The following is a 66,903-nucleotide window of genomic DNA, read 5'->3' on the forward strand; positions in this document are numbered from 1 at the left end:
TATTTAATGTATTTAATGTATTTAATGTATTATTATTTTACATTATTTTACATTATTTTACATTATTTTTTATAATTTATTTTACATTATTTTTTATAATTTATTTTACATATTTTTTTAATTGTTTTAATTGTTTTAATTGTTTTAATTGTTTTAATTGTTTTTATTGTTTTAATTATTTTAATTGTTTTCATTTTTTTAATTTTATTTAATTTCTTTTAAATTCTTAAATTTTTTTCTAATTTTCTTTGAATTTTTGTAGATTTTTTCATGTAATTTTTATATCATAGTCACTTTAAATAAAGCGCCAGGACCAGGACGAAGTCCGGTATTTTATTGGTTGATACGCGTTTTAATTTTTCAATTACCTTATCAATTTCCCACGGATGTAATGGTTTGTGCGCCTCTCAATTCCTTATCAATTACCTTATCAATTTCTCACGAATGTGGTGGTTTGTGCGCCTGTTAATTCTTTATCAATTACTTTATTAATGTTGCATAAATCTGGTGGTCCGTGCGTTTATCAAATTCTTATCAATTCCTTATCAATGTTCTTATCAATTACTTACGTAATACTTATCAATTACTTTATCAATTACCTTATCAATTACTTTATTAATTTCTTATAATAATTTTTTGATTAATGTAATATAAAATACCGGACTTCGTTTTAGATAAAATTAATTAAATTTTTATTTTAATATAATAATAACGTTATAAACGTTATTATTAAATTATAAAATATATAATAATTTATTAAAATTTATAAAATAATTTTTATAAATATTATTATTTTAATTTAAAATAATAACGTTATTAATTATAAAATATATAATTAAAGTTTATATATTTAACAATTATTTAATTAAACATTTATTTATATATTTATATTATTATTTATTAAAAATTTTTAAATAATTTTATTAATATTTTTATTAATTATAAATAATATAATATTAATATTATTTTTAATTAATTTTAAATTTTATTTAATTTATATAACGTTTAATTATTTATTTATATAAATTTAAAATTAAAAAATAAAATAATTTTATTTTTATTTTTACATTTTATAAAATTTTCGCTTTTTTAATAAAACATTATTTTAAATTATATTATTTTAATTTTACGTTTTTAATTATTATATATAACATTTTTTTCGTTATTATTATAAAAATTAAATTTATTATTTAATAATTAATTATTATTTATTAAATTAATTAAATTTATTTTTTACGTAAATTTTTATATTAATATTAATAATATTAATTTTATTATTAATAATAATAATGATTTAATTAAAATTAATTATGTTTATGTTTAATTTTTAAAAAAGTTATTATATTAAGTTAAATTAAAAATATTTTTTAATTAAATAACTCGTTTATGCATTTATTAATGCCTTTTAATTGTGGGTTTTAAATATTATAATAAATTAAAATATAGGGCTAAAGTTTTAACTGCATGATTAATGTTAAGTTAATAATTTTAATTTGGAAATTTTAAATAATACGTATTTTTAATAAAAAATTAATAAAAGATAAAACTTTTAATAAACCGATAAAAAGATAAAGCTTTTGATAAAAAAGATAAAAGGATTAAGGGAAAAAGTGGCCTGTGCACCAGGTTTAGGCTAAAAATTTAACCAATCACATTAAGTACTTATTTAATGTGATTGGTTAAATTTTTGTAACCATATGCCAATATAAGGCCATATACAGGTCACATGTTCTTAAGTGCAAAACTAAACCCTTTCGGAACAACACCACATGACTTAGGTTTACAGGAAGCCGGGTTCGAATCCCACACGTTCCTTTTTTTCTTATTTTAACAAAAAATAGACGACAATACAATGGATAGCCAGAGGATCGTGCCACCGCCGGGCCGCGCGAGGGGAGGCGCGAGGGGGGGGGGGGGGCGCGAGGCGCGCGTCAGCGCGCCAAGCGCCTCCCCCCCGAGCGCCCCCGAGCGCGGTCTGGCGTGGTGGCACGTGACCCTGTGGGGATGAGCGGCTAAATTTCGGAAAAACGATATAAGGGGATGGGGGATGACATAAGGGATGACATAAGCATGAGCTTTGCTAAAAGTCGGGCTTTTGTGGTCCCCACAAGAGGGGCCCTCGGTTTAATTATTAAATAACGTTATTTGTAAAGTTATTTATTACGTCTAGTATTTTTATCACTATGGATTTGCTTTTTTAAGTGATTGGTTGTGTGTAATAAAGTGGGTAAATTCAAATAGGTACCTCTTATGGATAGTCGAATATCCTCTAATCAAAATACTATTAAATGCATACGACACTTTAACACATTGACAGCTTCGGGCTTTTGCGACTTGGTCAAGACTAAATGTTAAATCCTAACAATAATCATGGCTATAAATGCGCCAACACCTTCCTATTCCCAGATACCTGATATCAGATTGGAGGACTACCTTGACGACAAGCTTCAATCCAGCACCGACTTCGAAAACCTCGACAACCTACTAGCAAGCGTAGAAGTCCAACGCAGCCAACTCCAGACTCAACTCGACGATGCGACCAGGGAGCTTGAAGATGCTCGTCGTGCATCCCAGGACCACCAAGGGGGAGTCGCCCGATCAATAAACGAGTTTAACGCGCTCCAGGAGAGCATCGATGCCCGCTTAAAGATAGTTGCCGAGTCTAGCGCACCCGATGAAGCCATCCGACGCCTTGAGCAACCTATGAAGCAGCTACGCAAGGTCGAGCTCGCCCACCAATACGTTTCGCTACTACACGATGTTGAGAACCTAAGGCTTGAGGCACGGTCTCATCTTCCGCAGAGTCCTAAAGCCGCATTGCAATCCTACTCGAGACTCAAGAAGCTAAGCATGCGGTTAAGGGAACTACAGGGAGCAGCAGATCAAGCCGCCACGCATCTCGTGAGCCATGTCGAGGGAACCACAGAGAATCTATGGGAAGAGATGAAGAATACTATGTCTAAGGAGCTAGAAAATGTTCTCAAGGAGCGCAATTGGCCCCAAGGAATTGATACCGGTGCCGAGATGGACGCCGAATGGCTACAGTGCTTCGAGAAGCTCATCGATTTACAGGCGCCTGAGGTAGTCTACTCGAATAAAGTAGTTTCACTACTGCCCTTCGAAGTGATGGCAAAGCCTTTCATCTTATGGTTCCAATTCCAGTTCATGGGTAACAACGCGACGAGTGGCCCCCAGTCATTTGGAACTTTCTGCGTACCTCAGTTCCTAGCGCTAATCGATAAATGGGAGGGCTTCTTCCGAGACAATGTCGGCTACGTTCTGGCGTCCCGATTCCAAGATACTAAAGTGCGTAGCCTATCAGTCTACATGGATCCCGCCTGTGCCCTTATCACAGTGCTACTCCCAGTGATGAGAGAGAAGATAGATACTCTGGTTCAACACGGCCTCAAGAACCCACAATTTTTAAGTAGTCTTATGGTACAGCTGATGGACCTGGACGATGAGATACGATCAAGGTTCAACTATGACGGCGGTGATCCAGATCAGGGCTGGGCCGGTTTGACGTCGGAAGTCCTCGAACAGCACTTTGACGATTGGTTCAAAGCAGAGAAGGATTTCGCTCTGGAGCGTTACCACGTCATTATGAACTCCCCCGATGCTCGAAACATTGATTATGATTACAGCGGTGCTGGTAAGATGAAGCCAACCTTTGGTGCAGTGAGAGTGACGGACTTGTTAAAGTCTGTCACATCTCAATACGAGCGAGTCCGCAGGTTTTCCCACAAACTCCGATTCCTCATCGATATTCAGCTTGAAATTCTAGATGACTATCACGACCGCTTCAGGGATTCATTAGACGCATACTATACAATTACCTCCACTCTGGGCCGTACCCTACACGGCGTAACCAAGGAACAAGCCGCCGCATTGGAAGGCACCGGGGCATTTGAGACTCTCTGCAAGGTCTTGGGCAGTTCTGACCACATCATTGCTACTTTGAAGGATTGGAGTAATGAGGAGGTAAGTTTTAATTTTCTAGGTGCACATATTGAGCCCCTTGCTAATTTTGGATAGTTTTTCGTATCCTTGTGGGAACAGCTCCAAATGAGGGCTAAACAGACTAATGGCGATGGTAATATTGCCACCGGAATGAGTTATGAAAATGTGAAAGATAAGACCTCAGCAGATATTAGCTCCGACGGTGACAGTGGCATTTTATTCGATGAAACTATCGCGGCGTACGCTCGCCGTCGGAAGGCCGCCGAAGAATACCTAGTCGCAGCATTGATTGACTCCCACCAGAAAGCATTCCGCCCGTACTTCGCCAAGGCTCATTGGACTACAATCAGTGATGATACCCACTGTAAGCTCTATTATTCGAAACTCACCGCGAGTCGGCATGCTAAATATTTCCAGTGGACACTTCCCAGCTTTCTGTAACTCCAGAATTAGATGAGCCTTTAAAGGTAAAATTTTACTCTTGAATCATGGATATCCAAAATCGCGGCTGACATTACTCTAGATACTCAAACGAAATCTTATCTTCCTTACTTCTGTATTGAGCGCCGCCGTTTATCGCCGGGTATGGCGGGAGGCGTTGGAGAAACTACAGGATACAATATGGACGACAGTGCTTATGGCGCAGAGTTTTACAAGCGTCAGTGCCGCCCAGTTTGCAAGGGATCTGGAGGCTATCGCTTCTCTGATAGACCGACACATCCCGGATGGTTCGATCGCGCTTAGTACTCTACAAGACGGCACGAGGCTATTGAGCCTGCCACTAGAAGCCACAGACGGGACCATATCTCTCCAACAAGCGAGCGACCGTGCATTCACAGATAATGCCGAAGCCAAGAAACTGTTGGCTGAATTGGATATAGAATCCCTCACCCCGGCAAATGCTAGGAAGATTCTACAGAGGCGTGTCGAGACTAGCGAATAGATAAAATTTTGTCTGCCTTCTATAGGCCTCCAAATCTAGTTCAGATTACGCCCTAATACCGGTCCAAGTGCGAAGTGTTGAATTGCTCCCAAATGAGATCTATCGTGATAAACCCCCCTATCTCACGCATCTTTGGTTGAAACCCAACGCCCTATCATATGACCTAAGCCCAGATTTTCTCAGCCTCCTTACCCCTAATTACCTTAGGTACTTAATTTTGGTTTTTTAACTGAGAGCACGCATCGTCGCCTCCACCACGGCGAACGTACCCGCGCTGACTGGCATGGCCCTCAGTAGCGTAGGACCAATGCCCTTCCAAAAGCCCCGTGCGCCCTCGGTCCTCCAGGTCTGCGAAAAGCAGTCCCGCATCGTCTTATACTTCATCTCGCTACCAAAACCATCGGTCTGCATCTTGCTCTTGACGACATCAAAAGGGTAGCTAGCAAGCCAGAGGGCTTCACCGGCCAGACCACCGTACAGGGCAACCTTGTAGCTGGGGATGTCGGCTCGCGCAACGCGGTTCCGCGCCGCGTCGGCCATCATCAAGTACTCGAAAGTCAGAAACCACGTGCCGTAAGCAGCGGCCTCGCGCCAAATCGTCACCGCCTCGCCGCGGTACAAGCCGCGCAGCCCGCCGCCGCGCGAAGACAGCTGGCGCACGCAGTCGAGAGGGCCCGAGTACAGGCGCGCCGCGCCGTGGGGTTGCGTCTGCAGCCGGATACGCACGTGCTCGATGGGCCCCGAGATCACGGAGTTGGCGACGCCGGCGAAGGCGCCGGCTGCGAAGTACTGGCCGAAGGACAGGTCCTTGGAAGAAGAAGATGAGGAGGAGGCATTCTGGGCCTCGAAGTAGCGTCGCGCGTACCCGAAGGCGCCGAATTGGATGGATACGCAGGCTCCGATACCAAGGAGGGGGGTTAGTGTGCCCTTGTAGAATGCGAGGGGGCCCTCTTTGGCGTAGATGGAGGTTGCGGCGTCGAGGGCGGATTTGTATGCTGTGCTGGTTTGGAGCCGGACTTTGACTATGTCGAAGGGTTGGCCTGTGGAGGGTTAGCGATGAGGACGGGGTTTTAAGTTAATATATATATATATATGAATTAGGGTTATTGTCTCCATCTCTTTCGTGGTTATGAGCATTTTGACTTTTCAAAGCTTAACGTCCTTTCCGTGATAGCTAACATCCCATCCATCTATTTTTATCACCTATGGCTTAACCTTACCACAACCAAGCATTGTGACAGATAGCGCTATGATAAGATGAAGTTGGAAAGAGAGGTAACCTACCTATTAAAACCTGAGCAACTCCTCCGGCAGCTCCTGCAAACAAGTCCTTTGCCGTGTCAAGAGCATCGCCTTTGGCGTCGATATCCTGAGCTGCGTCTCCCATCCCTGCCCCGCGCACAATTCAATACCTATCAAGTTCTCGTATATCGCTCAGAACATGCCACGTCTCGCGTATGGAAAGCCAATTGGACTTCAAGCTTGAGTCTTAATTGGTTTTCGATTGATGATTTTCTACGAGACGGGATGTAATGAACTTCGCCGATATAGGAGACGAGATGAGATGAGGTAAACAATAAACGGCAAAGATTCAGGTGAGAGAGATATCGGATTCATCTTATCAAAGCATCGTTTTTGGTGGGGCACCAAGAATATGGAGGTTATCGATAGTGGAGGGGTCCAAATATACGCCGAAGCTCGTGCTACCATTGGAATGTGACGCGATTCGTTGTACCTACCTAGGTACCTAGTGCAAAGCTGTAACTTGAATAATACTCCGTGCGATTCGCACATACCTACCTAATGTATCAGGTAGCTTCACTTTACAAGCGCGTAGTCGTATAAGTCCAATTAAGTATATTAGGTACGACTTTATATCAAGATAAACAGAACGAACTTCACATCAGGTGAACTGATAAATCAAACTTGATATCTTAATTATTAATGTGTTCTCCAAGTTTATTCATAGAGAGGCAGTTTATGATATAAGTCATAATGTAGCAAGGTGTTAAACTCATCTCCGGTATAAACTTTCACATTTATCTTAGTATTCAGCACATTATCTTACTAGAGCCGAGCTTAGGGAAGGAGAAACAGCGCTTCGATCCACAAAGTGTCAAAGCCTTTTGTCATGAAGAATTACAGTTTTGCAGCCCCGAAATCCAACACTGCGATACTTCGAGTCTCTATAACAAGTACCTATAAACTATATATCGGCGGCTTTGGTATCCTAGATGAGACATCTAGAGCAAAGGACATTGTCACCATGTATAGCCGTAGGTTCCCGTAGCTAATTCAAAGTTCCTCGCCGAACAATAAAGTTGTTTCGGTGCTTCTTACTTCACCTCATGACAATGCACATTGAACAATTATCAAACTTTATAGCTACTCAGTGCCTTCCGGGATTTAAGTTATCTTCTAACTTATTTTTATATATTAAACAAGCAAGTCCTCCCAACTACCGACCCAAGATGTCCTCTCTTATAAATTATCTTCATACTCCCCCCTGGCTACTGGGTAGCTCTCTCACAATCTCGCCAATATCAAGCTATCACTTGGCTCTGTCGCTCGCTTGGCTCTATCATCTATTTCACTTCGGCATTCCTAGCATTAGGGTATTTAACTGCTGCTATACGGTTGACATATTGAGGTTATCAGGCTAACGGTTAGGCAAGAACCATTTACTTAATCGTATTTGCATTAGATACCTCTCAGCGCCACCACGATGGTTTACTTTATGCATTTTCGTACCAGCGGGCTCTGCAGAAATCGTCCTCAATTTGGTAGTCTTGGAGTCACTGTTGCCTGTCTGATGGCTCAAGAAGGAGGCATCCGCGATAGTTTTCAACAGAACATAAGAAATCAGGAGTTAACTAGTCAAAGAGTCGAAATACTTTCCATTATACTGGCGTTCCAGAAAGCCCTGGAAAGACGCGAATCGTTGCGACTAACTTGTCCAATAGTTGTATCGATTCAGTCGGACTCTAAATATATTGTTTTATGCATGACGGACTTGATTTCCACATGGCATAAAAACGGGTGGAAAAACCATGCAGGACAGGAAATCTTGCATTTGGACCTGTTTAGGATTGTCTACAGCCTAGAGGAACGCGTCAAGAGGCTTGGGTTTGTCCGCTATGGTTATATCCCAAAACAGCACAATACGGATGCCCACGAAGCTTGCAGCAAAGCTTTAGATCACCTTGAGCTAAATATAGGGATACACAGCGCCGAAGCCGGAAGAGCGACGACTGCGATGATGCCTGCTACTAAGAATGGGACCTCCCACTATACAGTTAGAGATCAGCATCACTAGGTGGATGACTAGCTCTTTAGCGAAAAGGAGTAATCGATTTCATAACCAGTATGTCAAGACCAGATGGTTCAAAGTTTCCCCCTATGCTAACATTATTGACCGTAACGTATAGCTTTTCTACCCATTCCGTCGATAGAACATCAAATTTTATATTCAGGTTAGACGACTAAGCGATTGCAAAAAGAAACGAGTACAATATGGATAAGCCGATATAACCTTTGAAGCACCGAACACCTTGAACGCTTCCTTGTTGGGCTGTAGATGACGCTGTTGGCGTAGCAGCGGTGCTTGAATCTGTACCTTCTGGAAGGGGCGTCGAAGTTCTAGTCAAAGATGGAGAGCTTAAACTCATAGATACCGATGTAATAGATGCACTCTGTGTTTCTGATGCTGTGGTTTCGGTGGCTGTTACCCCAGAACTTGTCTCCTCAACAACCGTACTTGTGCTACTTGTGGTTGATGTAGCAGTGTTACTCGACACAGTCGTAGACCCAGATGTCGGTGTGGTGGTCTCGCCCAGCATCGATTTAACCCATTCCGCCGCTGCGCCAGAGTAGACATCAAAGTAGTTCAAATGATGTTGGACATTGTATGTTCGTTTACCATCGCCCTCTGCGCAAATTGGATCATCCTCCTGACACCAGTCTCGGAGCACACCCGCAAAGTTGTGGATACCCTCAAGTTGCTGTCCACTTCGAGGGAATAAACCATTGATAGGCGCGCCTCCTAGTGTATTATACGGCTGGTTGGCAGTATGACGGGTATCACCAAAAAGGAGGGCAGCTACAACTATATGCCAGATCATCTGGTTAGAAAAGGTACTCTTTTCGACGCTGCGCCGTATACTACATAGTACGGGCAGGGGATCCAAACTTACTCGTATTACCAGGGGCTGAATTTGGGTCTAAGCCTGGAACTGTAGGCGTCGTGCAGCCCTGAAAGAAAACACCGCCACCACCACCAAGGATGTCGCCCAAAACATGTGCGCCCTGAGAGTAGCCGCTGACAACGAGCTTCGCATCGGGACATCGCTTGTTGTAGTCGGTTATCTGGGCAATGCCAGATTTGCGACCCGCCTCCACGGCGCTGCAGTATTCAACTGCCAAGGCATTATTGAACGCAATGTCCTCGTAGTCGCAGCTCTCGAGCCCCGAGCAAATAGCCTGCACGAGCTTTCCCTGACGGCCGGGATACGGCTCATTGTTCCCTCGAGACAGAAAGATGTGGACATCAGTGCACGTGTCCAAGCCCGTCTCCTGTGCGGCTACAACAGCTGAGAAGACGAAGGCCGACAGCAAAGCCAAGTATATAAGGCCTAGCATGATGAACAGCTGGGGAGGAGACCATTACTAAAACATTACCGCAAAATTGAAAAATGTTTATGATCGACTGGACTGGAAATCATCACCTTTTCAAGCAATTTACGCATAAAAGCTCCGAGCTAGGTTAAAGGCAACGACCAATAGCACGTTGGTGGATCTGGCGATAAGAAAGGTTACATCGAGCGAGGTGAAGATCTTAGATGGATTCGTATCCAAGTTCATTAGCAACTAACTAACCTAGCATCTAACATATATTCTCTGAATAATTTGGTTATTAGGTGTAGTTCTACTATGCCTTAATGTTCCAAGACGAAAACCATAAAGATATCCTTCTTTGCAGTTTCATTGATTCGCTATGAAGTTAAACAACATAGGTTAACTAACTAGTCAAATACTTAAAGCCTCAAAACTATTGCTCGAGTTTTAATCTTAATCGTTTGGTTGCAGCTTCGCTATACAATTACCATACTTCACAGTCTATGCTTTATTTAAGGTAGTAATATAAGCCTAGCCATCTTAGGCTTATTCAAGTTACGATGAAATCATAGAAAACGCTGTTTAGTTGATGCATGATGTGTAATATAGAAAGAGTGTATCGTCAACCAAATACCATTCAAAACGAATGACAAGTAGTTGGTTATATATCTAGAAGTTTCTTCTTCATGAACCTATCCCTATCGTCTTGAATACGATATCCCAGCTTAGAGAATGGATGTTATAAACCCCTTTCAAAGATATTCGAACTGAGACTCGGTACTACCAGTGAATTCAAGCAGCCTAAGCAGTCCAGCATACTCCCGAACCAGGGCCAGGCTGGCATTGTATCCGTCCACCATTACAACCATAGCACCCATTCTTACCCAAACATTGGCACTGTCCAGGTGTGCAATCGGCATGTTGCGTTAAGTACCCACTGCAGCGTTTTTCAAACTCGGACTACGGAAATATTTCTTAGTCTATGTTGCAGTAATAGCAGTGATGTGTTTATGCGTTGGTAATATACAATGGCCAATGGTCTTAGGGACTAATTACCTAATTAAGGAAATACACTCACAGTTTCGCCCACTCCGAAGAAGGTGTATTCGCCACTTGTGATGGTACTAAGTTCGACCTCTGGTGCGTCCCCTGCAGGATGAGCGACGGCATTACCGGCAGCAATGGAGAGAAGAATAACGACAGGTTGAAAGAGCTTCATATTTGCAGCTAATTTGGCTATTGTAGGTTTAGAATAGTGGAAAGAGAAAGCTGAATGTTTCAGAATAAATTCGGCTTCTGTTATTGTGGTGTAGCGATGGTGATGACTTCGGAAAGGTGAAGAATGGCACTCTCGCTACTTCAACTTATATACTCCGTCTTTACGCAATATGAGAAGCTAATTACTGGAGGCTTAGGTGTCGCAAAGGCCTAGATCTTACTTAGAACCGTAGACGGCGGACAATGATATTATTTGCATGCAGATTCGAAAGAAATAACTCATTCTAGGACTATCGCTGACATGTCTCAGACTCTCGTCTCGTACAGCAGTTATATTAACTCTCGAAACCATGAAAACAACCTCTGATATTTACCTCATCTCAATCATCCACAGAGTATAGATATGTAGGTCTCATTCTTGTACTCGCCGAGAAAGGTCGAGTAACACCACGCCCTGTTGCATCTATAGCACCATGAAATAGGGGCTGTTATGCGTTAGCTACACAAGCCCTCTGTCGAAAATAGCATTTCGTAAGGCCAATCTTTAGGGGGACCTATTAAGCTTGCGCTTGGAGATTATTGGCTGTCTAAACGCAGCTACATATTGTCTCATTAATCCTTGGTCTATACGAATACGTCAGTAACACAGTTACAATTACTCCAGGTCTCTAACTTACTGATACGCGAAGGAGGTTATAAGTTTCATCTAAGCCATTTGGACTCCTATCTGAATCTGCAAGGTAACAACATGTCGAGCTGATACATCTCATTACGAACTGGCAATCTTTAGAGCTATGCAAAGATTCCATTGAAAGTCGATGTGTTCCACGATCCCCTGACCTATGTAACCACCTGCTGACTTGCTATGCGCTTGATAAGACTGATCGGAAAGACTAGTGTCCAAAGTGATAAACCCAATGCTGACTATCAATTCACCTGATCACCAAAACAGCACTGCTCATATGACTAGTTTAGTGATGCGTATTCTTGCCACTCTTTCATTCAAGTCTCTAGTCTATATGCAAGTGACTTACCCTAGTATATTAGGTATTAATGATTAGAACTCAAACGAGGCTGAGTCGGTGCGGGCGTGCGGCGCCATTAACATTATTGCTTTCTATGTTTGTAGTCTATATCTCTATCCCTCAAAGTCCGTTTTTCAGTCTATATCCGGTTCCGTTTCCTGTTCCCGTGCCGTGAAATCAAAGCTTGAAATCAAAACCGTGTGCGGTACTGTTTCCCGTAAACCTGATAATCGCTAAACCCAAGGTATCAACTATAGTTCCTCAACATCGTCAAACCAGACATGACCGAGGGCTTCCCGCGCCGTGATTCTCCTCCGGGGATCAAAGTTGGTCATCTTCTTAATCAAATCCTTGAAGTCTGGGTCAAGTGAATCGCTTTTCCAGAGCGAAAATGGTCTTCGGGGATTCTTAGAACCGAAAGAGTCTTGCAAGCGAGAGAGCTCGCCGACCCAGGGATGTCTTCGGCCAAGGTAGTCGATGAAAGACTCGTAATCATTCCACTCGGCAAAAGTGGATATTTGCCGCTCGAGGATGGCGTTGGTAAGATCGACATTTGGCGCGCTGTCGATCCGGAAGATAACCATTTTGAGACGCATGAATATGAACTATAGGTACTAGCATTAGTAGCCGTGACACATAAGCAAAGGCGGTCAAGCTCACCACTAGCGCCAAGGAGAAGATGTCCGAAGGCTTTCCGACCGCGCCCTGTACGTGCGCCTCTGGACTGCGCCAAAACTGATTGCCAACTTTAAGCCCACGCAGAGCCTGTCCAGGTGGGATGTGAGTCGAATCTTCTAGGTCCGATAACTGCACGCGATCTACGGTGATTCCTTCACTGGTATCGCGGTAGTCGACCATGATGTTATTTGCTTTGATGTCTGAGACGCCACATTAGATTAAAATCCGAAGCTTAAGTCCGGCGGGGATACATACCTAAATGCGCGATGTTCTGGTCGTGCAAGGTAGCAAGGCCTCGTAGACTATCTCGAAGGACGCGCTTTTGCGCAGCCAGGGAGAGATCCTTAAAGGCGAAGTTGAGGAGATGGTCTGTCATGTATTCATTGACAAACATCTTCTGCTCGGGGACGGTGTCCCGCAGCGCCCGCAAGTAAGGCGAGTGATTAAATCTCAACTGCAGAGGAAGTGCATAATTGTATTCGTTCTCAAATAGACTTTTCAGAACGAACATCTTCTCATTTGCCCTGGAGACGTGTTAGTTGGTTCAAGTCCGACCCACAAACGCAAGCGTCGAATGGGGTAAAAGATAAAGAAAATATGAATTTTCTGCTGAGGTAGACCCTCAAGTAGAGCTTAGCTTAGCTTACCTGGCGAGATAGACCAGGCGGTCTTGTCTGTCCTGCAGAACATTTTCGATGGTATACTCGCGACCAGAGTATCCCTTCAGAATGACGCCGGGCTCGAATTGCTGAGAGCCGAAAGAGCTGACGCTGTGCGGAACGGTGCTAGCTTTGCGAATGCTACCGCCGAAGCGAGCTCCGGCGCTGTAGTGGGAGGATGCAGTGGATAAATGAGCACGGCCAAATCTAGATAGGGGTTGTTTGAACGCGGTCAAAGCTGCCGAAGTGACGGCGCTGCCGCGCATCGTATCTCAATAAGAGGTAGAGGAAGAAAAAAAAACAAAAACTTAAAATAAATCGAATCGCAAGAAAAATGAACGAAAAGAGAACGGCGAGTTGACAAAACGGATTGCGAGAGTTTCGTAGCTTATGTTGATGAAAAGGTCAAAAACGCAAAGGGAAAATGTCGCAGGGCTTCTTTCTAACAGAAGAACTAACAGAGTTTGTTGAAACGCCGCAAATCAAAGAACTGGCGGTATCCACTTTGGTACGTTCACGTGGCGAATTTACAAACGGTAAAGGGTAGGTACTACTTAGCGTCGTTAACTGTTTTGACCGTACCGTATCTGTACTGTGTGGTCAGTTGATGCTTACTGTATTCCGTATTGTGCACAAGTTTAATGTTGTAGGGGTTATAGGGTTCTGGGGTTGAAATTTACTGGGTTTAGGCCGGGATCGCACTCGTTTGTACCTAATGTAGTCGTCGTTGATTTGTTATGCGAATTGTAGTAGAAGCCTGGGGAATCGATGACGAGGGACGAGAAGGGACGTATTATTATAATCAATTTGGGCTTGGGTAAGGTACTACGGTAATTCCGATATTACTAAGTCGAATTGATTGGAATGCACACATTACACATTCAGCTCTTGGCCCTTCACCGAGAACTATCGTGGCGCTTCCGTCCAACACCAAAATCGTATTCTACCTTAGATAATTTACAAATATCAGGCAAGGGGCGTCTTTAATAAATAACCAAACTACACCGCATTATTCAATTCTTAGATTTATATTCTTTAGCAAAGACTACCAAATGTTTTGAATTCAATTCAATTCTATTGAACAGTTAATCTTTAAAGTACACTTTCCTTATGAAGCATGACTCAAATGAGGTATTTGTCTTACTTCTTAGTTGTTTACATTCGTGCGGCGTGGGGGGTACACCAGGTGACCTACCGAGCTATCCGCTTTGTCATTTTTGAATGGAATTAGTAAAATTGTATCGAATGGTTTACTACCACGTCGTTTCAGAAATCAAGTGAAAACTTCAATTAAAGGTTGCCTTCTTTGTTTGGTTGGTAGGTGTATATTTATAGCTAGTCGCAGAAAGAAGCTTAGGGGTAAGGCTTTGGTAAGGCTTTGTTAAAGCCCAAAGAGATTGTTTGAACCAATATAAAACGTTGACGTTACTAGATGCTCTTTATATTTTACGCGGCTATCGTGCCATGAGAGTCATACCTTAGCGTTAGCTTTATGAGAATATGCAATTATATGACATGGCAACTCAACGAAACAGACATTGAAGTGCAGTTTACAATAGCTCAATATAGTTTCATTTAAGCTAATACTTAGTCTAAAGTTATGACAATGGGTAGTGTTTTATTTCAATTTCATTTTGACTTGTTCATAATATCCTCATACTTTATCAAGTTTCTTAATGGCTTTGACTTTAACATGTCAAATATATTTTACTAATGGCTTATTTAATAGTCAGCTATAATTGAACTATATCAATACTTAAGACTGCTTGTTTCAATCTAAAGGAAAATAGATTTAGTGTCAACAGTTGAAACTTATAAGTCGCTTTTTTCAACTAGGTACACACGAAACTTGAATCATCATAAATTGATCTCTCATTAAAGGCTAACACGAGTCCTCTAATATTATATTTAACAATACCACATACTATAAATTATTTCGTGGAATATACTCCTGTGGTCCTTTTAAGTTATTATTTACTTAGGGTTGGAATAAATCTATACGTATTATTAACTTTAATACAGATATGTGTTTTACGGTTTTTTCTAGGATAATAATATTCTCTCTCATTGTTAGAGTTAACAACATATTCAAGCTACCTATTTGCGAGATATTAAGTGGATTATATAATACGAAATGTGCTTCTCTGCTTCTAAGCTAATGCTACGATAGGTTTACCCAATTAACTAGATCGACATGGATAAACTTAAAGGTCGTATCCGAGAGTCTATTAATATTACAGTGGGCTTGGTAATACTCGCATAGTCCTTCATTATAAGATAGGTGATCTCATGAGCACTATCCTTTAGTACTGAAATTCACACCCGGTATATCACAGGACAAGTTCACATAAAGTTGAGGTAGCATGAAGACGAATTTTATACGGATTTGCAAAATTTCAATGTGAAGAGTCACCTTTATCTAAAAAGGTGACATCTTACCCCTGCGTGATCCATTCGTAGGTGCCCAGTATCCAGCATCCAGCTAGTCTATTCCGCCAAGCAGTCTATAAAGATCCAAGCGTTCTAAGTCCTTCCATTACTTCATCTAATCATAATCTTACTAGCCTTACAGTACCGTACAGTCGGTCGGATTCATTATGCTGTAATAACTTCGGTACCTTCATCCGTTATGTCTCTTAGTTGGCATCCTGGACCACGCGCGGGATCTCCTGTAGTATCTGGCGCTCGCGCTTCGGTTCCCCGTCGGGTTGCTGCACGTGGTGCCCGGGTTGGGCACCGGCAGTAGGTTGGGGGTGGAGATGGCTGGTAATACCACTTGGCGATGAAATGCTAGCGGGTCTGCGGAACCCCTCGCCTCGCTTCTCATGATTATCCTGCCAGTTTCCGTGACCGTGGTCCTGGTTATCACCTGGGGGATGGTGGTGATGACCAGGTCCACCAGTAGGTTGTGGGAACCCACCGGTTGGGTGCGGGTGGTGACCGCTAGGATGGGCAAAGCCATCCGGGTGAGGGCGTACATGGTCCGTATCCCGTCTCAAAAAAATATTGCTTTTAGGATGTCCGGTTGGGTGAGGGAAACCGCCGCTCGGGTGGTGATGATGGTGGCCAGTTGGGTGAGGAAAACCCCATGGCTCCTTATGGTCACCTTCTTGCCCTTCATTCTCTCTCTTCACGCGAGGGGTGGGATGCGGTGCGCCAGGCTGCCAAGGGAATTTGCCAGTGGGGTGAGCATGACCATCACGGTGATGGCCAGTAGGATGCGGGAAGCCGGTTGGGTGGGGGAAACGACCGGTCGGATGCGGAAATCCGCCGTGAGATATGGTAGTGGGAGGTTGTTGCTGGTTGCCGAACGGAGCTGCTGAGCCGCCCTGCAACGAGGCTAATGCTGCTAAGAGAGTAACGAATGACCGCATAGTCGATGCGTTAATGTCTGACTTGTTTTGTAATATGGATGAATAATAGGTATACCGTTTCCCGAGTATGGCTTATTTGACAAACGAGCGAGAGTTGCAGCAGGCTACAACAGTATGTAGTTGTTGTTGGATTCGAATCAATACTGATGGAAATAATTCTGGACTGAAATCGAGGTCGAGCTAACTCCCTTATATGCTCATCGAGTCCTTAGGAACGCTAGTGTAGTAGATAACTACTGCCACAATACCATTACTTCTTTCTTAACCTTGCCTCGACGATCATACATAGCCTTCTACGCTAACTTCATGGTTATGTTGATCACTTCGAATATGGACACGCCGGACTATTGTAAGTAGTATCGTGGGTCAAGGTACAACGGGAACGCGGCATTTGACCACCCCAGCCACTATGATTGACGTTGGTACCCATCATAATCCGTTTTTAGTCGCAGTTGACGACGAGTCAGGTTACTCTAACTAGCCAGTCGGAGCGAATAAAATTTTGGGTTGCTTGTATTATGGCTTCTAAGTTGTCGAGATAGAAATCCCGAAATATTTTCCAACACGTAGGAATCACCAAAGATCTGATATTTGCACCTTTACCTCGCACCAATATGATATCAGCTCTTAGCGTAGAAGCAACACTTCTCAAGGCTTGTTTGAGTCCTGTGGGTTGCTGTATTGGATAGTTAGGTCATTTCAGGCGACTTTTGATAGATATGCCCATTCCTATGGTGTGTGGAGGATTTTGCAGAGCCCCTTGATATTGTGGTTTGGTTCACCAGGATTAGGCGACCCAGATCCAACGCTGTTCCAGCCACATAAACGGGGACGGCTACGTATGCAGGTTAGAGCAGTGGAACAAGAAAATATTTTACGCAATATCTCGACAATTTGGCGTCACCTTTTCTTTGATAGCAATAAATGCCTTACGTAGTGTATACAGATAGATTGAGATGAAGCAGGTTTTGGTACCCCTGGATTAGTTTTAGTGTTAATGGTACGTACCTATATTATAGTGATATAAGTGGACTTTACGCTACTCTTTTAGTATCTAAACTACCTGAAACGGAGATACAGTGGTACATCTAACGTTTTTATATGTCCAATATGTAGACTGTAAACGTTAGGTGCGTGTCTAGCGTAGACCATAGGTATTTCGAAGCTAATGAAATATCAACACTGTGTACATGACTTCACATGACGACGTGGTATGTGAGGTGCTATTTAAAGCTTTTAGACTCAACATTAATCCTGCGTAGGTACTGCGTACTTTGTACAATACTATACGTATTAGAATAGCTATCTGCCGATCGTGGAACACTTCAATGGGGCCGATGCCGCCACCAAGGCAGTAAAACAAGAAAAAGGACCAAGGAAGATGAGATGGTACATGTGTGTAGTGTACATAGGTATGTAGTAGTTGATACCCAAATCCTGAAAATACTTGAATGTATCACGCTTCTAGAACGCTCGAAAAAGGTTGGAGGTTGGGGTTCGGGGTGCGAGGTACTTACATGTGTATGTACATAATGTACTATGTACGTCTATGCAGGCAGTTGAAAAAAATAAGCTTTTCTGTACCTGTATTAAATGCTTGGCATATGCCCTAATTTAGGAGGATTCTTAATAACTAGCGGTATTACTTAAACATGTTTACCTCTTAAACATGGGCTAGATTTGGAAATTCGTCGCGAAACATTCACAAGCTTACACCAGAACACTAGACGATGAGATCCAAAATGGGGGAAGCTGTGTACCAACACACACAGCAACATCTGCACATGTGCGCGAGATCTACAGCTGAGGTTACACTGCGGCCTTAACGTCATACAGCTGTAAGGATGGTCACGTCAGCCGCTTACGACAATCGCAATCCTCGAAGACTCGGTCACTTATCGTGTTCGCATATTCCATTTTTAGCTAGGTCCTGATAAAGAAATGTACCTGCATGAACTAATAGCTTAATGAAGGTAACTAACCCATCTTTTAAGCCTAAGATGCTGGTATTTAGAACTATTAAAGAGTTTGACTTTAATACTACCGAGAGGCGGCTTGTATGAGTCGTGGCACATGTTAGAGCTTCGTATCTATCCCAAATATATACGTCACATGTAGGACTTGGACAGGATCGCGATTTACTATAGTATCAATTACGCTAGTTAGCATCATCCGCAAATCCTCTAGTTATCAGTTACCACAACTGTAAGTGTGAGGTAAGATGGGCCATAGAAAAATCCAGGAGGATGCCGCACGGCATGGAATCTAATGCCAGCTCGAATCTTTAGCAGATCAACATCTTCTATAGTACACTTTATTGAAGGATTTATCTTCTACACCGCACACAGAACAAACATTGGAATCCATCAATTACAACTTTAGTAATAACCTAGGGCTAAACCGAACCAACATTAATAAACATATTGATCTAGCGATTCTTCAAGCCCCGCTAAGCATCCAATATCTAGGACGGCGTGGGGGTCAAAAAGACGGATCACCAAGAGGTCAGATTGAGCTTCCCCATGTCCACTCCTTTACATTGGCCGATCTTCAAATTCCGCTTTGCTACTCATTAGTGTAGTCCCAGATATCCTCCATTGCGTGATTTACTTCTTTACTGATGACACTACAGGTACAATCCAATTCTAGGCCAATGATCTTCTATTAAGGCCGTCTATCTGCTAAGGTATGATTGATATCACTAGTACTAGCCAGTTGCTGGCTGGTCGAGACGTTAGTGAATCTCTAGTGTTAATTTAAAAAGGGGGCTTCCAGTGCGTACTCGGAATCAGCTACAAGTAGCTTCGGCAGAGACCACGGATTTCAGCGAACATTCTAATTTATAACAGGTATGACTGAATTTAGGTACACTAATAATGACAATCAGATCCTCAAATCTAGGAACTGATCGTAATATTTATACATCATGAAAAAGCTAGTCTATTACCCTCAGATGGATAGCTTATGATTTCGTAGCCTCACATGTACTGGCATACCATCCTTCGGGTGAACTGGTCCATTCCCAACGCCGTAGAGGCGTCTGCCATTTACGATGTGAGTAGGCGTAGCATTGGGACCTCTGTTAGGGGTAGTTGGGTTAGTAACCATATACACAATTACTTCTAAGGAGATATAGTAGGGATGGGTGAGTAATTGTTTGGGCTGGAGTACTCACTGCTTCTTGTCCCACTCTTCCCATGCCTCCTCAATGTCAAATGCGCGAGCTATCAGTACGGCGACCAATCTTAACTCGACCATCGCCAACTCCATTCCAACGCAGTTCCTCGGTCCTAGAGAAAACGGCACCCAAGCTTCTTTCGTAGCAACATAAAGCGGATCGCCCTCGGCAGCCATCCAGCGCTCTGGAAGACACTCGTCTGGTCGTGGCCAATAATCGGGATTACGCTGTACTCCGGGTGCCGCCACCCAAGGTCCGAACCCCTCCATAGGATACCTTGTAGGCGACCCTGGAACGCTGACTGAGAACCCTGGGATACTGTCGCTATCACGAACCGTCGCAGCGAGCGGGTGCAGCCTTAGAGTCTCCTTAATGACGCCTAAAGTGTACGGGAGCGAGTACAAGAGGTGGGGCGATGCGATCAAAACCTCCATAGCCTTCTCCGGATCAGGCCCTAGGACAGAATCATGCTCGGCCCGGAGCTTCGCTAAGCAGTCCGGATTATCCTGCAGTATCTTTACCATAAAACAGATCGTCGACGAAGTCGTATCGTGGCCAGCAAACATAAACGCCTTCAAATTCGCTATGAGTCTATCGACAAACTCTGCATCAGGTTTTCCTCTGAAAGTACCAGCATCTTCCTTTTCGATATACTTCATAGCGAGGTCGACGATAGTTTTCTTTTGGCTGGCGTTGACGTCTGACTGTAGCCTTTTTTCTATCTGCGGAAGTAGAAACTCGCGCATAGTGCGGTTGTTCCGTTCAATAGATCTCCGATGCCAGAGAAGCTGGCTGGAATGGAAGGCTCTTGCGGATTTTGATAGCTTCCCCATCAACCGAAGTTGGTCTACTAGGGCGGTCTTGAACGGACTGCTTGATGGGTTTGACTGTTCGTGTAACCGTAGATCTCTATCTCGTGTCAGTGTACCGAAGTATATAACCGGAATTGTGATGTTTAGGTATACTAACACAGATGCTCTCACAATAATGTCGAAAGTCAGGTTGATCGTCCTTTTCTCGAGCTGAAATACCGATCCCCACTCCCCCCCTTGACCAGCTTGATCCTTGAGCCCATTTGCGAATATCTGGGCCTCTTCGATGAGCTCTGGGAGCAGAGCTGTAAGATTCCGTTGGCTAAACCCGGGATTGAACATCGACCGCCATTTCTTCCATAGCTCTCCTTCTGTCGAAACGATATCCATTTTTCCTGTCAGCGGCTGCATGTATTCGGGGAGGACCGGGTCCTTGGGGAGACTCTTGACCTGCGTGCACTGAGCCGCAGCCACGGCGTCAAATATAAGTACAAGAGACCTTGACACGGGCCAAAGGTCCAAATAAACCACCGGCGGCAATCTCTTATGACCAGGGAAGTATTTATCGACATTTGCAGCGAGCCAAGGATGGAATTCATATATATTAACATCTGGAGGATGAGACGCTTGAAAGGCTGCGAAGACGGGAAGATGGCCGAATAGTAACGAATGTGGTAATACGGGCTTAAATGAATTAGTTCAGTATCCTGCTATTCCTTCTAGTAGTTAATCGAACTCACAATTCCTTGAGCCTTCAAAGTTCTTACTCGCCTCCGTTCGATGTATGCTCTATACAGGAAGCGTAGCACAATAACAGCGAGCAGGGCGTAAAAGCCCCGCACAAGTGGTAACACAACATCAGCCGTCATCATGTTGTGCCCTCAAGCGATCTCAAAGAGGCTTGAAAATGTGGGTGTATCTCGAGTTAAAATGCAGCCATGGGTATAGTATATAGATACTTAAGTATTCACCCAGTTATTCGATGTTCTAGAGTTATAGTATTTGCGGAAGTCGATAATAATATATAGATTATGTAAAAGTGCCCTGAGTAAAGATCTGCGGATCTCTCGGTTGAACTTCTATATGGGTTCCTCGTTATATTAATAGAGACTCCCTTACTTCATTCCCTCGCCTACCATTATGCCCAGACTTGTAGTGTGGAGCCTTGTATGCTGTATGATGTTGAAAGGGAAAATGTAAGATCACAAGGAAATTTCAGGGGTCTCTATACGAATACGTACGCGATGGTGCATTGATCATGTCGCATCCTTTTTGGTGAACTACATGGGGCATGGCCCATGCCCATTATGCGCATAATAGATCTATTATGCGTTATTATACATATAATAGCTATTATGCGCATAATACTTATAATATAATGCAATTATTAAGTAATTAATATTTCCCCCCTCTATATCCTCTAGCGCAAGCAAAAGTATCATACACTAAGCCTTTTTAGGTATAAATAATTTTTATAATAACTTTTAATTAAACATGTTTCCAAAATAGGTTTAGTGTTTAGCACTTTTACAATGTTTTAATAATAACGCTTTCCCGATTAAATAATAGTACGCCGGATAAACGGGGGTGATTGATCCGTTATGCGCATAATAGATCTATTATGCGTTATTATATCTTATTATAAGTTATTATACGCTAGTGATATAATAAAATTCGCATCCCTAGGCATGGGTCTTCTCAATGTATGTATGAATCGCTGACAGGCTACAGCTGAACTTACCCCGCGGGCTTGGCTGTAAATATCGCCTTATGCCTCTAAAATAGGAATATAATCGGACTATTATTTCTAGCGAGTCAAAGACCCCATATTATAAATCTCTCAATTTCGATTGCCCGGGATCAATCGCTCATCGTCACTTGGGCGCGAGTACGTAACAGTACCTAAGGTAGAACGAGAATTTGTCAATTTAAACATGGCGGCTTCTGCTTCCTCGCGCATCGTAAGGATGCATGGCCTGTCCATTGCTAGGAACATTCTTCGCTTAGCCTTGACTTGGCTTCGAACTAACAAACACACACACCCTAGTTATTCGAGATATTCTATCACGCCTCGCTTCTAGTATTTCTTCGATATCTCGGGACTTCCAGGGATTTCGGATAACCCTAGACACATTCTCAGCACTCTAAATTACTCACCATTTCAAGGTCGCTTCAATAACTTACAAGAATCGATGTCCTCCTTAACAGTCCTGTCAATCTTGCACTTGTTCTGGTTGGCAATTGACTGCGTGGTTAATGTAGGGCAAGTGACATAACAGGGTGTGTCCATGGTCCTTTGGAGAGCATCCCCTTTCCAGCCGAAGAGATAGTCACCGTGACTACCATAGCCAGTGCTAGAAGCCTGTGTCAGCAAATTCCCTTAGCATTGCTTGGGATGCGTGCTACTTACTGGTCACCCATGCTCCAGATAAAGGGCTGGGATCCGTCCTCAGGCCATTCGTTAGGGTCGTTAAATCTTCACGGGAATCATAATTAACTAGACGGAACACAAATAGGCTATAAGAAGACAAACTTACTGGCGAGTATCCCAGATAGTTTCGTACATGAGCTGTGGAACAGGTACGGGGTGACTATCTGGACAGGGCCCTTGCGAGTCGAAAGTACCGCTGGCTGGATATGCCATATGGCTCATGTGATCCACGGTGTCAAGGTTCTTGCCATCCCAGCAACTACTACATGTTAGACGATTATCGAACAACTTCGGTATACATACGCATGGCCGACTCACGTTGGAAAGCGAATGTTTGCCATGATGCCTGCCGGGCATAGCTTGTTAGGGAGGTTCTTGGTCTCGGGGAAACGAGTGTTCATGTCTTGCAGACAGGTGTAGGTAACCTGCTTGTATTTGTTGGCGTCTTCGGCAGTTCGAGCCATCGAATCGCCGACAAGCATACGGAACCCCTAAACTAATCAGCTTTACATGTTCAGTACTCGATATTCGCGGACAGCGAGGGCCTTACAGGCTTGAAAGCTGTGACCTTGGATCGCTGCTGGTAGTCGGCTAAGCCGTTCTGCATGTAGTAGACGGTCATACCACCCTCGGCGCCGTCGAAACCTACGTTAGGTCGGATAGGTACACGCTTAAAGGTGCCGTTACGGGCCCTGAAGAAGAGGACTGCGGTCCAGTAATTGGAAGTATCCTCGGTAAACTGGCAGGTTGTGCAAGTGGACTCGCCAGGCATGTTTTTAGTAGGGTCCATAGTCACATTAAGCGAGTTCTACGCTGATTAGCCATATGTTTACTTATTTAGCTCGCCTAGCTATAACTTACTCCGCCAATGATCTGGTGTAGATGCGGCGAGGGTGCCATCCCCGGATTCACTAACGGGTCGATACGGTCAACCACAAGCTGAGAGCATGAGAATCGAATTAGTGCGCTTGCTGGCGCGGCTAATGCCAACGCGGCGAGCGAGGTTAACTGCATCTTGTTCAGTGGACTCTACGTCAACTATCCGGCGATGATCGTCGTATGTATGAATAAGAGTAGTAGCCGCGGGGGAAGACCACGAGGCGAGAAGGTTGCGGCAGGCTTAGTACTTTTATCTATTCTCGGGATTTTCGTCCTGCAGGACTGCCCGGTTAGCCATCCTAGTAAACAGAATAATAATAGAACGATAAAAACTACATATATAAGGTAGTGAACCCATGAGGCTTAGACTTTAGTTTCATTCCACGTTCTAGTCACAGTAAGATCGGCCAATTCCTGGTTCGGTACTACTCTGTAGAAGGGGAAAATGGATGCTGGCAACTTGGAAGTAGTTTAGCACTGTTTCTAACTGCCGGAATGGGTTGAGTATACTCTCCCCAATACATCCGAATATGTCAAGATCGATATTGACCGGAGTAGGTATTAATTCCAAATCAGTTGACCCTTAACCTAAGCGCGGCTAAACTAGCGCAATTCATACCAGCCTACCTACCTCACCTGAGATATGATCCATGTAGGCCCAGTCCTTAACTAATATAAATCTCATAACTTCAAAGGAGGTATGTGGAATTGTTCTTATATTCAAGAACACGACTCTATGAAGTTTTCTTGTTATACCCCATGGTAAAAAGGGTTCCAATACCTCGATACATCTCGTATGCTGACCCAATAGCGTATAATATTCTATAAATATTTCCCTACCCAAGACTACTCTTATCTTTCCAGGCCTATTACTACCCCCCTACCTACCACTCTGACCATAATAGTGACTCTTACAATGTGGATTCTTCTGATTGTTGGGATATGTGTCTATAATCTCGAGTATCAAATTTTATACACTTTGCTTGTCAAGCCGTAAACTTTAAAAGCACTCAGAGGGTTCAATGCGGCACTTCACTGATATATTCAATCAAGAGTAGGGAGCAGTAAGTCTGATCCATCGTGAGAGATTTCGCAGTAATATGACAATGAACTAAAGACAAGCACCAGACTTCAGAGGATCCCTGAATCTTTGATTTTATAACTGAACAAGATAACAAATAAATAAAGCATAACTGCACAACATCTAACTAGCAAAGCCTAAGAAAAAAGGATACTTCAAGAAGTACCCAGTGACCGAGTCATCATTTTATTTATTCCTTTTGTCTTATTCCGCCCTTGGAATTGTGCATGAACAGAACCTAATTAGGGAGGATTAGCTTATACGCAACATTTACATACTAAAAGGGGTTAATAGTCGAGCCTTACCTTGCAACCCGGCTCTGGACGCATGTGGGCTCACTTCGAGGCATCTGCTGCGTGCAAGAAAGGTATACACAGTCAGCAGCAGTCTTGCAAGGCTGGTGAGGACTAGTAGTTCCGGTAGGTTGAGGGTAACTAGTGGGATGCGGTCTGTGATGGCCAGGTAGGCGAACACTAGTCGGATGAGGGTGATGCGGTTCACCAGTAGGTTGGTGGTGAGGGTATTGCCATGTCGGGTGCTCTGATGGGATAATAGGGGGGCTGGCTCCTCTCCCTGCTCATTCTCTATTAGCTTTTGCTCGTTAACTCTACTGAATGACTTGGGGTCGCATACGCCACTCTGGCATGTTGTAGGGCAGTTCAGCCTGAACACCTGCCAAACAGATGCCTACGATGACGGAGAACAAGGACGTAGAGGTCTTCATGGTTTAACCGTGATAGTTGATGGTCTATAAGAAGTAGATAGTGTGAATTGATGAAATCAAGTTTATCCGGGGTCGCTATGGTGTTATAACTCCATAAGAAATCTGGGTTTTCGAGGAAGATGAATGACCTTTAAATAATAGAACTCCATGACGGGCTTCTGAGAGCCGGGCTGCGAGTCGCGTCCTTACCTAAATCACCTAATACTTTCAGCATGGCGATCACAGATAATAGAGACGTAGAATGCTGTTGGAAGGTATCCAAATAGTCTTCCCGGCCGGATCGCATATGCAGATGGCTTCTGCATAATCCTCCTAGGATCATATTGCTTGCTACGATCGGCACATTGTAGATCGTTCCCGCTGCTAGCTGAGTGCCTTGCATCAGCAGCTATTAAAGGCAAATATGTTGTAGCTGTCAACTTTTACTAGCGCTGATTATGCCGTTTCCATGTTAAGAATACCGAAGTTCGACAAAACGCCATGCTAGACAATACGGAATTATTAACACAGAGACGGGCCCTGACCGAACTCCCACAGATACGTAGCAGTGCGAAAGATGTAGGCCAGTGAATCTATAAAGATCAAACAAATATCGGGCGGTCATCGAAGTGGCTAGGCTGATTTAACATCTTCGTGACACCACATCGTCATGCGAAGGCGTACCTGAGCCACGCTCGATGTAGGTCGAAGAAGGGAGAAGTTGAAATATTCCCACCGAGTCGTCAACAGACGCGAAATAACAAGCGCTTAGCTGATAATTACATAGTACTTATTTCAAAGCTTTGTTTCATACTCCTGGACTATAACAAGTATTCTATACCTTAAGGACTTATTTTTCTGTTGATTGACGTCGAAAGGTATCATTGGGATGAAAGAGGATCAAGCCACACATCCCACCCCTTCGGAACCCCCGCGCTTTTAGAAACATGGGTTTATAAGTTAAGGGGTTACCCCCATTCCCCACGCACAGACCCCAGAGATCACTGATCACTTCTATAAGCGTGCTAGAAGAAGAAGAAGGGTCTGTTCTATCTTTAAGATCTTGCTAAATAAAACTCACCAGTGACATCACTCCCGCTACATGCTAGGTACCTTTCTCGGCGTGTCAGCTATCAGCTTAGTTAAGAGATACCAATCCAACACATTCAGCCTCATGTAACTAGGATATAGAACGAGTCGTCTTACTATCATTCCCAGCTCGCGTATATTCACTAGGTAAACCCGACGGTTTCTTCCTGTCTCGGACAATTCGTAATTCAACCGGCTACGAGTACACTCTCCGTCAGCGATCGACGCAGGGCTGCTGACAGACAGGTGTTCATAAATACATTCCCTCAGCACGATCGACGATCCTTGAATCATATTACAATACACTTAAATGGTATTCAATCCTTCCATAATAATATACAAAAATATCGTACAATCTCTTCTCAGCTCTATGTTCGTTCCATGTCTATCATGCAATCCCTCTACCAAATCTACCTTTAGGCGGTCGGTGCGCTCAGTATGAATCTATCAACCCAGCGATTGACGACTTCGTCGGTCTCGTTAGGGAAAACTTTCTGAATCCCTACCCGTCCTTGAACTAGTAACTCCTCAACTGTCGGGCGATGACTCGGGTTGTGGTACATGCATTGATATATTGTTCTTCTGAGGTCTTCATCGACGTTGTTGAATTGTCCGTCCATTAACAACGGGCAGTAGGATATCGGTAGGTTTGGATTCATTCCTCTGAGTGCGTCGTCGATATTCACTGCGTGCCTCCCACCTGGTATATACACTCCGGGTGGTATTTGAGGTTGAGGTGGTGATGGTGGTTGTCTTTGGGTTATGATAATCCACATCGTCTTGCAAAGAATTAGATGAAGAAACAAACCATCTAGATACCTTATAGATACCTTAACTATATAAGATGAGTTAGGTACTTACCAATGCGATACCCCATACGTTCGTTGCCGCGCTATAGCTCCCTGCCACTGGATTTTCTCCCGCCTCTGGCCCATCGGTGTCGCCGGGAATTGTATCCCAATCCGCCGAGAATTGTTCCTATAGGTAGGTAGCATTCGACTTAGCATACGGGCTCTAGAAATCATGAAACTAGGGGAGGATAACTTACAGGCGCGAGATATGAACTCTTGCCAACCGCTCGCCTCCTCACATAGTAATAGCTATATCTCTGTCAGCGGCATTACTAATGGAATCAATAGGTATCACGGACTTTCGTTTAAAAGTTTTAATGTGTTCCGTTAGCCCAAAGTCTGCGAGCTATCAGTTGGCGGTTAGCAGTCATGAAACCATCCCCAGATAATACAATTTACACACCTTTAGTTTTGGGACAAATAAATGCTCGCCTATTGCCCTATCTTTATGATATACATCATACTTTCGTTTGCGAGATGCCCTTTCAGGAGCGTTACCTTGCTGTGCCGTAGACGATTCTCCGCGGGTCACTTTTACGGTCAACTGTCGAAGCATTCCTGAGAAGTAATTTATGGTTGCTGTAGGTGCAGTCTTTGGAATATATTCTTCCCTAGAAGATGAGCCCTCTCCAGGAGTCACAGGTCTCGTGAAAGGTGCATTTTCGGATGCCGGCTCGTCCCATTCCGGGCGCTCAATATTTCCAACAAAAACTAGATAATCATAAGCTACCTGGTAACGCCTCAGAAATTCTCAGGAAGGACTACTTACTATTAGTCGGGTCGATATCAAAGTGGACCCAGTTCTTCGCCCTCCACCTTTTGCGAGCTGGAGGGGCATCCTCAATCAGGTCGACCCTGTCAAACCGCTGGGGATGGAATTTACGGGGAGGGTATTTCAGCCCTACACAGGCCCGTACCACTACATTGGTTAGAAATTAAAAGCATTGCCCATAGAGTATCTCAACTTACAGCAAAGCCATAATGCCCACTATAACAACGAGAGTTAGTAATTACCTCTAACAATAACCTCAGGAGACAAGCCAAAAAGAGAAAGAAAAAGGGGGGGATCTCAATAGTGCATACAAGTATTCTATTAGGGATTGGTGTGACCCCTCCCGGTCCTCCAGGTCCTGGGGTTGCCTCCGATATTCTATTAATCAGCATCCGGAGATCACCTCCCTCGATATACTCGAGGAGTAGGTAATCATTCCTAGCCTCCAATGCAGCATTACGGTAATACCACGTTCTATAGCGATTGTTGTAGTTTTGCCTCCGCGCTTGATGTTCCTCTGCGGACCTAAAATGACGGGGAACTCTTGGAGGACGGTGTGGTTGATCAATGCTTTCATCGCCACTGGAATCTTCTTCGTCGGAAGAGTCGTCTACTGTTGGTTTCAGAAAGAATGGAGCCAGTGGCTGTCTACCGACCTCCTGTGGGTGTACCAGCTGAACGGCATGCACTGCTCCCAACATCGCCTAGGTAGATGTATTGTAAGCAATCCGTATCTATAATTTCATATTGGGTTTACCTTACTTCCATGGCTCTTCCTTCCTTCCGTAAATCGTCTGATTCCCACGACGCGAGAGAGAGTTTTACGGCGACGTCTTTAGGGGTCCCTTCACCATCATACCTGTAGTGAAGTGCCAGTCCCACTACCATCATTATGTGGGTTAGCAGTTACTCAACTAAATATAGTGCTATGAACCAGATCTACGTCTCCATCCTCAAAAGGTTTACTCACGACCTCCGAAGCCTAAGACCTTCTGGTAACGGAACAGAGATGAACCAAAGTAATGTTTGGCATTTTGCAATGCATCTCTCGCCTTATTAGCGGTCGGATCATTATCGTGTCGTGGGTCCTCTATATCTGGCTTCGCTGATGATATTGCCGAAGGGTTGTGATATCGTCTCTGAGCCCAGTCTACAGGCCTTTCACCGAAGATGGGTGGGGGGCCGACCCTAGGCAGATCAACTCGCGTCCAAAACTTCCGGTTATCCTTTATGTATTGTTTATCCCATTTCATTGACCAGCCAAACCTTCGAAACATTTGGAACTTAAAGTTCTGCAATTGAATTCTCTCATAATAGTTTTTTGGTTGTCCATCGTCCTGGTCGGCCATGGTGATTACTTCAAATATTAACAGTATCAATATTAGTATCAATATTAGTAGTTGATTAAACTAAAATTCATAAAATTCGTATGTTAAAAACAGATAATGCGTTTACTTAATTCGTTGTGGGCAGCTAAGCAGAGCACTTCAAGCTTACAGATGGTTATAAAGTGCAACAGAATGAATGGCCGTTTGTGGTAACAACATATTACAACAAAGAATAAACAATGAGTTTAATTTCCGGAACGGGGTGCTATTTGCTCAAAGATAATGGTATCTGTTTTGCAGCCTTATAGCCTTTTAGCTTAGTATCATCATTACTAACTATTGTTTATATTCTTAGGCGGTGCATGTGTGAAGCGCAATGTGGCTGGTAGCTTTATAAGAGTTGAAAAGAACGACCAACACGGAGGCTCTAACGAGGCATTTAACCATGTCACTAGCTGTATGTCACTTATATGCTATATAAGAAAGAACACGTTGTGAAATAAATTTCCAAGTGACCTCGTAAATAATAACTATCACTCCAGGTACCAACTAGCTACAGAGTAACCTTTATTATACTGGAGGCAGCCCTGCGGGCTGCACAATATGCCCGAGTTTACATAATTGCGCACCGGCCATATACTGCCCATTGAGTTACTTTCCTATTTAGGCCATGGAAAAAATTCGACACAATAACCCCTCGTAAACTCGGGCATTATAGACATTCCAATCAGTTCAAAGATGGAGGGGACTTTTTTATAGGGCACGTACCAAGTATCAGCCGAACTTTTAACAGAGGTACCTAGGTACCTTCTATAAAGTACATTTATCTAACTTCATGTCTCTTTTCCGAAGATCATGTAAAAGGTACTTGGACGTATACTTATAAATCGGTGAAGAGCCTCAATGCACTATGGCGTCATTTATAAAGTGGCTAAATGACATATAAAAAAAAATATAAAAAAATAAACCAAAGTCATCCAAGACGTCACTCCCCACTGAAGTTTTGCCTCGGGGCGCAAAGATACGCATACGACGATCTTTCGAACGACGCTTGGACCCTGCGCTATTTCCTCTTCTGGAAGTATGTTTGGGCTAATTGGTTGGAATGTTAACCATGAATATAATTATGACATCATTAACCATCATCTTTGCCAATCCCCTCTTATAGCTCTCGTTTGCCTACCTACGTTATTATATCTTCTACCGCTTTTCTATTCATACTTTACTCCTAAATCTACAATCATCTATATTTGCAACACTACTTAAACCATCCCAAAGTTAAAATCGTTCAATCCGAACACAAATAAGCTACCCGCACAAGCATCAAACTAGCCGTTGTCATCATGTCGTTCCTCGAAGTCACCGCTCGCCGTCTGGCCACCACCTCCAGAATTGCCGTGGTCCCCGCCCCGCGACACTTTAGCACAAGCATCGCAGCACAAAAGTCAGTTACGGAAACTGCCAAAGACACATTAAAAACAGTAGATCGTAAGGTCTCGGACAAACTAGTTGACGGTATCAATGCGGGGGGTGAGCATCTTACCACCAATTCATATTATTAATAAAGTAGTGATAGACTTGCTAACTAGTGATACTTTAACAGCCAACCTGGCATCGAAAATAAAAGGCGAAGCAGACACAGGCAAGGTAAAAGGTACAGCGGAGGAGATCCGTAGCCAATTGAAGGGCGAAGCCGAAGAGTTAAAAGGCAAAGCGAAGGGTGCAGCTAAAGAGGCTGAGGGTAAGGTGAAGGGAAATTTGTAAGAATTTAAATGGATTGGAGGAAACCCTTAATGCTGCACTTGTACACTGTATGATGTATGATGTGTGTTTGTATGATAATGAGACTATCTGAATTCGTCTTGAATAGTACGAAATGCGAAGATATCATCAAGCGTAGCTTAATTCAATTTAACAGTACTTATCATTCAGTAGCGAGCCCAAGTGCATTCATTGCCAATCGAGAGAACTGATAACACAGTCTTGGCATTCTCCCTTAGAAATAACATCATATATTAAACTGAAAATAATACTTGTGACCTTGTTAAAACTAAGAGAAGATGAATGGTAAATACAGTAGCTTCTTGAAAATGTAATAAAATAATTTATTATATTAGTTTACGATTATTATTCTTAATATGGTGGTTATTTATTTGAAAGTCGGTAAATACAAGATGCCAAGACGTCGCTATTGGAAGAGATGGGCGTCCTACAGCGCCAGAATGGGATATTGGCGTATCCTTTGTCGAACAAACACGTGTCTTAGACATCGACCCTCTTCCAATACTAAGTTTATTCGTGAAAATAACTATGTAAATTTCATTGTTCCTCTTCTAGCAAATCATCACCTACCATGATTACTCCTAGTTCGCTCACCAAAACTGCGGTATGCGTTGTCTGTGGCATCATATCTCTGGTAAGGAGCTCATAGTAGGTATCGTCTTTAAGTAAGTCCTTACTAACTATCTACCAAAAGCTGCTCTTGTTCTAAGCTACCAGTTACTTCTACATCCATTGCGAAACTATCCGGACTCTATTCGCTAAATTTACTAATAGCTACGCCGCATACTTCGCAACTAAACGAAACTTTTATATCCAGAATTGGAAAACTCATCAGGAATATGGTTAGATACTACCCCCACCATGTCTTGTGTTTGATTTACCTTAAAGGTACCTATTCATACAGATGGTTGACCTTGACTTACAATAGGACCTGTTGTCCGGCTAGGGCCAAACAGACTTGTCTTCGACTCTGCCACCGCTTTACGAGATAGCTTAAAGACGAAAAGCAATATTATGATAAATTACTAACGCAAAAAGACATCTACCAAAATGAAAGCGTCACCAAGCCGCCAACTTATCTGGCTACGCAATCAAAGGCGGGTGCCCATAGCATCTGGAATTCATTAGATATCGCCGTAAGCGGAAGCTTGTTGAACCGGCTACTGCGAATGCCTCTGATGGCAAAGCAGGTCGATATATTTATCCAACGCATAACTTCTACAGACCACCAACTGCCCATTGACGTAAAAGACCTGTGCAGCTACCTAAGCTTTGACATCGTCGGACTACTCTCCTTCGGATATGCATTAAACCTTCAAACCAACGAAGAAAACTGGTTTCTCGTTAAGCAGCATGCTCGAATAAATCATCGCATGAACGTGTTTATGCAAACGACCGCCATTCCACATTATAAGCTCCATCATTATATCAATCTGCTATTTCGTAAAAAGCGAGAGCAGACCGCACGTTTGATAGAAACAATGATTCGTAGTCGTATGGCTGCTGACACACATGCACATCGCCACATATACTCTGGCATTGGTCGCATCTGCAACGTAAAAGACGATGAAGGTCTCCGACTTGGTGATCTTTGGTACGAAGAAGTCTTCTTCATAATAGCAGATTCGTTAGCAGGACCGCCATGTTTTTTCTTTTTCTATTATACTCCAAAACTGATATGCTTATACAGGATGAGATATATCCGCCACGGCCCTGACTGCTACATTTTTCTATTTATCGCGGACCCCATAGTGCTACTCAAGGCTCGCTACAGAGATCCGAGCGGCATTCCAAACCGGAAATGAAATTTGTGGGAAGAGACTTACAAGTTGTCAATACCTTCGAGCTTGCATTAACGAAGCTTTGAGGTTGTCCCCGCCATCACTAGGGACACTCTGGAGACACTTAGCGCCGGAAGAAGAGGGCAACGGACCTTTTATACTTGATGGCCATGTCATTCCTAAGGGCACAGTAGTTGGTGTTAATACTTACTCGGTTCATCACAACGAGGTTAGTATGCGCTCATATCTTGTCTATGCTTTTTATTTGCTTCTTGTTAATTATTCTTAGTACAGTTTTAAAAGTGTAAACCCTCAAGGTGAATTTCATCTACATGATATTTTTACGTCAACCCACGATGGACCATACTTGGTCTTTAAGCCCCGTGATATGTTCATGGAGGACTTTGGAAATATCGAATTTTCGAGTGAATCATGTCGCTTTTAGGGCAATGTTTATGATTCATTTGATTAGTAACGATCTGTAGAGAATATGGTTATGAGCTGGTTGCCTGTCACGATATTATGTAGCTGTAACTAGGTCACGCAGATCTTCGGTCAAATACTCATACATAGGTTCCTAGAGGAATATGGAAGGGGTTGGCTTAAAAGACTAGCGTCATTATGAATTTCCAGAACTAGAGACGGATGAGATGCTAAACTTATGTATGCTACCAAAGGCTTGTTGGACTATTAGAGCCGTTGTATCACTGTTTTTGCTTATATTCCATTCCGTTGAATCGATATTTATGTGTGAATCATCGTGAAATATAAGTTCACATAGACCCTACGTGAATCGGATCTAACTACAAATTGACACAAACACGAAGCTTGGATGATTCGTTCTACCTAACGCTTATATAACGGTTTCTGCCTCCCCGTTGAACTCTGCCAACATTTGTTCACCAATTTCATTCCGATCTATAGAGCACCTCCCAGAGTAAAAGTACCCAGTATAAGGATGTCACACGACAGCCAGAAATCCCAGGAGTACTTTGGGGACAACTATCACCGAATTAAGGCTCATTTCCGCAGAGTTGACTTCGTTGAAGATGTCCAATGTTTCGTTTCCGATCAGAAAGCATACCTCCACATTATCCTTACTAGTTTATATAATGGTGACCACCTTACGAATATTACTGCGCAAATAGAGGAGGCCTTGATGTCATTTGACGTCCGCGATAACTGCTCGGGCACATTAAAGGACATGTTTGGATTCCTCGTTGTGCAGGAGGTAAGTCCGTACAGCGGGAGATACCGTGTATTACCTTAACGTGACGGACTCGCCGAGCCAAGTAGTGAGTATGGAGGAGATTGGTAAGGTACATGTCATAAATCCTTTACGTAGGTAAGGATAAACAGGAGAGAGAGCAGGTCAGGGGGCGTCTAAGGTTAGCTTGAGGCTCTGACGTTCGTTAATTCTTAATTAGAAGCTATGATAACATGGTAAAACACAATATAAATTGACCTTTGAAACATCATTATATCATGTTATTCTTATAGACTACCCATCAGGAGCAATGCTGGTAGCCCTGGATAGACTGTCTCCCATTTTTAACTAATCATCTATCCCCCTTTTCAAACTGCCTTTCTTTCCCAATTTTACTATCCATTCAGTATTGTATCTTTGACGAGAGACCCACACATAACGGTAAACTTAACAGCCATAATGACCACAAAGCTACAGTAAATGCCATGTAGTTTATATTACTTCCCAGCCGTCTTCAGCTGTTCTCCCCTCTTCGCGTTGGCAAGGATCGCATCCGCCACGGGCTTTAGAGCCCGGTGCGGCAACTCGTGCCCACAGTCGTCAATAATCACCAACGTTGCTCCCTCCACGCCATCCCTTAGAGCCTTTGCATGGTCCACAGAGAACAGCTGATCCTTAGCACCGTGGATAACGACGGTCGGGCATTTGACAAGCTTAAGCGCTTCCCTAGGCCATCTCACGCCTACCGCATCCGAATGATTCGTCTTACTCCACATCGTCCCGCTCTCCCGCTCACGATAGTACGTAATCTCGGACATGCGTCTCGCGTCAGCCCTTTCTTCTTCGGTAGGCGGTTTCGTCGCCATAGCGAGAGACATCGCTGCATATGTTTTGATCCAGCCCTCGTGATCATCCCTATCCGTGGGTGGGTCAAACGCGTCGGTGAGTGTATAGTGTCCCTCCATCTGCAGCGACGGCAAGTTGTCTGTCTCATCCTGTATGCGCCCTACCGGACTTGTGAAGATGAGAGCCAGACTCTCAACGATGTCGGGTAGCCGGCCAGCTGTTAGCCAGGAAATTGGTCCGCCCATACTAGTGCCTATTACGTGTACACGCTCAAGCTTTAGATGGTTTATAAGACCTACGATGTCGTCTACCATATCATCGAACGTGTAGGCGCGCTCTCCGTAAGGTGGCTCGGGAAAAGACGTCGAACGGCCAGTATCCCGATAATCGAATTGGACGATGAGGTGAGGATGATCTGGTGGATTGAGCAATCGAACAAACGCATCAGGCGTCTGTGTCATGGACATTCCATATCCCGAAATAATGATTATGGCCGGGTCTGACGGGTTGCCGAATGTCCGATAACAGATCTTACAGCCTTTTGGCAAGGAAACAAAGAGCTCCTCGGACATCTCCATCATATTGTCCATCATATTGGATAACGGTGCGAATACAATCTTTAAAGGTTGGTATTATTAGTTACAAGTTTTCATACAATCGGTATAGATTTCGGCAAGATACACATGAGCCGCACTTAATTAAGTGAACAACATGTTTCTCTCCGTATGTAGCGACTAATGAGAGGGCCCCCGCAGCCAGGCAGCAATCCTTCCAGCAAACGACCCCGTTGAGCATCTCCAATAAAAGTTGACAGACACAACGCGACTAGTGGGGCTCTCAGGATCAATAACATCATTCAACCAGTTCAGCCGTAAATGGCATGAAACCTATCTCTTTAACTACCTCTTCTCTCTCAAATAGACCTCTAAGATTGCTCGTAAGATTTTGTCGTACTAATAGCCATGTTAAATAACCTAAACCAAGCCACTAGTGACTCAAGAACACACATATAATGTAAAACACTGATGTAAACTCATAGGGAAACCTTTACTAACATGAGGCGTATTAACTCCACTCAATATTTCCTATCGATCTAGGTAAACAAGAGTCAGAGGTCTAACACGTAAAACCCAGCTTCGTTGGTACTGTTTCTTTCAGATCAAGTTACACGGGTAACGTCATTGAATAATTTCATTAGTTTAATGAATCTGACAAAGAACTTGTTTACTGTTGTTGAAGAAATTGGCTTTAGTAAAATTTTCTATAAAGCGTAGATGTACACATCAAAAGCCAATAGTAAGAGATCCACCAATTACAAAGTGCTAACATATACAAAGACACAAACACTCAAATATATTGTATACATGTACATACAAGTTACGAATATAGTTTTAAATACGAGTCTTGTGGCAATTACCGCATTTGCCTATCGAGCTAGAGTTTGATAAACTTACAACTGTGAACAATAGGTATTAAGGTGCAGTTTCAACCCATCATAAGACTATACAACTATTGAATTGCTAGTTAACTAGTACATATTAAACTTCCAACCAAAAATTCACTTAACAATCAAAGATATCACTACACAGGTGCCAGCTCAGATATCATTGATATACTACTCTAACAATATTTAGTCACAACACATTGATTATCCTACTAACATCAGGTACAGCGTTTCGTCTTGCAAAAGTACGACTGACATTTTCTTATAAAACAATACTATCCAGATAACCTTCCATCCTAGGTACACTTTAGTTAGCATCGACCCATCATTGCCCTCAGCCTCGCAACTCTCCGTCAATACAGGATCAGGCATCCACATACAACAAAAACTCAACTCGCGAATTATCCCGCTATGTCGTTAGAACTAGAGTTTCTCGATGGCGATGTTGTCGAAGCCTACTTCAGGACAAACAGGAACAAGGTCAAGAAATACCTGGAGAGCAAAGTCCAACACGTTGACGACATTGGATATTTTCCAGGGAAAGTCGGCCCCGCTTCGGTATTGTATCTTGTGGTAATTCTTGCTGAGGAGTATCCCGGCGACCCCGAGGACCAGTCTGTAAATGAGAGTGTTAGCAACAATATTTCCACTGCCTTGGAAACCTGTTACCCTTTCCCAGGAATACATCCTAACCATACACTTTCCACGATGATCCAAGGCTTTGTGGTAGTAAAGAGAGACGCTACCGGATATACGAAGGTTTGGTGGCCGACATGGATCCATGCACCCAACGGCCAGTATGGATGTTATAACTGTACGGATAGACATTAGGCCGAAGACACGGACGATTAATCCAGCAGTTCGACATGATGCTTATGGTCCTTAATGGTGATCGGGTTAGGATTTTTACCGAGATACGTCAATTATAGACTACTAGATAGTGTATGAACGCTCCCTAGAGCACTAATAATTCATATTTTATCCAATCTAGATTTTGCCATAGCTTTATTTAACTTAACTATAGTTAGTTGTATTGATATGAACTTGTGTGTGCGTGTGCTTATTCACTGTCATTTCTGTAAAGCTATTTATCCGTAATAGGTTAGATAGTGCGGTCTATCGTATACGGCTGATATGTTTTAAAGACTTCAAGCATGCTTACCTGCATAGGGGAACATGTAGGGTATGTATATTTACTGGCAGGTGTCATATGGTATCTGCAGTACATATTCAGAATACAGATAAGCCTCCCAGACCTTCACTTTTACGCTCTATCACAGCTGTTGTATCTTCAGGTAACCTCTTAAACAGCCAAGAACTGCCACGTGTGGAATCAACACTAGTGGGCGTTAATCGGTAAGCGATTAATGGTAGGGATACCTTAACCTGTGACTAGGGTCTACTGTCGGTATTATCGTAATTATTATTTACGACACCTCGAGTCACCCCTGATCGCCAATTCTACAATATCCGTACATGTCTCGTTTCTATGTAGAGTTCGAATAGTTAAGTCTATTATCGCGAACCGAACCGAAGCAAAGTTGAATTGAAGGTATTTGGTAGGGGTGTAAAAGGCCATTTGATAATTTAGCACACTTTTAGAACCTTAGAGGGGAAGAACGACAAAAAGGGTACATATAATGTAGGGGTTTTTCTTTAGTTTATGACTATCGCGTTATGTACCCCTATTCGGAAATCCCGACTGCTGAAATGAGTGGTCAAGGGCTTGCTTCCAGGTACGGTATATGATATCTTGGCAAAGAATACGTATATTCGAGATCCCTCCCCTCTCATACCGTTGACATGGCGAGTTAACATACGGGTATATGTATAAGAACATGTACATATTATCGTTTAGCTGGAATCGTACCTTAGATCAATGCTCGGAATCTGCATCCATTGAAGAGGAAGAGTGAGTTATGTAGATATCGTATCCTTCTGTCGGGACCACCCGAGGGCAAATTCTGGTCTAGTGCGGAAAGAGATGCCATCCATCATTGGGTGGCACGATGATAACTGGGAGTCGGAAACATCCAGCTGGTACATTAGACACAGTTGAGCCCAAGTTCGCATATTCGGCAACGCTCATCGCCTAGATAGGCAGTCAGTCCGATGCTTATGGTAATCATCGATTTGACGCGGGCAGCAAGCGAGGGTGGCCACGTCTTTGGATGTTCTTAGAGTAGCCTAACGTGGACATATTCTATTTATCTAGGATCGATCCGACAAAAGTATGAGGTCGTAAACTTTGCTCAGTTGGACATAACACCTTCTGCGCTAAAGAACCTTTTATGGGGATAGGAATGGCAGGCGAGTTTTACTAACGACGTATCCTAAACAGTTACCTATTAAGCGGCTCGCTATCCCCTTTAACTAGACCTAGAAGTCAATTCTTATTATCCTCAGTACCTACTCGGTTAAGCAATAGTTCTAGGTCTTGATGAGGTGTTACCTACGAAACGATTACCGAATTCATAGACAGCATTGTGCCCAAATAGAATCCAGCTAACTTCCGACGAAGGAATCGAGATCTCTGCATACTACCGTCCTAGATACACGTATCTCATATATGTACCATATCGTTGTGGTTAGCGCGACGGGAGCCATGGGTCTACATATGGTGAGTCGATAGTGTTGGAACGTTACAACGATGTAGAGTACCTATGCCGCACGTGTGAGTGGAGGCAGCGAGTTATGAATGTAAACCTCAAAACCCCATATTGTAAACGACATGGTCAAGGAAGCTTACCCCAAGCAATTGGACGAACTAGCAGCGTCAGAACAAGTCGGGACCCAATGAGAATCAAGAAAGCCCTTGTGAGTGAGACAGTGCATACCGTGTTACCCATTCTGACATTGTCAAAGTCATGGCCGGCATACTCGGGTATATATTCGTAAGTCGAAACGAGGTCGTCGCAACCATTAACTAAGCTCAATCGCATCTGGTAAGCCATTCGGTACAGAATGCTGACCCTATTCGCGTTCTAGTGTGGGTGAGAACCCCAGGTCTTGTCAGGAGAAACGCGGCCTGGGGGTTCTCACCCTATTAATGAGAGCTGCCGCGTCATCGTAAGTGCTCGATGCTACATCCTTCTAACCAGGATAAAATTAGACGTTATAACACGAGAAGAGCCGACAATTGGATTTAGCGGTCAGTTCTTCCAAATCCAAGTGGCCGGGCCTGGTTTTATGCGGCTCGGCATCGTATTTATGAAAATGTAAATCAATTAGGAAGATCTCAGTTAGTTTATGATATGTAGGTTGAATTCAATTCCGGTTAAAAGATGTTTCAAGAGAAATCGACGCCCGGGCCGAGTCTGGGGATGATATCGAAGTTTCAGAAACACTCCCACTTACATGGATAATGTATGATCCCCAAGATCACCGCGCCGAAAGAGAGTCAAAAACATATCCTTTCACACGACACGGCCCCTCTAAGCGAAGACCTATTAATCTAGGTATAATCTATAAAATTAGAACATGTGATGAGCCGCAATAGCCTGCAAGCCGAGACCGCCTTAGCCGAATCCTGCAGGCTCTAATTGCTGTAAAAAAAAAATTTCTCGTTTGTTAGCCTTGGCGGCACATCTTATTTGACATGAATACGCGATATCGAGAAATAATCGGCGTCATTCTGTTATGCCTGTTCATAAATCGCCACTTTCATTTCTCGTGACCATACTAATTACTCGATACTACCTACTATCGCTGCAGTGCTGATCGAAGTCCACTTCGATTGTTCTTTGATGTGACATAGACATCTGATACGGGATTTTTGGAACAGCTCAAGTTCCCGGGGCAGAAAAATCCGAGCCTCGGCGTCTCAGTTCGAGCTTAGCTGCACGTTAAACCAATAAGTTCCAACGTGGGGAATTATTCCTTTTTTCGTAGATTCATACAGCTGTTACTAAACTGTTTAGTGTAGATCTCAAAATAGGGGCTTTATCAATATACTACATACATACATACCTACCTACATACTACATCGTAGAACGTTTAGGGGAGATTGAAGCCGCGTCAGCATTCGAGCCGGCGTATTAGGCTAGCAATTAAACAATTCCATTTGGGGAATGTTATTCGCCGCAATCAGCAACGGCTTTTCGCACCAATTTTGAGAGTAAGGTCTCCCTTTGTCTAACATATATGTAGCCGCTATCATTTTCTTTAATAACTCGCTACTTGGTGCTTTGCGGGGTCGCCACACGTGGATATTAACGATTATTGCAATAATGATAGGCCGTCTCAATTTTGGTTGGCGCCCGCATTGTTATGCCGCCGCATTGACAAACGATGCCAAGACCACTAGTAGGGTCGGTGAAGGTAGGGCTTATGTTTCCGTCATTAGTTAAGCAAGGAGCAGGATTTCGGTTGGCAAAGTTGTTATTTTCTTCCATTCCCTTTCAAAGTGCCAGCGCGTGCATATTAGCATCTGTAGGTCCGAAAGTATGGGATCCAAACGTGAAACGCTCGGTATCCAAAATTAAGAAGATCTTAGGTAGATAGATAAGCTTGAATCAACAACAGCTCGGTAGAATAGAAGAGAAGTCGTAATATAGATATGCCTATATGGGATTAGGAGAGGTTGTTCGCCATGCCGATCAGCAAAGAATTTTAGTGTGTTTGCAGCCTTATTTGGCTACAGGGTGATGCTGGCAAACTGCGGCAGGTGGTAAAAACAAAATCGTGATCTTCCTAAACCCCTCCAACCACGGCAAGTCGGCTGGGAGACGGGATCGCAGCCTGATACCGGATGTGCTGCTTTTGTTTTTTCGGAAACGGGGATTACTGGAACCAGGAATTCAAAAAGTCTTGGCTATAACACGAGCCATAACACGAACTGGGTCGAATTTGATGGACCGGAGGCGGCTGATACGACGGCACAAAAAAATCCGAACGGGAAGGGTGACACAAGCGCACGTCAGACTCATTGTCGTCAGGCCGCATGGGGAAAAAAAAAGAAGACTGTCAGACTGTTAGAATGCAACTCAGCAGCTCATGTTATTAGACAAGGCATTGGAAACGTGTGGCGCGGGTTTGCACCTCTTAGAATAGAATTAGGAATGAGACAGTACATCCACATCCCATGTAATCAACGGTGTTTTCAGGCGTGTTCAACGTGTGGGACAAGTATAGAATAAGAAAGCCAAGAACTGTTTAGTTACACTGCCAAGTCTCTTGGAAGAGTCGCTTGACAAGTAGTAAGAAAGGCCAAGACTCTTGTCGATGCCGATTATCCGGGGCAGTGGGAATAGCAAAAGAAGCTTTTTCGATGTAAGTGAACATCTAATATCTTCAACCATTTTAAAGTTAAAGGGTTTGAAGTTATCGCATCAATGCTTACAAGTTTAGCCGCATGTGGGGAGGGAAAGTTGCGAGTAAAGCGAAGCAGAAAAGTCGTAATTGATTATGCAGTTCTTAAAAGGTGTACTATGTGGTACCTAGTCGAGTTATTATTAGTCTACATAGGTCTTGTCTATTCATTCGAGAACAGGGCTTCCTTGTCCAATCATAGGTGGCCCTTCATTTTGTGGTACTTACCTACCTGTATGTGCCTTCTTAGAAAAGGAAAGCCGAGGGATTCCTAGCATCGGGTACCGCCTCTACATAGGTACATATGTACCGTACACCTACGGCATTAAAGCCCCCCACTGCATTAAAGTCAATCTACACTAAACGTTGCCACATTTAGCTTTAGGTAGCCAGGATATATCCTTTGTTTGGCTACTTAGGGCAGCTGAATAAACAGAGGATAAATAAAGAGGGAGAAAAAATGACTAGGTAAATAGCAACAGTGACAAACGGTCAGGAAGTTGCAAAACACATAAGGGGAATTTACGAAACCACGAAACCAACAACTACGTAACCCAACCCACCTGATTTAACCCCATTAAACCCCATTTCGTCACTGTCCCTGCTGCCCCTGCCGCCCCTGCCAATGTACACTATGTACCTAAGTAGCCAAGTACCTAGCCAATGTACCTGATCAAAAAGAGGCTGAATTGGTGGAGTTGTTAGCCCCAAAAGCCCAGTCACGCACGTCGCTTCGCTCCGCAAAGTAACCAAGGTTTAAGAGAAAACCGAAGCGTCTTTCCCTCTCCAATTCTCGCCAAGCCGCCGTCTACCTTGACTATATGGGAGATCCATACATCGATCAAATCACATCGATCCTGTTTGCCAAGTCTCAATCGACCGCCCCTTATTATATCTTCCCTCTTAAAAAAATCCTCCAACTTCCCTTTTCTCTCTCTTCCTTCTTTGCGCCTCTTGCCGTATCTTTAAGTGTGTGGGAACTGACCTCTAATCCTGTCCTTCTTGTTCTTTCTTTTATTACCACGCATTTAATCCGTCCGCCCTGCTTAACCTGTAAAAGGGAATTTAACTAACTGAGCGGTTGTGTATGCATATATCTATATGCTTGCGCGTGGGCGAATAATATCAATCTAATATTATTCCTTAGGTACCTACTTATTGAGACGGTTGCCCTACGAGCCTTACGGAGCTTATCATTAAAAACATCCATCTCTAGGTCGCGTGCGTGTCGCCACCTATCGTTAATCAGCTTCTCCAGCCTCTCCAGGACGCATATACGCATATTAGTGAATCTAGTCCCGCTTTTCTCTGTGCTGCGCGCGTCCGGAAAACACAACAGACCCGAACCGTAACATTCCAGCTTCGCTCGTTCCCCTCGTTCAACCCCTTACTTAATTAGGTGGTGCGTCCGGCACGGCAGTACCTTGAGAAACAGGGTTCTCAAACCCGATAAGGTGTTGGTTACTTCCGACATCAGTTCTCTGGCTACACCAACTCCAATCCAAGCCCCTTCTATCGAGGCATGACAGCGAAGTGATCATACCAACTTTGCGATTCCGCGACAACTCGTCATAATGGCTATTGGTAGAGAAGGAAACGTCAAATGGGTCGATGTAAGTTAACCAGTTTATTTACGTTGTAAGTGGGAATGCGACCGGCGACGAGAATGGATATCGATCGAATATGGCGCTTCAAAAATTTCGAACCTTCAAAGTCACGATAAAGTTCGGAACTTCAGCTGAAAGAGGCATCGGCCCACATGGAGACGGAATCTTCGGATGGTGGACATTGCGCCGAATCAGAATCATGGTTTAAGCTAAGCAGGGGATGGGATGGAAAAGGCGAACTCTAACCCTCCAGCTGTTCTTCGTAGCTAACAGTATTATCCGTTTATAGGGTCTTCGAGGCTTCGCATCCACTCTAGTGGTTTTGACTCATATCGCTAGAGCTTTCGATGGCGACCTTTTCCTCCCAGCTACTCATAACGGCTCAGCACCGCGGCCTATGCAACTACCTTTCCTACGAATCCTAGTTCAGGGCCGTATCGGTGTCACTATCTTCGCTTTTGTTACTGGCTATGTCTGTGCTCTTAAACCTATCAAACTGTACCGACAGAACAACCAAGATGCTGCCTTCACATCTATCGCCAAGTCCGCCCTCCGCCGTGTTCCTCGATTGGTTATACCCTGTGGTCTCGCAACTGTCATCATCTGGATAATGGCGAATCTAGGAATGTTTTTGGTCGCAAAGCAGAGTGATTGTTGGTGGTGTGGTAAGACCGCACCCGATCGCCAAGCGAACGTGTTCCTGTCGGTTAAACACTTGATTGAGAACATCATTTCAACTTGGACAAGAGGTCGAAACGCGTACGATGGCAATCAATGGACATTGTTACCATTGCTGAAGGGAAGCATGCAAGTTTATACTTTTATTGTTGCCACGGCCTATATTCGACCTCAGTTCAGGATGGTCCTGAGTTTGATGATGTATGCGTATTTCTGGATGGCAGCCGACGGTACGCTCTCACTTCTCCGACTCTTTGCTTCAAATGCTTCAAAGCTAATTATATCGCAGCGGCTTTTGGGATGCAGTTCTTCTGGGGTGTATTCCTCTGTGACTTGCAAAACCATCCTCCTGCCACCGAATGGCTTGCTCGTCGACCGAAAGTCTCGCAAGTTTTGGCTGCGATCTTCTTGTTTCTAGGTCTCTACGTTGCCTCGTATCCTGAAGGACACCCAGAATGGGTAGCCTGGTCACGCTACCAATTCGAAGTTTTGAAGCGCATCCTTCCCAAGGACCCCGATTTCCCTCGATTCGCTTCCGGAATTGGCTTAGAATTGATTACTTTGGGTTTACATTTCAGCCCAGCTCTACGTGATATCATGTCAAGCAAATATTTGCTCTGGTTTGGCAAGCAGTCTTTTGCCGTTTATCTTTTACACGGTCCTCTCCTTCGCAGTGTTCTTTGCTGGATGGTTTATGGAATCCACGTGCCCCCACCCATCACCAACGACAAGGGTGAAACGATTCACGGCACGCTCATGTTCCCCAGCGGGTGGCGTCTCATAATCGCCCTACCATTTTGGATCCCTCTAAACTACGGTGCCGCGATGCTTTGGACAGGCTATGTCGACCCTTGGTGTGCGACTCTGACCGAGAAGATTGTGGGCAAAGTTATGTTGGCACGCGATGAGAAGGGTGTTCTCTTACCGCAATAGATACGTGGTATTGATCGCCCCGAGAAACGTAATTATTGCGACAGCTCTAGACGGCCAAGACCATCAATGGGATGCCGGGGAGGCAATGCTATGAGCAATGCTATGAGCAATGCCATTCAATAATCCCCGGTTCGCAAACCGACATTTACGTTGGAGGGAGCGCATTCGCCAGTACCGACAATGTTCAATACTTTCACCAAATCCTTATTAAGAACTCTTCCGTGTGAATATGGTAGCTCTTTCTTTTTTGCAACGGGTGTTGGAGTTTCTGGAGTACAATAGGCTTAGCCTTGGGATTGCATTCATCATTGGTCATGGGGCATCAGGGGCATTTGACGGCCGAAGAGCATCATCGTACATACGCCCGGGGCGTCGTTATTAATTTCTACAGAGACGGCCGCAATATTGGCATGCATCGGGAGGTAGATAGTCAGCGATGTTTTTGACTGGCTAGTAACGGTTGATACCCATGATGATGAAAACAACCGAACTTAGATAAAGATGTAAGACGATGCCGTGTGCGTCGCTCAGTATACAGACTAATTCAGATAAGATTCTATCTGCGTTACGATTTGATAGTGGTTTCCTGTTATTGTAGGCCATATACTCAGATATGTACATACCTTGATGATTTTCCTAGTCTTATATTCATAATTTACTTAACGTATAAGGTACATCAAAACTTGATCCATGAAAGTAATTTTACTTTCCCGGTCAGTTTTGACGCCGAGTGCAAGATTTAGGCAAGGTATTCCAATAAGTTCGCCCTGCCCCAAGTACTTGATCAATTAGCGTATACACATTTTCCCGCAACTTGAAAACACCAATAGAAAGGGACAATTGGAGGTTCATTAAACCAACGACGTCGTATAATCCTTAGAGTCGATAAACGAGATAGGCTATTGAGTACCGACAAGATCGGCGCAACTTGTTGTGTCGTATTTCTTGCATGTGACCCATCCATGGTTTGCCGTATCCAGGTCATCGGGCCATGCAGTGAGAATTTAGAAACCTGCCTAAACGGGAAGTGTGGATGCGATACAACCTTCTTTGCTGTTGTTTAGAGCCTTACGTTAATTAATGAAAAGGCTTAGTAAGTAGTATCTGTAAGAGGTAGTATCTGGGTTAGGTAGGTAGTTACATATACATATTACCATCGTGGGTTATTCATGTGTACCAAATCTTGAAGACACGCAAGTAAAAGCAGAAATCCCTTGAGTTTCAAAATTTCGGTTTGCGTGTGGAGACCGTTTAGGGAATATTTGGAAGTTCGAATAAGTAACTGGCAGCGGAATAAGTTACAGTGAAGTTGATGTTACTTTTAAATATAACATACTTACGTATATTTGCTACCATCGTATTACATCCTTAATATACATTCGCTACTAGAATAGTTCTAAGCATTTAAATATTTACCATCGTGAACTTCCTATAGCTATGGGATCTCTTAAGGGTAATACTTGTGTGCGATACTATCATCTTAGTCCAGGGATATTTTGGCTATTCAGTTGATAATAAAACATGTTGGAGTCTTAATTCCAAATGGGAAATTCAAAGTTAACAAGTATTGTCTACCTATGTAATCACTCTTCCTTGATAGAGGGTTTATATAAGGTCAAATAAAACACCACAGCTTAAGTATCAATCCCATTCTCTCCCGACTCAAAGGAAGGTGGTGTAACCAGCATTTCTATGTAAACAGGTTGACGTATAGTCTTATTTCAGACACAGCATACACCGACCCAATGATGTCTGAAGCCAAGCTTAGGTAGACGGCGGGAGGAAGCATAATTGATTCTAGACCTCACCCATAGTTCTTCCACTAGTTATAGAGCGGAACTGCCTATTAATTCTCTCTAAGTGATATATTATACAAGCATACTTAGTCCTCAACTTATCCCGTAGTTCAGTATCTCGCGATATTAACACTATACGCCCATTATAATTTTCAAGCCAATGCTTAATATGATTGTATGGATACAGCGACGAATAAAACTTATACGTTAGCCATAGCTGTCAGAATACAAGAATTATAACCAGCTATGTAACGAAGATGGCTCACTAGATGATAGCCTAGTGTCGACTAGCTGGTGGATAAGTATATACAAGGCACCGAAGTGCTCGTAGTTTTGAAGAGGAGTAAGCATCAATAGATTTCTTTAATATATCACATACATTAATTTTCTACTAGTTAATTACATCGTACTCTATGCTATATATCGTATCAAGGGTTACCGTTAACAATAACTTATAGTGAGAGTAGATGATCGTATAAATTTATAGATCAGATGTAACTAACAGCTTTAGCTTATCAAAAATAGGATTTCATTTTCCTGAAGGTTCGATGTGTTATCTATACACCTTTGTTCCCTCATTTCTATCCTGACTCATACTTGAGAGCTCGTGTCGCCTTATAGGAAGTCGAATTTTACGAGTCAACGCTCATCACTGTATACCTAGATAAGGCTACTTTTGCGTAAGGACACAAGGACGGCTTTGTTTAAGTAACCTACCTACCAAATGCTAGGGTTCTATATAAAACACGTGGAATGGAGGATACTTCTAGTATATGGGCAAGAATTTTCATAGTTACGGTGAAAGCCGTGTTTCTTTAATAACTAGGTTATTACCCGAGACTGTTATTAGGCCATTGGGATCTCAAATTAAGCACACAGAATTTCCTATTCATATGTGTTGCTAGGATTGTAGTTGAAACATTTATAAATATACGTTCAGTATGTATAGCCAAAAGCTCCCATGATTAGCCCAAAGTTCCTTACGGGACAACAAAGTTGCTTTTATGCTTCTTGCTTCACCTCGTGATAGTCATATGCCCGCCCTAGAAGTTATTGTGACTATGTAAAGGGCTGCCAACTGCTAACCACCTATGTTTCGGTACGTAAGCTACATAATACCAGATCCACGGAGCAACATGAGGTAGTTTTTAGTTTTACTCGCTTGTGGACAGCTCAAATCGGTGTCTTCAAACCCCGATAATACATGGTCCTTCTATGGCTCTGTCTAGACTAAATAATGCCAAGTCTCCGTTAACTTATATCAACATCGCATCTTCCCAAGACACGCTGCGCAAATATGATAGCCTGGAAGATAGGTAGATGGGTACCTAGCCAGTAGAACCTACCGGCACCATCTCCGCACAAGCAAAATATTCGGTGTAGCATCTTGTGTCAGACTTAAACATCTGTAAGACAGCTGAAACAAGATGAGAGATACGCCGAAGCCGGCTGCTCTGCAAAATACTGGTGCTAGTCATATTTCGAATCTGAGCACTGTATAGATCGTGGTTTGCGTCAGCTATATGACCGGGCAATTGGAACCCTAGGACAGCTTCGTTTGATATGCATTGAACTCAAAAGCATTCCCGGTCTTCACAACTAGAGATGATTGATATACTACCATCACATGTATTGCCTTAGTGTAATATGTTTCCCAGAACATCTTCTTAATCTACGAAGGATATCCTTTTTATCTAGAGTAATTATAATCCTCATCTTGAAAAGTTTAATCTTTGTTCTGGTACATTATGCAACGGGGATTGGCGAGAAATTACTAGGGAAGACGGAGGCGGAAATAAAGCCACGAATTATTAGCATTGTATGGGACTATGCAGATATGACACTGAACAGGCAAGTCAGATAAATTTACTTGGGTCATGTGTCTGGGATTCAGCCGTATACTCGTATAAGAAGTTGCCATGAGAAGAACCCACAAGTAATATTGAATGAATATTGGGCATCTTGAGAATCTATTCGTTTGCACCCGACCCGACTCTCGTGAAACCCCATGATTGGGCAACCGCCATACTGCAACCCAAGTCATAGGACTGACGGATAAGTATTTCGGAAGCCATTTCCGTATGTAACTGCGTTTTGCAGCCTTCATCACCATTCTCACCAATTGGCAGTTTACTATAATACCAGGTTACAAATCATGTTACTAGAATGAAACATAAAGGACCATGGTCATATGCAAGCGCCATTACACACCCGACAATTAATGGCTAAGAATTGCTTTTTGCTTCCCTTCGCCGCCAGAGTTTGGCACCCTATTATTGGCGTAGCCCTTATTTTCGAGTCGTAAAACCTATCCTCGTCTTTTCGCCGGGGATCAAAGGGGTGAATTAATAAGCAATATAGCTCGCATGACACTATGGTTAAAAACCGTTGTGGTTTCAACAAGGGGAAGGACACTTTGTCCGACTTACAGCGCATACTATCTGAGGTGGTTTGTATGCAATATGATTTAGTATGGAGGCCTCTAGATATCTGCCGTGAGATTTTAAGATGATAACTGGCTGCCTGGGAGCTGTTCCCCGGTCTGCGAGGAGTTGTTGTTCGGTGTTACACAAGGCTGCATTGACTGTCGCCTGTGTGAGGCGTCAGATTTGATTCCTTGAGCCAAAAAAGACGTTAACTGTGGCCTTATAATTGGACCATGGACTTATGATATTGCGGACCTCACGTCAGCATTCGTGGAAGAATCAAGGAATATGCGTGACGTGAGACGAACGATCCGGGGACTTTCCTTCGGGAGCTTTCCTATGCCCGCCATACGTCTAATCCTACGATACCAGGATCGTCAGATCATGCTGTGCTCGCTTGTCCCCGGACGGACCGTCAGCCCCAGTCCCAACAGGATGGGTCCCGAATCCCGACTCCAAGATATGACGGTGGGATATGCACACCAGGGATATAACCATCATCGTCGACGTAACCCTCCAACGGATGTCTACCCAAACGGATATATCTCGTCAGTGGGGAACGGTCCGAAAGACAAAACAGAAAAAGTAAGCACCTAACTTCATTATTCCATGCATGCTCATATAGGTGTAGTTGGATGTAATGCAATGCAATGACTGCGCAAGGAGGCTGTATTAGGTACTTGAGGCTTAGTACTAAAAGGAAAAGGCGAAATGAGACAAGGGAAAAAGAAAAAAAGGAAAAAAAGAAGCCCAACTACCCAATGCGGCTATATGCAATTACCCGTTTAGGAAAGTACATGTGTCTATGTATTTTCGACTAAGAGTTAGCTCGTGCGAGTAATTTTGTGTAACGAAAAGGTACGGGCCACCTACATGTAGCAAGCCTAGCGAGTACCTAGGTACCTAGTCGAGTCTAGAAGCAGAAGCCGCAGGGGATTTATTGAATACGGAAGCAGCGGATGACTTCCAATCCACTCGATCTACGACAATGAACTTAATTATTATTATTCCCCGCCCCCACCGACGATTTGGAACCGATGTCTTTCCATTCACCTTAGTAAAGTACAAACTACATACAAATATACATACATACATCACAGATGACACACAGACTACCTCACATACACATACACACACATTCGAGTGTAAATTCTTATCACCTCCGGCTTGTTGGCATCCTATCTCCAAACCCGGCGTTTTACTCATTTATGACAGAAAATTCCATGCATACAAGTCATATATTCACTATGCATTTCATCTGTCGATCACCTCCTTCTAGTCAGCCAACACATCATCGGCTCCGAGCCCGCGACCAACCATGGATCTCTTCTCGTCCTTACCTCCCGAGATTCGGATCATGGTCTGGAGTCATGCGGCCGACCTGATCTATGAATCACGCCCTCGGCGTATCTAATTGTTGACCTATCGCGCCCTCTTCATCTGAACGCACAGCTTGATAAGTTCGCGTCACCTTATGCTGTCTTCCAGGTCAGCCTGAATCACGCCACGAGGCTGCCAGCCGATACTTGCTGTTCAGAGCCTGTGACCGTCCGAAGAGAGGGACGTGTGAGAGCTGATAGCTGATATGGATGTCTTCATTTTCCATCATGACATGTTGGTCGAGATGGCCTACGTTCCTGAATGGCAATTGCTTCACTCTGAAGGGGACAGTCGTGTATTTGCTTGGCCACCGGCCTTCACGAGGAAAATCCTCCTGCCTAGCGTGTGCTTCACTCATCCGTATAGTGACAAGCTTGTGCTTTTGCTCAGACTCCCTTGTTTACCTACGTACCATCTACCTGGATTTCGGATGCCCCCTGCTCAGTGCCGAGCGCGAGTTCGACTCGATAATGTTCCGAGTCAAGGTCCCCCCACAAGGATTAGCTAGTACGTGTTGTGAATTCACTTCTGACCCTCTTAGTGAGTCCGGCGCTCAAATACAGCTGCTGTACCGACCTGATGTGTAAACTGACAAAGATATTTTTCTTAAATGGACACTCAATGCCTTGGAGAATGGTATAAAAGGGTGGGAACCGTTCGCGCGGAAAGGCGTGGTTGCTATCCTAGTATCTTGAGCTTTATTACGGCCTGCAAACGGAAATCTAGTCCGACGCCCAGACCAAATGACCTTGCCCATACCCTTGGGTGAGCGCATGGATGAAGACCCCAAGCCCTGCATGCGATAGCGCGCCGCGGCTCTGACCAAAAACCAACATCATATCTGACGGCTTTTATGGGCTCCCTAGCGCCATCGGCTCCCATTTAAGCAGGGGATTGTCGACGGTAATCATACGCGGTCGACGTGGAGTTACGAGGGGTAGTACATCTGCAGCCAGCCTTTTATGGAATAATCAGCCCAACATTGACGTCTTTAGAAACAGTGGAAACAGCTTATGAACTTCTCACCAGGGTGGTCCAGCCTTCTTCTGGGTATTATTACCTGACCTGCAATTTGATCTCAGCTAGCAAGGGTCTAAGAGATCTTCATCTCTCGCAACCTTAGCTCTGCTTCTCGCTAATCGCCCCTCCTGGTTTTCGTCAGCTCATACATAGTAAGAGATATCATGCCTCGGGGCTCCCAGAGCTATACTATCGCGATGAGAGAGTTCATCGACAAGCGCATGAATATCTCCCAAGCCTCTGATACTTCCTTCATACTCCAGCACCAAAGAAACTTACTCGCACGTACCACGTGAAATACTTCCCCTTCATCTTCAAGAGGCTAGCGCCTCATACCTAGTCACACTCATGCCTTCACAAGCAAGCTATCCGTTCACGATGCGTAAAAGGCGGTCACCGATTGGCGAAGACATGGTAACTACGCGGCCACGACGTCGCAACTTACAAAACCGGCCGCTCAAGCCACTCGCCAATGCTACTACTAGACGCACACGTTCACTTCCTGCAGTGAGCCAGCCATTGCCAATGCTGGATAAGGAAAACCATCTTGGTTGGCAAGAACCACTTTCGGTGTGGAACCAGAACGCACCTCGCGTTTATATATGCGTCGTACTCTGCTTCCCGTGCGATAATCAGCGGCGGCACGACGCAGTTCGGCATATCGAATCTGCTCTTAAACGTTTGGCGAGAGAACGGCCAGTCTTCGCCGGGAGGCTTCGGGCTAATAGTAATAGCGGTAGCGTCTCACTTCACCGGTCACCTTCACAAGATATTCCTTTTCAGGTGCTCCCCGCAAGCGAAACGAGTCGACAAGAATACTCACGAATGAAGGATGCCGGTTTCCCACCAGGCGCATTCGTTGGTTCCCGGTTCGGTGTTTCGGGCATAGTAAGCTCCAACCTTGATTCGATACCGGTGTCCAAGGTACAGGCAGAGTTCCCGCCCGGTGGTCTACTACTTTCTATGTTCTTACACCACGGGCTGGTGGATGGGGGCTCGTTGCGTGTCTTCCTAGAATGCTTTGCTGCTCAGACTCGAAACGCTCCAGTTAACTTGCCTTCCGAGCAGACGTTTCCGATGTTACACCATCGCAGCCAGAGAGGCCCAATTACCATACACAACGACAACGGCGCTACATTCCAACGTCTACTAAAAAGATGCCCGGAATATACGATGCTATGTGACCTTAGCGGCCCAACGCAACCGCGAATCCTAAAGACTGGACCGTCTATGGCAAACATCGAGAAGATAGGCAAGATCTTCGTTTTCAGGAACGAGCGACTGCAGGAACTCCGAGAGCTGATTCGGTCTCAAAATGGCGGGGTGGAGTCGCCGTCGGCTTACACAAGCTTGGCTACCCTCGCCTTTGCGCATATCACGAAGTCCCGCGTGGCAACCGAAAATAACTTACCTGGGTTAGAACCAAGACGGAATGCCATGCTATGGAACTCGGTGAACTGGCGAACGAGAGCCTTCAAGGGCGCCACAGAAAACTACTTTGGCAATGCAGCCCTACCAGTTGTTACGAAGGCATTAAAGACCCAATTAATTGCAGCTTGCGATGACGACAGCGAACTTGCTCGCCTCGTCCCGCTCGTGAAAGCATCTATCGACGCTGTCGACCAGGAATACGTCAGCCGGCGCCTCGCCATGCTATGCGAAGCGCCCGACCCACGCCTAGTAGGAGTGAATTATGACCCACGGATGCCCGAAGCGCTGGCATTCAACACATGGCGACATTTCGGCGCGGACGTCGAATGGAACATACCGGGAGTACCCGTAACTAAGGCGGATGCAATTAGGCGGGCTCACGGTTCGTGGAACCTTGGTACAGCTCTGATACTCCCGGCCAAGGCGGACTCGATGAAGCAAGAACTCTTTGTGAGCTTACCGGTTGATTCGATGAGGCTGCTGTGCGCCGACGTTGGGTGGACGAAGTGGATTGATAGGATCATAGGTTGAATAATGATGAGGCTGCAACCACTATAATGTAATTATCTAATGCCTTTGATCCCTGCTCCTCGATGATCTACTCACTTCTCATTTCCGTGGCAGTTAGGTATTGGTTGTCACCCTGTCGATTGTTGTATCCGAGGTCCAGCACAACCGGTTCCCGTCAGGCCTCCCCTTTCACCCCTGCTCCTGAATGACATGTCACCTCAATCTACTAGCCTTGTGCACGACAGGACTTTGCTTTTTCTATTCCCGGCTGTACCAAACTTCCAGGATAGAGGGGCAGCAAACCGCGGAACTTCCGAGCCATATCCGGAACCAGGCCCCCCTTCTCGCTCTCTCGGCGCCAAGATGTGCCGATAGGTACATACATACGTGATGGGAGTTTCTACAAATTAAACCTATTCACGATGCCCGGATAGATACACTACGTATTTAATCGAATTGCCAACCCACCCGCAACGGGCCGGGCCGTTGCATTTAATACGAGATTTAGATGGCGATGGAGGCTCAAGGGCACGGAATAGCCTACTTACTGTACAAGTCGTCAATGTGCAGCGGGTATGGTGATATGCTTTGGTGTGAAGCGAGCACCGAAGTGGTGGTTGTGGTGGTGGTGTCGGTGTTGGTGGTGGGTAACATTGTTTCGATTCTGACCATTTTCTGTCAGACTGTGAGCAATGGCGATCAATCGATCTACTTTACTGTACGTACTTCTGACAGCCCTACGGAAATCACGAGACCAGATGGGATTGCAGAGTTTCAGCCGCTTTCTAAATCGTCTGTTCGGTTTCGTCTTGCATCCTTCTGGAACGATGACTAGAAGAAAGCAGGAGCAAAGGAAACGGCATAGTTTGGTCCACCCGATCGGGCGATCGAAAATGACGGTTGTGTACGTACACGTTGGTTTCGAAAAACGATAGAACCCAGACGGCTACTGCAGAGAAAGCTGCTGCTCTGCGGCACAGAAAATCTCACCAAACCACACTTTTCCGATGACATAGCAGCTCCTAGGGTTCGGCGGTGACCGTGTGCCTACGCACATGAGTGGAGGATATTAGGATTTTTACCTCAACTTTCAACCGAACCCTTCTCAAGCACGGTAACTTGAAAAGAAAAAAAGAAAAAAAAATTTTAGCGCAGCTTTTTTTACGAAGAGACGGCAGAAATACTGTATGACAGCATTATTCTGACTGCAATAATGCGCCTGGCATATTAACGCGAATATTGCGTCCTCATATAGTGTTACTCATAATCCCGGAATCAAGGTATCATCGATAACTGCTTTTACCGGGTTTCCGCAGAAAAAAAAAATATACAAGCTAGGTATATTAAATGAAATTAAGAGACATGCACCACTTACGCGCTTCATATATGTCGAGGCGTTTTCTTCTTTTCTTTTTCTTCTTTACTATTTCCATGACAGCCCCGGTCTGTGGGGAGGAAGGGCGGGATTGTCCAAAAGCAGTGATACTCTATCGGCAGGAATCCTATTCGTCAAGGAGGCGTCGTGATACGAACATTATTAAGTGTATTATTACCTATATTTGGCGCTGCTATTATGTATTTCTGTGGCGCCTTATAGCTTTCTTAGACTACCGACGCCATTATCACTTGGACGAATTATTTCGGTCTCGGTTGCTCTTATGGGGTTGGGCTCTGGTTCGTCGCTTATTCTTTGTATTTACATCCACGTGGGTTCGAAAACCGATCCGGGATCTTCCCCCCCCGTACCCCCTTCTCTTTACGAAGTTCGCCGGGTTCCCTGGTAACGGACCACGTCCAATTTCAATCAAGAATACCTATTCCGTATGCTTTACCACTTATTCATGTCGCACGACATGTGCCGTACATAATCCGTACATCTAGACGATATAGGGGCCTATCTATCACCATGTTTAGTAATCTGTCCTCTCTACATACCCTACCGTAATTTAAACCAAGACGTTCCGCTCACCGCTGCCTTATGTACATAGGACCTAGGTATTGCTAGTCACGATTAGTCACGATGCATCAGCTGGGCGGTATGATAACTTGCAGGGGGTCCCCCCCAACGATCTAACCTAGCCCAGGAGTTCTCGAGCAGCATTCCCAAAGATACACCAGATTTGGTCCATCTTTACTTGAGCGGAGATAACATTCGAAGGGAACCCTTTTTCAGCTGAGCTTAGCCCTAGGGTCCCCTACCCGGACCCTGACCAGACGCGCGTAAAGATCTATGATGATACATTGCAGCTTTGCCCTTATCTAAATGTGATATCATGCGGTGTGTTTCGACAAGTGTATGTGCGACGACTCTCATCACGCTGCTCTCGGTTTCGGTTTCCGGTACTACACCGTCGCGTATTGTTCCTCGTATTATTCCTCGTATTGTCGATGCCGTACCCCCACGGCGAGTACCTAGTGTACGATGCCCTCCGGCTTTTTCATGGGTAAGTTAAGCGAACATGTTCGAGTGAATACTATGCTGTTCCAACCTAGTATCTCTCCGGCGCCTTATTTATCTGCATCGTCTTCAGGTATTTATATTTTCAACGGCGCTGTGTAGGGACTCATTCTTCATGAACGAGGGATCGGGTTCTTGACTGCGATAAAGGCCGACTCGTCCGTCTGTATAGGTATATTACTTGGACGTTAAGTATGTTCTTTGGCAACTCGGTTGTCACTGACTTATGCGCCGTCGAAAATAGATATCCTCGGCTGTCTCCAGCGACACGTTCTAGTCAGTGAGCAATCCTGCCGAAAGACTAAGGCGATATTGTCACATCCTAGGTGAGAAGCTTTCGTTAACAACTTGCTAAGGGAGACAGACTATGGTGTCGCATTACCGACTATATGGCATTACATCGGTTTAACCACGGTATGCTAAGACGCGAAAGCACAATGATGGTCTATCAGGACTCGCATTAAATCAAGAATATATTTCTTGCGCAGAGTGGAAACCACTTACATACAAAAGTGAGATGGAAAGGTTGGCATGTCAAGCACTAGCAGGAGTTCTCGTCTTGATGTCTCATCGCGTCATTAAGAACTCTGCACTTGACGAAACTCATCATTATCGTACGTCTTGGTATGACATGATCACATCGTGAAGAAAGATGAGAGGGGGGATGGTTCTGATTGAGGCCCCACGACCTTTGAACGCTCTGGGTGGGATCTCGTATTACATACACGTTACATTTACTACACTGCTACACCGGAGGTTTCGTATTCGTGCCCGCCATCTACATCTTATTTTATTGCTGACCTCAGTATTGATGCCTTCGTCGTCAGTTCTATCGCCATCGCCGCCGCGACTCCAGCCTCAGCGGAAGAACATAGCCTGCTTAGCGAGAAGCCGGCTAAATGCGTTTATGGCCACATGCAGATAGAATTATATTAACCTTGGGAGCCGCAAGAGCCAACCAGGCTTCTTCATCGGACGCCTAGATCGTGGCGCCACGTAAACAGCATATAACATGAAACCAGCATTATGCAACGCGGCCAGGGGCTCGCCCAGGATAAAGCTACAATTATCCGCCGGCAAAATCTGCTAGCGTTCCATCACGTCAATATCGTGACCCCGGTTCGACGAGTTGGGCGCTGCCGGCAGAATTGCTTCCCCACGATGATCGTCGCAAACATGCTAATTCTAATCCCAACCAGCTCATCCCCAACTCGTCCATCTTCTCGGGTACCAGGAACGGACTGGCGATTCCCCTTTTCCATAACGAGGGCTATTGGCTTATTGGCTTATTGGCTATTGGCTAAACAGATCGTGGGAACAATATAACCTGGCCCGCCAACTATATAAGCAATCTTGTCCCGCCGCGGCGATCATCAGACCCTGAAGAAGCTTCTTTTTTTCTTTCTTCAGCAAGAGCCAAAAAAAAGACAAACTTCATCCTCAGTCAAGTCAAGTCAAGTCAAGTCATCCCGCTCATCAATTTCCGTTTGACAAGATGCTTGGTTCATCCATCTTCGTTGCCCTCACGGCTGCCGCCGGGGCCATCGCCTCCCCTCTCGACCTCATCACCCGGTCGACCCCCGCCGGCACGGGCACCAATAACGGCTTCTTCTATTCCTTCTGGACCGACGGCGCCGGCCAGGTGACCTACAACAACGGACCGGGCGGCTCGTACGACGTGACGTGGTCCAACGTGGGCAACTTCGTAGCCGGCAAGGGATGGAACCCCGGCGCGACCCGCGTCATCACGTACAACGGCACGTGGAACGGCGCCAACGTCAACAGCTACCTGTCCGTGTACGGGTGGACGCGAAACCCGCTCATCGAGTACTACATCGTGGAGTCGTTCGGGACGTACAACCCGTCCAGCGGCGCGCAGAAGCTGGGCTCGGTCGAGAGCGACGGCAGCGTGTACGACGTCTACCGCACCCAGCGCGTCAACCAGCCCTCTATCGACGGCACCTCGACTTTCTACCAGTTCTGGTCCGTGCGCCAGCAGAAGCGCGTCGGCGGCTCCGTCACTATCAAGAACCACTTCGACGCCTGGGGGAAGGCGGGTCTTCAGCTCGGAACTCACAACTACCAGATCCTTGCTACCGAGGGTTACCAGAGCAGCGGTTCTGCTTCTATCACCGTCGAGCAGTCCTAAGGGAATACGCTCACTCGCTCGCTCGCCTCCGAGATTGGGTTCCCGTCTGTGGTCGCGTGTTGATTGGTAAGGAGGGAAGGAATGTGGCTTCACGGACCGCATGGCTTGCTTGCCTTTCTGAATGTATGCTAGTCGATATCGTATCCTATCGTTAAGTTCGGATGTATATTCTTGGTAGTTATTCGGCTTTTGCAGCTGGGAAATTGGATTATGACCGATAAGTCCGTCTTCATGTCTTCATGCAAGCATAAGTGAGTGGCTCGTACCAATAAGAGTGAACTGTTTGATTGTATTGTAAACCAGTTGGGATTCGTACATGCATGCATGCATGCCCAGGTTCTGTGAGTTGCAGCTTGGCGGTATTGCCTCGAGATTGGGTGGATATATTGGCACTTAGCCGTATTTTCCCGGGCTCTTGGTTAGTTTAGATCTGTAGGTCTTATATTAAGTTCCCATAGTAATGTAAGGTAACTAGCTGGCTATGCTTGGACTTGGAGTTAGGCCGGCTTGTATACGTATAGTCATATGTCTAGGGAGCAAGTATATGGATTATCCTCTGTGTTTTTACGTACATCTCTATCCAGGTAAATGTCAGGGTTATCTCGATTTTCAACCTGTAATAGAGTTGTTTCAATAATAGAAGTAGCCAAGTTACTTTCTAGATGGTCATCCTTTACCTGTATCTATTTCGTAGCCCCCCTTTCTAAGTACATAGCAAGATCATATACGGGATATATAAATACCTTACCTTAATGACTTCGATTCTTAACTTTGGAACTTTTCTCACATTGATTAGCCTTAGTTCTATAGTTAAGCTTATTCTAACAACTAGAAAGGGGGCGTGTTTAATGTGGTATCTAGTAAATGGTAAAATAACACCAAGTTAAAGCTTAACAGGCGGAGATTCATGCTACTGAAGGGTATGTACTACGAGACAAATCAGTAGTACATCATGAGCCTCTGAAGTTGAGGCTTTCGTAAGCTAGAAAGCTACATAGGTATGCGGAAGGCCGCTATATATCAATATAATAAGACTGCAAATAATATATAGAGTAATACAATGCACTATGAGTTCTATATATGATGCTAGTTATCAGACACTAGATCAATATTGAGTATCGGAGGGCGTATAGAAAGATAGGAAGTCAAGCTACCTACAGGTAACAGGCGCCCAAGTATCAGTCGAGTAGGTCAACTAGAGCAACAAAGCATACTAAATATATAAGCAACGTTATCAGTAATTTTATTAGGGTTAACTGCCTAATAGTTGAGAAGAGTCATATCAAACACTTGTAATTAGGATATAACTCCTTTTTTACACCTCTTCCACTTCCACTTCCACTTCCACTTCCACTTCCACTTCCACTTCCACTTCCACTTCCACTTCCACTTCCACTTCCACTTCCACTTCCACTTCCACTTCTACTTCATACTTGATATCTTTGCCACGTACTAGCATTAGACCAATAGTATCGAGAGTCGGAGAGTATTATCGAGAAATGGTTTAATTAGGCCGGGGCCATTATAAATTCAGCCTTTCCCTAGATGTGTCTGTTCGCATAGATTCAACAACGATTACGTGGCGACTCTTGGTGTTCGAAAAATCAGATACTAGAAAGAAACGCGCGTCAACTGGAAGAAACTCAATTGTCGAAAATTACACGAGAGGGATACTTTGAAAGCCAGGGATACAGAAAATCTTGTGTAGTCATTCCTGAGACACGATCCTCCCCTATGGAGATTCCCTAAAAGCCGTCATTTCTTATTATACATGTGGAGTTGGTTTTTCATAATACATCAGAGGCGTCATTCCTTTTTTCCTCTCTTTAATTTTTTATTCATTCATCTATCCCGCCCCTCTTCCGTCATTAGGTACCTAACCCATCCTCGCTGACCGTCTAAGCATCGATGAATTCCTTGACGTCCTTCAGCCAGGTCTGGTACTCGCGCTGCTCCTTGATGTCCATGTAGTCGGGGACGAAGACGGCGAGGGCCTGGGTGACGCCGCGCTCCTCGAGGTACCGCTCCATGAGGATCTGTAGGTCCTCGTCGAGGCTGCCGAAGGGTGGGCCGGGGTAGAGGTCCTGGGCAGTATGAGCGATCTCAGCAGTCTTGCCGTGCGCCAACTTGGCGTCTTTGAAGTAATAGAAGTTCTCGACGATGATCTGACCGTCCTGCGCCATCGCCTCGATGTTAAGCGCGCCCTTGCCTGGCTTCTCTACTACGATGTTCAGTCGGCAAGGCACCGGCGCATCGCTGCCGTCGACCTCGTCCTCAAGGGCTTCCTCGCCCTCCGCCGGCGATGTGCGCCTGCCTTCGGACGACTCGGCATCTTCATCATCGAGAACAGACTCTTCGTTAAATACGTCATCGGGCTCGTAATTGGCAAGATCTGAGATAGAGAAGGTGACGGTGATGCTGAAGCGGGGATGTTAGCTCTTGTAAAGATACGATATACGATTCAATATCACAGGGTGCGACTCACGTTTCGTTTCCAAACTTGCGGACTAGGGAGACGTCCTCCTTCCCAGGCTCATCCTTCAGCTCGAATGGGCTGTTCTCGAGGAAGTCCTTGACGCTTGCCGGGAGCTGCTCATCCTCCTTCATCTCATTTTCGAACTGGAGTTCGCTCTCGAGCTTGACTGACAGCTCCTCATCCACCTCTGCCGCGGGCGCGGGCGCTTGTCTGAATTGCGATGTGGAGAATGCCGATGTGAACTGAGATGATCTGAGAGGTGCCCATGAAGACTTAAGTAGGGAGCTCGGCTGAACTAGTCTTGATGATCTAAGAGTTGTAGAACTAAGACGAGTAAATGTACGAGGCGCTGAGCGCGCGACAGCTCTGAGAGACATCATTTTGAACCAAATGTGTTGAACAGAACCAAGTTTAATATGAGTGAAGGAATGGCGACGTAGATGTAAATTACAATTTTGTAGTTTGCGACTGGGACTTTGGGACTTTGGAGGGGGGGTAGCTTGATATTGAATAAATTTTTGGATCTAGAAGCTCCAAAAATTTTATTTGACTATGGCGATAAAAGAGACCCGAGCTTTAGCCCCGCACGTATCAGGAACAGGGGATAAAGCTTTCGTAGTGGATCCCAGCTATTAGATCCGTTTGATAGGTTAGGTACATTACCTAAGGTACCTAGAGTAGGTACTTAAGCTAAGGTAACTATTCGTACTTATTGTATAAGTCAACCCCTGAACCAAAACAACATAGATCAGCCTACAGCACGTAGGGAACGAAGCCGCAATCGAAACCGAGTTGACCGTATCTGGATGAATAGGTATCTATGTCTACAGTGTTGATACATGACTAAAATTGACCTAAGATTCGTAGTTGGTTAGCATGCAAGTCTTATACTACTACGACCGAGAAGAGGAAGAGTCTAAGAGTCTAAGAGTCTAATTTGCATTTTCATTGATGTATTTGTCCTTATTTCTCTTTTTCTGCTTGTTAAACTTAGGGTGCCGTGGCGTGTACAATTTGCGCTCGTGAGACCAAGTCGGATTCCTCCTTGCATTTCCAGCATTGATACCGAGTTCTGCTGGATTTATTGTCGACATCACGCCCACAACTCCCAAATACGCTCCTCGAAGCTGCGATCGCGCACGATTTTTCCGAAATTAGAACAATTTCTTCATGACCGCAGATATAGCAGGCCCTTAAGTGAGTAATGTATTGACACATCCCTGGCCTTGCGTGAGTAATGCAAGCCGCCTCTGGAAATAGGGGTACATACTAGAGTAACGTGACGAAGCAAAGCTCGGCAGGTTGAGATTCGGTTCTGTAGTGAGCTATCGTATGAGGCAGAGATCGACGCCATTTTCCTTTCATACTGAAGTACGCGGCCCCTTCAACTTATATTACCAGTAATAGCTCGTACTTTACACTTCCAACAAGGCTCGATACTCTCCTCTGCTGTGGTTTTTGCAACGTATGACCCACCTCGAAGTTATAACTACTGCCTTTTTGGGCGGGCCAATCGGGTAACTAGAGGAGCGAGGAAAACAGATCCTACTCATCTACACCCATTACTAGAGAAGCCAGCTGAGCCAATCGTCTCGAGGGTTTCGGTCTGGGATAGATAAGCGTTTAGCTTAAAGGGCGTATTACAAGTCATGGAACTCGTCTTAAATAGCATGAATTTAGAGAGGACAATGCATTGAGTAAGTAGCCGTATCGGGACGAACGTATAGAAAGCAGGAAGGTTGTGAGATGTCACACATTTATTAGTTGTGGGCAGGACGATCTAATTTATCATGAAGATAGCCGAAGAGGTCGGTAGGTTGGGAGAAGCCAAAGGCTTGCGGCTTCGAAACTCTCGGATCCGGGGTGCAGTTGACAGTAACCACCAGCATCCCACGGCCGTTCGGCTACCCGCTTCCTTCACACGTGCAACAAAATAGTCTAAAAACAGGTGCTGCAAACGCATATCTCCGTTGCAAACGATCGTGATCCCACGCCTGTAGTGACACTCATGCTCAGCTAGGTTAGGCGTACTAACTTTGACTGAGAGAGCGGATGACCCGCTTGGTCTAGAGGCGTAAAGGGGCTTTCCGATGATACCAATGCTGCATTGTTATTGCCAACCTGACATAAGCGCACCGGGTTTGAAACTAGCCGGTGTCATCTAGCCTGACTGCATTATTTTCCGTAAAAAAAATCCCGGATTACTGCCGGCATGTGTGGCTGGCTGCGGAGTTTGCAGGTTGGTGCGTGTCAGGGCTGTAGGTAACCGTGTGTTTGTAAATCAGCGGCAAAACCAGGCCAACTCCCCTGCCTGGTCTCGGAAACTTCCTACGTCCGTAAGTAAGGCCCCGTCTGATCTACGATGAACATAGAAACATCAACCGAGGGTACAGGGACTTGTTACACACGCGTCCTCGGGCTGAGGATATCAAGCACGTGGGAAGTGGGGGTGTTTTCTCAATGCTCTCCTCTCGGAGGAAAGCTAGAAGGTTGAACGCTCCCAGCGGAAGATATTCTCACCCACTTGAGGGTGGTTAGGTAGGACCAAGAGCCTTCCCACCGGCTTAGTACCGTAGCATTTTCTTCCGTGTCGAGCTCCGGAATTACTATAGCCCAGGTAATGTCAGACAAATATTTGCAATAAAACTGGTGGAATGGTATACTGACAAAAGCCGTTCTGGTACTCCTTCTGAAGCTTATCGATTTTCACTTTCAGTAAATCTTCCTTGGCACTGGCAGGACGTCCGGGCCGCCGAGTCTTCTTTACTTCGCTCAGTTCTTCATCGTGTTGGTGTACAAACCTGCAACTACAGTTAGCTTGAAAGAGATAGTGTCAAGCGTGGCTCCTTTAATGAAACTGACGTCTTGATTAGTTCATGGATAACATCCATTTGTACAGGTTGGCTCCCATTTTGTCTCACGGCCTCTTGGAAAAAGGTAGCTCGTTCAACTGGATCACATAACTGCATTAGTTGTCTAGCTCTAGAATTCAAGGTGCTCAATTGACATACGATAAGGCTTGTCACTTTTCTTCCTCGAGGCCGCAATCTTCTCCAGCTTTCCATCACGAACCTGGGCCCTATGCAGCCTCTTAGAATCGCGTGAGTATTGATGAAGAGAATCGACAGCCCCCTTCTTTTTGGCAATGGCCTTGCGAGTTCTCTCAAAAGTCTTCGGCATTGTGGAGACGGTATATGTGACTAATGAGTGGTGAAAGTGAAGTTGTAAGTGACAAGGGCTGCAAAGTAGCCCGTGCTAGATATTCGATGTTAGATAAATAAGATGAGTATTTTCGAGATTTTTGTTCGTCAAAAGATTTGGTGGGGCTAAAAATGACTTCCAGACTTCCAGAAATGGATAAAGTGATGGAATATCAGGGGTCTCTTAATTAAGGTTAATGCAAGGTCAGCCTCTTGTAGTAGATACGTGACTTATGTTATATCCACTGTGTGACTCAGGGCGCCGTGCTAACTTTTCCCAAGTAAATCTTACTTCGTTTGCTACTGAGCTAAGATATTTGTAGTTTAGCGCATGTCGCGAGTACAGACTATTGGTTGGACCCACGTTGCTCTCCCGACCCGCACGGTGCGCTAGGTGAACTTAGGAAATCGCGGTGTAGCACTCCACGACGCGGTTTACTCTTTTATCGAATAATTCCTTGAGCCGCAGAGGCTGGAATTACCTTCTAGTCAAGGATCCATTTTTACTATTTCACGCGTCCAGTCTTCCTTTATCAATCTACCAGACTTCCCTTAACATCAATTCGACGTACTCTACTCCTGTCATATTCCCACCCTTCTCTATTCTAGCCTCAGCATTTGGTCACCTTTGCTCTTGAAGCTTTGACCTATTCTAATCTAATTGAATGCTATTCTAGGCGTGTTTACACCTGTTGTCAGTCAATCATTGTCTAGGACCCGAATCATCTAATTGACTGCGCCCAAAATTATAATCCCGTCATATTAGCTCATTACCCCTTTGCTACATAAAGGATTGGATTTATTACTGCACGGGCATTTCAACCTTCAATTTCTCTGGATGGCCACGAAGACGCTATAGATCTTACAATCCGGGCGCGGGAGGAGAGCCCTCTATATTGCTCTTCGAGATGGGTATTCAAGGTATGTATTGTATTGTATAATGGTCTTAGCTAAGTCTAAGGAGCATTGAGGGGTGTGGAGCTGACTTTAATAGGTCTGCTTCCATTACTCAAATCAATACAACGACCAACAGAGTTGAGAAAGTATGATGGCGAGACAATTGGCGTCGACGCCTATGGTTGGCTGCATCGAGGTGCCGTGCCGTGTGCAATTGAACTTGCTCAAGGCAAGCCTACACGAAAGTAAGTGTCAACAACCATACCCCGTCAGAATATCCTTCTCACAAACCTATTAGATATGTAGACTTTGCTATGAACCGGGTTAGGATGCTCAAACATTTTGGCATCACACCTTACTTGGTTTTTGACGGCGGTTTTTTGCCTAGCAAGGCCACAACTGAGGCGTCTCGTGAGAAGCGCCGGGAAGAATGTAAGAAGGCAGGCCTCGAACTTCTAAAAGCTGGCAAACCTTCTCAGGCACACGCCGAGCTCCAGAAGGCCGTCGACATTACCCCCGAGATGGCTCGTCATTTAATTGAAGAGCTAAAGAAAGCCGGCGTGCCTTATGTAGTTGCACCTTACGAAGCTGATCCGCAACTGGTGTATCTGGAACGTGAGGGTCACATCAGTGGCATTCTCTCCGAAGATTCAGATTTGCTGGTTTTTGGAGCCAAACGATTATTAACTAAACTGGATCAGCACGGTCAATGTATTGAGATAAACCGCAGAGACTTCTGTGCTTGTCGTGAAGTCTCTCTGACAGGTTGGACGGACGCCCAATTTCGACATATGGCCATTCTTAGTGGTTGCGACTATCTGGATAGTATCAACAACTTAGGACTGAAGACCGCGCATAGGATGATACGAAAGCACAAGACACCTGAAAAGGTGGTCCGCATGCTGCAGTTTGACGGCAAACATCGAGTCCCTCCTGATTATTTAAAATTGTTTCACCAAGCTGAGCAGACTTTTCTTCATCAATGGGTCTTCTGTCCTAAGGCAGATAAGCTTGTCAACTTTACGCAACTTAGCCCCGAGGTCAAGATCGACGAACTCACATTCATTGGACCCCCCATCGAGCCAGAAACTGCCAGGGGGATTGCTGCTGGAGATATAAATCCAATCACTAAACAAGCCATTGTGCTCCAAACTCTACCCTCGCCGAGGAAACGTACTGCATCAGGCACTGCTCGCAACATGCCTCAAACCCGCACAGCACGAGAGCCTCCTGAGAAGCCGATCGACTCTTACTTCAAGGGTCATCGCCGAATTCCTCTAGGTGAAATGGAGCCGAATTGCTTCTCTGTTGACCCTACACGCCTCGCTAGCATGACTGAAAACGGCAACCGACCGATCGTATACCCGCTTCCGAGACCATATCTAGACGAAACTGCCCCTACCACATCCGCTGGCCCGCGCGCGTATATCACGCGGCCTGAAAGCTCCGCCCGTACTCTTCGACGTCGAACTGAACCAGTGGCCAATCTACTCGGCAATGGTGGTCGCACTTTGGCTTCTGGGTCTCGACGCCAGACTACTGGCCCAGGAATCAACGCTCTAAGCAAGTCCGAGAGCACAGGAGCCGCCCATCCCGTTCGACCATCTAAGAAGGCACGTCTGTGTGACGATGCTAGTTCGGGGCGAAGTCCCGGAAAGCAGAGAAGCAAATTTTTCCCACGCGGTAATGTGAAGGGCGCCACCTCTAAGAAAACAGAAGGCTATTTAATGTCGGATGATTCTATCGAGGAAGCTCTACAAGATCTCCCGGACTTTGGTGGATGGAGTCCCTCGCTAAAGGGCCAGAAGGAAGTTATGGTTTATCAGGAGTCGCAATCAGTTTCGGCCGATACCGAAATATCTAAGGATGACGAGTCATATATCGAAAATGACACCAGCGAACCCACTACCTTGATACAGCTTCCAAACACCCCCAACATCGCCAAGCGCTTTAGCTACGGACAAGGCCAAACACGTA

At 44.7% G+C, this 66,903-nt stretch overlaps 18 protein-coding genes across 18 annotated transcripts in view; 7 read left to right on the plus strand and 11 right to left on the minus strand.

Moving 5' to 3' along the window:
- Nucleotides 1–2,370: 2,370 nt before the first annotated feature.
- F4817DRAFT_360195 (TIP-1 family-domain-containing protein) lies at nucleotides 2,371–4,903 on the plus strand (the record flags this gene model as incomplete). The annotated part of the gene is made up of 4 exons (XM_049306247.1): nucleotides 2,371–3,981; nucleotides 4,036–4,324; nucleotides 4,378–4,427; nucleotides 4,484–4,903. 4 exons carry the CDS (start codon nucleotides 2,371–2,373, stop codon nucleotides 4,901–4,903), a joined length of 2,370 nt encoding a protein of 789 aa, XP_049156845.1.
- Nucleotides 4,904–5,128: 225 nt separating this feature from the next.
- On the minus strand, nucleotides 5,129–6,290 carry F4817DRAFT_360196 (mitochondrial carrier; the record flags this gene model as incomplete). The annotated part of the gene is made up of 2 exons (XM_049306248.1): nucleotides 5,129–5,943; nucleotides 6,188–6,290. 2 exons carry the CDS (start codon nucleotides 6,288–6,290, stop codon nucleotides 5,129–5,131), a joined length of 918 nt encoding a protein of 305 aa, XP_049156846.1.
- A 1,682-nt stretch (nucleotides 6,291–7,972) lies between these two features.
- F4817DRAFT_344326 (carbohydrate esterase family 5 protein) lies at nucleotides 7,973–9,729 on the minus strand. Its single transcript, XM_049304132.1, has 2 exons — nucleotides 9,097–9,729; nucleotides 7,973–9,008 (listed from the first exon to the last, which is right to left on the minus strand). Exons 1-2 carry the CDS (start codon nucleotides 9,539–9,541, stop codon nucleotides 8,386–8,388), a joined length of 1,068 nt encoding a protein of 355 aa, XP_049156847.1. The 5' UTR covers nucleotides 9,542–9,729; the 3' UTR covers nucleotides 7,973–8,385.
- Nucleotides 9,730–11,710: 1,981 nt separating this feature from the next.
- F4817DRAFT_344331 (kinase-like protein) lies at nucleotides 11,711–13,896 on the minus strand. The gene is made up of 5 exons (XM_049304133.1): nucleotides 13,778–13,896; nucleotides 13,086–13,684; nucleotides 12,694–12,962; nucleotides 12,421–12,638; nucleotides 11,711–12,365 (listed from the first exon to the last, which is right to left on the minus strand). The coding sequence occupies exons 2-5, from the start codon at nucleotides 13,361–13,363 to the stop codon at nucleotides 12,012–12,014; spliced, it is 1,119 nt and encodes a 372-aa protein (XP_049156848.1). The 5' UTR covers nucleotides 13,364–13,684; nucleotides 13,778–13,896; the 3' UTR covers nucleotides 11,711–12,011.
- A 1,629-nt stretch (nucleotides 13,897–15,525) lies between these two features.
- Nucleotides 15,526–16,835, minus strand: F4817DRAFT_189060 (uncharacterized protein). Its single transcript, XM_049298448.1, has one exon. The coding sequence runs from the start codon at nucleotides 16,469–16,471 to the stop codon at nucleotides 15,734–15,736; it is 738 nt and encodes a 245-aa protein (XP_049156849.1). The 5' UTR covers nucleotides 16,472–16,835; the 3' UTR covers nucleotides 15,526–15,733.
- A 2,030-nt stretch (nucleotides 16,836–18,865) lies between these two features.
- F4817DRAFT_344334 (cytochrome P450 4V3) lies at nucleotides 18,866–21,682 on the minus strand. The gene is made up of 5 exons (XM_049304134.1): nucleotides 21,202–21,682; nucleotides 20,619–21,145; nucleotides 19,647–20,558; nucleotides 19,106–19,550; nucleotides 18,866–18,977 (listed from the first exon to the last, which is right to left on the minus strand). Exons 1-4 carry the CDS (start codon nucleotides 21,331–21,333, stop codon nucleotides 19,421–19,423), a joined length of 1,701 nt encoding a protein of 566 aa, XP_049156850.1. The 5' UTR covers nucleotides 21,334–21,682; the 3' UTR covers nucleotides 18,866–18,977; nucleotides 19,106–19,420.
- An 856-nt stretch (nucleotides 21,683–22,538) lies between these two features.
- F4817DRAFT_318040 (uncharacterized protein) lies at nucleotides 22,539–23,906 on the minus strand (the record flags this gene model as incomplete). Its single annotated transcript, XM_049300883.1, has 7 exons — nucleotides 22,539–22,585; nucleotides 22,646–22,815; nucleotides 22,872–22,937; nucleotides 22,999–23,151; nucleotides 23,211–23,383; nucleotides 23,443–23,700; nucleotides 23,754–23,906. 7 exons carry the CDS (start codon nucleotides 23,904–23,906, stop codon nucleotides 22,539–22,541), a joined length of 1,020 nt encoding a protein of 339 aa, XP_049156851.1.
- Nucleotides 23,907–25,153: 1,247 nt separating this feature from the next.
- Nucleotides 25,154–25,763, minus strand: F4817DRAFT_366969 (uncharacterized protein; the record flags this gene model as incomplete). Its single annotated transcript, XM_049307057.1, has 2 exons — nucleotides 25,486–25,763; nucleotides 25,154–25,425 (listed from the first exon to the last, which is right to left on the minus strand). The coding sequence occupies exons 1-2, from the start codon at nucleotides 25,574–25,576 to the stop codon at nucleotides 25,154–25,156; spliced, it is 363 nt and encodes a 120-aa protein (XP_049156852.1). The 5' UTR covers nucleotides 25,577–25,763.
- A 1,253-nt stretch (nucleotides 25,764–27,016) lies between these two features.
- F4817DRAFT_366971 (kinase-like domain-containing protein) lies at nucleotides 27,017–29,616 on the minus strand (the record flags this gene model as incomplete). Its single annotated transcript, XM_049307058.1, has 10 exons — nucleotides 27,017–27,423; nucleotides 27,506–27,622; nucleotides 27,693–27,744; nucleotides 27,795–27,841; nucleotides 27,899–28,206; nucleotides 28,265–28,414; nucleotides 28,465–28,483; nucleotides 28,579–28,971; nucleotides 29,030–29,148; nucleotides 29,238–29,616. The coding sequence occupies 10 exons, from the start codon at nucleotides 29,614–29,616 to the stop codon at nucleotides 27,061–27,063; spliced, it is 1,947 nt and encodes a 648-aa protein (XP_049156853.1). The 3' UTR covers nucleotides 27,017–27,060.
- A 1,003-nt stretch (nucleotides 29,617–30,619) lies between these two features.
- F4817DRAFT_344343 (uncharacterized protein) lies at nucleotides 30,620–31,516 on the plus strand. The gene is made up of 2 exons (XM_049304135.1): nucleotides 30,620–31,125; nucleotides 31,199–31,516. Exons 1-2 carry the CDS (start codon nucleotides 30,939–30,941, stop codon nucleotides 31,357–31,359), a joined length of 348 nt encoding a protein of 115 aa, XP_049156854.1. The 5' UTR covers nucleotides 30,620–30,938; the 3' UTR covers nucleotides 31,360–31,516.
- A 3,014-nt stretch (nucleotides 31,517–34,530) lies between these two features.
- F4817DRAFT_344345 (alpha/beta-hydrolase) lies at nucleotides 34,531–35,970 on the minus strand. The gene has a single exon (XM_049304136.1). The coding sequence runs from the start codon at nucleotides 35,802–35,804 to the stop codon at nucleotides 34,863–34,865; it is 942 nt and encodes a 313-aa protein (XP_049156855.1). The 5' UTR covers nucleotides 35,805–35,970; the 3' UTR covers nucleotides 34,531–34,862.
- Nucleotides 35,971–43,298: 7,328 nt separating this feature from the next.
- F4817DRAFT_189273 (acyltransferase family-domain-containing protein) lies at nucleotides 43,299–45,408 on the plus strand. The gene is made up of 4 exons (XM_049298449.1): nucleotides 43,299–43,313; nucleotides 43,365–43,578; nucleotides 43,862–44,480; nucleotides 44,540–45,408. Exons 2-4 carry the CDS (start codon nucleotides 43,540–43,542, stop codon nucleotides 45,181–45,183), a joined length of 1,302 nt encoding a protein of 433 aa, XP_049156856.1. The 5' UTR covers nucleotides 43,299–43,313; nucleotides 43,365–43,539; the 3' UTR covers nucleotides 45,184–45,408.
- Nucleotides 45,409–52,183: 6,775 nt separating this feature from the next.
- Nucleotides 52,184–53,767, plus strand: F4817DRAFT_318048 (uncharacterized protein; the record flags this gene model as incomplete). Its single annotated transcript, XM_049300884.1, has 1 exon — nucleotides 52,184–53,767. One exon carries the CDS (start codon nucleotides 52,184–52,186, stop codon nucleotides 53,765–53,767), a length of 1,584 nt encoding a protein of 527 aa, XP_049156857.1.
- A 1,050-nt stretch (nucleotides 53,768–54,817) lies between these two features.
- Nucleotides 54,818–55,935, plus strand: F4817DRAFT_189474 (uncharacterized protein). The gene is made up of 3 exons (XM_049298451.1): nucleotides 54,818–54,931; nucleotides 55,002–55,659; nucleotides 55,735–55,935. The coding sequence occupies exon 2, from the start codon at nucleotides 55,094–55,096 to the stop codon at nucleotides 55,625–55,627; it is 534 nt and encodes a 177-aa protein (XP_049156858.1). The 5' UTR covers nucleotides 54,818–54,931; nucleotides 55,002–55,093; the 3' UTR covers nucleotides 55,628–55,659; nucleotides 55,735–55,935.
- A 1,764-nt stretch (nucleotides 55,936–57,699) lies between these two features.
- Nucleotides 57,700–58,353, plus strand: F4817DRAFT_360204 (glycoside hydrolase family 11 protein; the record flags this gene model as incomplete). The annotated part of the gene is made up of 1 exon (XM_049306249.1): nucleotides 57,700–58,353. One exon carries the CDS (start codon nucleotides 57,700–57,702, stop codon nucleotides 58,351–58,353), a length of 654 nt encoding a protein of 217 aa, XP_049156859.1.
- Nucleotides 58,354–59,699: 1,346 nt separating this feature from the next.
- Nucleotides 59,700–61,404, minus strand: F4817DRAFT_344367 (mitochondrial glycoprotein). The gene is made up of 2 exons (XM_049304137.1): nucleotides 60,839–61,404; nucleotides 59,700–60,771 (listed from the first exon to the last, which is right to left on the minus strand). Exons 1-2 carry the CDS (start codon nucleotides 61,207–61,209, stop codon nucleotides 60,252–60,254), a joined length of 891 nt encoding a protein of 296 aa, XP_049156860.1. The 5' UTR covers nucleotides 61,210–61,404; the 3' UTR covers nucleotides 59,700–60,251.
- Nucleotides 61,405–63,286: 1,882 nt separating this feature from the next.
- F4817DRAFT_360206 (translation machinery-associated protein 16) lies at nucleotides 63,287–64,009 on the minus strand (the record flags this gene model as incomplete). Its single annotated transcript, XM_049306250.1, has 4 exons — nucleotides 63,287–63,435; nucleotides 63,497–63,630; nucleotides 63,692–63,779; nucleotides 63,841–64,009. The coding sequence occupies 4 exons, from the start codon at nucleotides 64,007–64,009 to the stop codon at nucleotides 63,287–63,289; spliced, it is 540 nt and encodes a 179-aa protein (XP_049156861.1).
- Nucleotides 64,010–64,481: 472 nt separating this feature from the next.
- F4817DRAFT_344370 (uncharacterized protein) overlaps nucleotides 64,482–66,903 on the plus strand; it is a 3,524-nt gene continuing 1,102 nt past the window's right edge. Inside the window, exons 1-3 of the mRNA XM_049304138.1 lie at nucleotides 64,482–64,950; nucleotides 65,024–65,171; nucleotides 65,225–66,903. The exon at nucleotides 65,225–66,903 is cut by the window's right edge and continues 849 nt beyond it. Coding sequence (XP_049156862.1) covers nucleotides 64,938–64,950; nucleotides 65,024–65,171; nucleotides 65,225–66,903 — 1,840 coding nt within the window. The 5' untranslated portion in view covers nucleotides 64,482–64,937. The remainder of the gene's footprint in view (nucleotides 64,951–65,023; nucleotides 65,172–65,224) is intronic.

The sequence above is a fragment of the Daldinia loculata genome, assembly GCF_022478755.1.
Source record: "Daldinia loculata strain CBS 113971 unplaced genomic scaffold F4817scaffold_42, whole genome shotgun sequence".
Lineage (NCBI taxonomy): Eukaryota > Fungi > Ascomycota > Sordariomycetes > Xylariales > Hypoxylaceae > Daldinia > Daldinia loculata.

Excerpts from the sequence above, each read along its gene's own strand:
- F4817DRAFT_189060 (XM_049298448.1), bottom strand. The coding sequence starts at position 16,471 with ATGCGGTCATTCGTTACTCTCTTAGCAGCATTAGCCTCGTTGCAGGGC.
- F4817DRAFT_344331 (XM_049304133.1), bottom strand. The coding sequence starts at position 13,363 with ATGCGCGGCAGCGCCGTCACTTCGGCAGCTTTGACCGCGTTCAAACAA. Across the intron at positions 12,639-12,693 it reads CCAGAACATCGCGCATTTAG|ACATCAAAGCAAATAACATC; the intron begins GTATGTATCCCC and ends GTGGCGTCTCAG. Across the intron at positions 12,366-12,420 it reads TCTTCTCCTTGGCGCTAGTG|TTCATATTCATGCGTCTCAA; the intron begins GTGAGCTTGACC and ends TAGTACCTATAG.
- F4817DRAFT_344367 (XM_049304137.1), bottom strand. The coding sequence starts at position 61,209 with ATGATGTCTCTCAGAGCTGTCGCGCGCTCAGCGCCTCGTACATTTACT. Across the intron at positions 60,772-60,838 it reads CGCAAGTTTGGAAACGAAAC|CATCACCGTCACCTTCTCTA; the intron begins GTGAGTCGCACC and ends TCCCCGCTTCAG.
- F4817DRAFT_344343 (XM_049304135.1), top strand. The coding sequence starts at position 30,939 with ATGTCGTTCCTCGAAGTCACCGCTCGCCGTCTGGCCACCACCTCCAGA. Across the intron at positions 31,126-31,198 it reads TGACGGTATCAATGCGGGGG|CCAACCTGGCATCGAAAATA; the intron begins GTGAGCATCTTA and ends ATACTTTAACAG.
- F4817DRAFT_344334 (XM_049304134.1), bottom strand. The coding sequence starts at position 21,333 with ATGATGACGGCTGATGTTGTGTTACCACTTGTGCGGGGCTTTTACGCC. Across the intron at positions 20,559-20,618 it reads ATTATTGTGAGAGCATCTGT|AGATCTACGGTTACACGAAC; the intron begins GTTAGTATACCT and ends GACACGAGATAG. Across the intron at positions 19,551-19,646 it reads GAAGAGTGGGACAAGAAGCA|AGGTCCCAATGCTACGCCTA; the intron begins GTGAGTACTCCA and ends TACCCCTAACAG.
- F4817DRAFT_189273 (XM_049298449.1), top strand. The coding sequence starts at position 43,540 with ATGGCTATTGGTAGAGAAGGAAACGTCAAATGGGTCGAT. Across the intron at positions 43,579-43,861 it reads GAAACGTCAAATGGGTCGAT|GGTCTTCGAGGCTTCGCATC; the intron begins GTAAGTTAACCA and ends ATCCGTTTATAG. Across the intron at positions 44,481-44,539 it reads TTTCTGGATGGCAGCCGACG|CGGCTTTTGGGATGCAGTTC; the intron begins GTACGCTCTCAC and ends ATTATATCGCAG.
- F4817DRAFT_344326 (XM_049304132.1), bottom strand. The coding sequence starts at position 9,541 with ATGCTAGGCCTTATATACTTGGCTTTGCTGTCGGCCTTCGTCTTCTCA. Across the intron at positions 9,009-9,096 it reads TTCAGCCCCTGGTAATACGA|TTGTAGCTGCCCTCCTTTTT; the intron begins GTAAGTTTGGAT and ends TCTGGCATATAG.
- F4817DRAFT_189474 (XM_049298451.1), top strand. The coding sequence starts at position 55,094 with ATGAAATTAAGAGACATGCACCACTTACGCGCTTCATATATGTCGAGG.
- F4817DRAFT_344345 (XM_049304136.1), bottom strand. The coding sequence starts at position 35,804 with ATGATGGACAATATGATGGAGATGTCCGAGGAGCTCTTTGTTTCCTTG.